This window comes from Protopterus annectens, chromosome 1.part2 (genome assembly GCF_019279795.1).
Source record: "Protopterus annectens isolate FY-2018-M chromosome 1.part2, PAN1.0, whole genome shotgun sequence".
Taxonomy (NCBI): Eukaryota; Metazoa; Chordata; order Ceratodontiformes; family Protopteridae; genus Protopterus; species Protopterus annectens.
In genome coordinates, this window is record NC_056727.1 from 722917641 (window position 1) to 722989729 (window position 72089).

The following is a 72089-nucleotide window of genomic DNA, read 5'->3' on the forward strand; positions in this document are numbered from 1 at the left end:
CATATGCAGTTTGGCATTGGGAAGCACCAGAATACAAGATGCCATGAACCCTAAGGCTTGAAGGACTGTCCTTGCAGTCAGCCCGGACTGAAGAGATAGTTGATGGAAGTAACTGGAAAGATTCTTTTGTTTGTCCGGGGTTAAAAAGGCCATCTGGGCTGCTGTATTCAGTCTCACACCCAGAAAGCACATGTCTTGAGAGGGTACTAGACTGGACTTTATTTCGTTCACAGAATACCCTAGGCATCTTAGCACTGCTATGACATAATCCAAATGCTGTAGAAGGTCTTCCTTTTCTTGAGCTAGAATCAGGCAGTCGTCCCAGTAAGGATAGATTTGAATTCCTTTTAGCCTGAAGTAAGCTATCACTGGAGCCAGAACCTTTGTGAATACTCTGGGCGCAGTGGATAAGCCAAAGGGCAATGCAGAGAACTGATAATGAGAATTTCCAGCTCGAAAACGCAGATACTTCCTGCAACTTAGTCTTATAGGCACATGAAGGTACGCTTCCTTGAGATCTAAAGTTACCATCCAGTGATCCTTGCCCAGCAGAGGTAAAAGCTGTTGTAACGTCAATATTTTGAACTTGGGAATGTCCAGATAAGTGTTGAGGATAGATAAATCCAAAATTGGCCTCCACGTGTTCCCCTTCTTCGGTACTAGGAACAGGCGAGAATAAAATCCTAGGCCCCTTTCTGGCACAGGAACTGGCTGAATGGCCCCTATGTGGAGCAACAGAGAAATTTGCTTGTGAGCCTCTTGTCTTTGTAGAGGAGGAATGTCTGGCATGCCTTTGAAAGGAGGCATGGTATGGAAATAAAACCTGTAACCGTGGTGAATGATATCCAGAACCCATCTGTCTTGGGTAATTAAATCCCAATTTTCTTTGAAAAGAGACAGCCTTCCTCCCAAAGGTGCTGCCAGGCGAGAATGTACTGGCAGCTGAAAAGGCAGGTCATTGGGTCTGCTTACGAAAGGACTGACCCCTGCCCTCACTAGAAGTCTGAGCAGGGGAACTCCCTGTCCTAGGCCTAAAAGAACCTTGAGCTCTGCCCCTACCACGTCTAGACCTACCCCTAGACTGGGAATCATAAGCAGGATAAGTCCATCCCTTAGTAGGCCAATTTCTACTAAACTGGAGGCTGCACCTGCAAAAATCCTTAACAGTTTGCATAGACTTAGCCTTGTCCTCCATTTTCTTTAAGACTGCTTCCACAGGCGAACCAAACAACACATCAGACTGCAAAGGAGCATCCAAAATCCTTGTTTTAACATGCTCAGCTAAATTCTGATCTCTCAACCAGGCATGCCTCGTGAGAACAGAACCAGTGGCAGCCACCCTCGAGGAGGCCTGCACAGCATCAAAACCACATTGCAAGGAATGTTTACCCACCTGTTCAGACACATGAACTAAATCCTGCAACTCTTTACACTCAATACCTTCTGCCAGAGCATCCACCTTAGATTTCAATTGTGAAAGGAGATAATTCTGATATTTTAACATGTGAAACTGACAATTCAACGCCCTCATGGCTAAAGTGGAAGAAGTATACACTTTCTTTCCCCATCTATCCAGAGCCCTTGCCTCTTTATCAGGAGGAACAGGATTTTTAACAACAGAGGCCTTCACACCTTTAGGCCCCTGAGAGACAGTTTCGGGTCTGCCCTAGGACTCTTAAAAGATACTTATGAGCTTCAGGCACCCTATAGTACCTATCCGGTTTAACTGGGGCAGGAGGCAAAGAATCAGGATTGAGGGAAGCCTCTGCAAAAACATCTTCCACCACATTCAGAACAGGAGGTATAGCTAAAGGCCTATGCTGGGGTAAAACAAGAATTCCCTAAGCCTCTTCCTGGAATCAGAGAAATCTTGACCTTCCCATTTAAAATGCTCCCTCATGGAATGCAGAGTCTCTGAAAATGAAAAATCCTCAGGAGGAGAAGCTGAAGGAGTAGAATCATCCACATCAGAATCAGAATAAGGAGGATACTCCTGCAAGTCTTCAGCCGAAGACTCAGAAGCCTCCGAACATTGCTCAAAACTCTCAAACTCAGGTTCCACCCTAGGCCTCTTATCAGGGGGGGGCATAGAACCTCTAATCATAGTAATCAAATCCTCTGCCATTTTAAGCATATGTTTCTTAGGCAAAGACCCTGAAGCACTAGGAGAAACCCCCACTGAAGTTAAACTTGGCCTGCCTCTCAAAGAAGCCTTGGAAATAGAAGGGGAGGCTCTAACCACCTTAGGAAGAGAGGGAAGAACAGCCACCTGAGAAGCCCCCTCAGCCTGGCCTACTTCCTCTTGAGGATACATCCTGTAACAGTAAAGTCTCTCCCTGAGACTCCAAAGAAACACCTGGCAAAACCTCCGGCTCCACTGAGCCTTCTAAAGATCCGACGTCTAGGACTGTCGGTTCTTCCACTCTAGGCTTTGCTGCTTTGTCCTTGCGCTTTTGGAAGCGGCGGAGCCTCCGACGGCATTTTATAATTACAACGCTTCCCAAAAACTAACCTGGCACAGTCTAACCTTCTCTTAATAGTGCGTTTGTTAAATCTAGCACAAGAGCGGCATCCAACAACGTCGTGCTCAGGCCCTAAACAAGGTATACACAAAGTATGGTAATCCCTATGAGGTATCTGTTTCCCACAAGAAATACAGTTATTCACTTTTTCTGACATCCGGTTAAATACTGAGGCAAGAAAAAATTAGAAGTTATGTACTCACCATAACGTTCCATCTGAGTAGGTGTATTCATTTGTCTGCAACCTGTGGGTTATGGATCCGATATCGGATCCGAACCGGCATAGTTTTCCAGCTATGGATCCAAGCTCTCAGCTCCTCCCCTCACCCATAATGCCCTGCTCTACCCTCATGACCTCAGATCGAGTTTGCCAAAGCAACAATACCCTCAAAAGGGTAACAAGTAATATGCAGGAAACTGAAAGGCCAGGGGATAGGAGGGCGGGATGGTTGCAGACAAATGAATACACCTACTCAGATGGAGCGTTATGGTGAGTACATAACTTCTAAATCTGAAGTAGGATATTCATTTGTCTGCAACCTGTGGGACAGAGTCCCCAGCTACCTGAATCTTGGGCGGCCATCATGGAAGGATATTCCGAGCACCTTGAGCCAAAGGATGCTCTACCCCTAGATGCAAGATCCAACTTATAGTGAGAAATAAATGTATGAGATGAAGCCCACGTAGCTGCTGCACAAATATCATCTAGAGGAATCCTAGCCTTGAAGGCTGCTGAGGTAGATACTGACCGGGTTGAATGGGCATGAACACCCTCCGGTGCGGGCCTTCCTGACGCTTGATAAGCCAATAAAATGCACTGTGAAATCCAGCGGGACAGAGAAACTTTGGAAATTGGCTTGCCCAAATTGAATTTTGCAAAGGAAATAAACAGCTGGTCGGATTGCCTATGACCAGCTGTCCTGTTGAGATAAAATCTTAGTTGCCTGTGAACATCTAGTGAGTGTAGCCTATATTCACCTTTGTTTTCATACTTAGGGAAGAAAACAGGGAGGTTAATGGATTGATTGATGTTTGCTTCAGAAGCAATTTTAGGAAGGAAGGACGGGTTGGTCCTGAGGGAGACACGGTCCGGATAAAAGACCAAGTAAGGAGGTTTAGCTGATAAAGCTTGAAGTTCAGAAACTCTCTTGGCTGATGTAATGGCTACCAAAAGGCTGTCTTGTAAGACAAGAATTTGAGGTCCACTGTAGCCGCAGGCTCGAAAGGGGGAGCGGTCAAGGCCTGTAGGACCAAAGAAAGGTCCCAAGGAGGAACTGCTTGCTTTATAGGGGGCCTGAGAAGGAAAGTACCCTTAAGAAAAGTTTTGCACAATTTGGCTGACATAAGAGGATTAGACTCTTGACCAATGTGATAGTGAGAAATTGCCGCCAGTTGAACTTTGACTGTGGAACTGCTGGCACCATCATTAAAGAGAGAGGTTAGAAAATCAAGCACTACAGGGAGAGGAACCGTGAAGGGATCTAGGCCTTGCCGCTCCGCCCACACAGAGAAACGTTTCCATTTGCTTCGGTAAACCTTTCTAGTGGATGGTTTATGAGCCGCCACCAAAATAGCCTTTACCGTGAAGAAATACCGGGAGTCCTTATCAAGAGTGGAACTGGAGCAGCCAAGCGGTCAGCTTCAGGCTGTCCAGGTTCGGAGGAGGAATGCAGGATGGATGGGATATCAGATCCGGAATGGGATCTAGAATCCAAGGAGGATTCACCGAGTGAGACCTTAGGAAGGGGAACCAGATCTGTCGAGGCCAGAACGGAGCAATGAGAATCATTCTGCAACCCACCCGAGAGGCTTTCTGAAGAACTTGCAGCATCAGAGGCAAGGGTGGATAGGCATACAGAAGACCGGGTGGCCAAGCATGCACCAGAGCGTCTCTTGGGGTACCTCCGGGAGGAGGTATTAGAGCGAAAAACTGTCGCACTTGGTGTTTGAGGGAGAAGCAAAAGATCGCATGAAGGGTTCCCCACCGTGCGAATATGCGTTCGCTACTTGACAATTGAGAGACCACTCGTAAGGGGTCAAAATGGTGCGACTGAGCTTGTCCGCTAGGATGTTGGACCGACCGGAATGTGCGTTGCTATGAGAAAGCGATTGGTGGAGATTGCCCATTCCCAAACTCTCATGGCCTCTCGACAAAGAGGGTAAGACCTTGTTCCCCCTTGCTTGTTGATGTACCAGACAACAGACATATTGTCCGATTGAATCGCAATTGTTCCCAAGGGAAGAAAGTCCTGAAGTGCTAGCAACGCTAAGAGCACTGCTCTCATCTCTAGAACATTGATATGCAGTAAGGTCTCTGAATCGCTCCACGTGCCTTGGACTGTCCGGCCCAAAGTGCCCCCACCCGAGGCGGAGGCGTCCGTGGTCACCGTGGCGAGAGGGGAGAAGCACAAAATGGGCGACTCGTGGAGATCCGGGAGTGGAGCCACCACAAGAGGGACCGCTTGCAAGCCTTGCTGATCGCTATGGGATGATGCATGGGAGAGCAAGGTATGACCACTGTACTAAGAGCGTCCACTGTAGAATGCGATATTGAGCCTGGCAAGAGGAAGAAGTGCTATCGAAGCCATGGACCCTAGAGCCCTCAGGACCAACTCCGCTGGAACAGAACATGAATGGAGAATGGCCCGCACCTGGAGCTGCAGATTTAGAACTCTGTCCGCAGTGAGGAAGGCTCGTAAACTCCTTGTGTCTAGTCTGGCCCCTATGAAATCTAAGAGCTGAGTGGGTGCCAGGTTGGACTTGTTTGTATTTATTGTGATGCCCAGAAATGGAGCAAGATGGAGAAAGGAGTTTCGCCGAGAGAAGTAGATGCCTTGTTGGGGCGGTAAGGAGCCAGTCGTCCAGGTAGGGAAAGACCTGCACCCCTGAAGCCTCAGGTGGGCCGCTACCACTGCTAGTACTTTGGTAAACACCCTGGGGGCTGTGGTGAGACCAAAGGGAAGGACCCGAACTGGTAGTGACTGGCTCCCAGCCGAGCGGAGAAACCTCCTGGAGCGTCTGTCCATTAGGATGTGGTAGTACGCCCTTGAGATCTATCGAGCACATCCAGTGGCCTTCTCCCAGAAGGGGAGAATAGATTGTAGAGTGACCATTCGGAATTTTTCTTTGGGGACTGCCAGATTCAAGAGAGAGAGGTCCAGGATTGGTCTTAGTTCCCCCGTCTTTTTTGGCACTAAAAAGAACCTGGAGTAGAACCCTGATCCGATCTGGTCTGGGGGAACGGGCTGGATGGCTCTTTTCTCTAGCAGATGGCCAATTTCTGCCAAAGCGGCCTCCCTTTGACCGGGTGGTACGTCTGGGAGGGACTTCATCTTTGGAAGGTGAAGGAAAGGAATGCGATATCCCTGGATATGATTTGGAGAACCCAGCGGTCCGATGTTATGGACTCCCATGCCGCTAGGTGCCCGAACGTCCCCGACTGCCTCCAGAGTAGAGCAGTCGGGCAACCCTCAGGGTTGCTGCGCGGCCGTTCAGAGAAAGGTTCCTGGACCCGAAGTTTCTGGGAGCCCCTCTGCCTCTAGGGCGGCGTCCTCCCTGTCCTCCTCTGCCACGGAAGGACTGGTTGTCCGGAGCAGGCTGGGACTGCTGCGACTTCCGGAACCACATCTTCTTCTGACCCTTTTGGTTCCTAGAATAGGGCCTCTGGGGTGCAGAGAAGCGGATTCCACGGCAGACAGCGTCTTCCCGTCCTTCTCGCTCTGGGTCAACGCCTCGCGAACGGTCTTGCCAAACAGAGCAGAACCATCAAAGGGGGCGTTCGCAAACGACGCCTTGAAGGGCTCACAGAATGGCAGTGGCGGAGCCAGGCCTGACGTCTAGTGACCAGTCCTGTCCCCGCAGCTCTAGCGGCGCCCTCCGTAGCATGGGAGAGTAGCCGCATAGAAGTATTTGTGACTGACCTAAGAGTGGCCATTTTGGTGGAGTGCAGAGCTCTGTCCTCCTCCGAAATGGACTCAGGGGATGCAGCGATTCTTAATAAGGTCTCGCTGCATCCGAATAACATGTGCCAAATAGTTCAGCGCCCTTACCGAGAAGGTCGCCGAACTGAACATCCGCTTTCCCAAGCGGTCCATCATCCGAGACTCCTTGCTCGGTGGGTGGACTGAGGGACTCTCCTGAGCCAGTTCCCTCTTTGTGGCCGCCGCCATCAACATGGCATCTACAGGAGGCCCCTTACTCCAATGGGTCCTGTCAGAAGGCGGGCTAAGGATTTTATCAGGTCTTTTGGGAATTGGCTCCACGGTGTCCGGTTCCTTCCACGCCCTGGTGGTAATAAGGTCCACCAGGGGTTCGGCAGTCGGCCACCCAAGAGGTAGACGCGCCCGTTTCGAATGCCTCCAAGAACACGGACTCGTCCGAGGAAGACTTGGGGGCAGACCACCCCCCCCTGATACGGAGCATTTCCATGATGTCTCCGAAGGAGACATCCTCGGGGGGTGACCGTGGGGAGCCTTCCCCTTCCTCCAAGTCCGTGTCTTCAGTGAGAGACTCAGGGGAGTCTATGTGCCTCCTTTTGCATGTATGCTTGCGAGGAGCCTCCTCTGGGGGGCTGTCAGAGGAGTCCTCGCAAGCAGCAATTTGCTCCATGGGAGCAACTTGGGGCACAGAAACGGGCTGTCCCAGGGGCCGGATGGTGGAAGCCTGGCCCAGTGCAGAGGGAGCGCCGGAGCCGGGCGAAGCAAGTGCCAGGGGTCCGGAGACCCTCAACAGAGCCCTCTCCACTACATCAAAAGCCGAAGGGGAGCCGACCTCGACCAAAGGATCCGACAATCGGCTCCCCCTCGGATCCGAAGAGTGGATCGGAGCCGGCGCCGAAGCACTCGGATCCCCCGGGACAGTGCGCTCCGACACAGACGGCGCCGAAGGAGCACTGATCCCCCCGGATCCGAAGCTCGGATCCAGGCTCCGAGAGATCGGGTCCGACGCACTCGAGGGCATGGTCGGATCCGAAGTACCAAGTACTATCGGCTCCGACCTCCCCCCGGCTCCGAAGCTGCTCGGCTCCAGTTGCTCCGAACCCGGGAAGCGGGTCGGAGAAGGAGCAATAGGCTTGAAAAAGGGTGTTGAGCTCCCCCCCGGAGGGGGGGGAGGCAAGAGCACTCCCATCTGCATCTGGGCCTGGATGAACCTTCGCATCATCCGGTCCAGATCAGCATCCGAAAGGCTATGGGTAGATCTCGACGAGGCTACCGAGGTAGGCCTGGAATGCCTCCTCGATAGCCTCGACGGAGATCGGGTCTCCTCCTCCTCAGGACCCGGTGAGAAGCACACAGGTGACCGGAGCCGAGAAGGAGGAGACCGCACCAACAAGGAAGCCGGGGGAGAAGCCCGCTTGGCTGGCGGGGCCGAAACAGAGGTCTCGGCCCGCCTGTGGTGCTTCTCCCTCCGGTCCTTTTTAGATGCATCCCTCTCCTGTCCTGAAGCGGGAGTTTGAGTCCCAGGAGCAGGAGGGGGTGCTACAGAGGGAACAGCTGCAGCCGCAGGAGTCCCCGAAGGAGCGGGGGTCGGAGCCGAGTCCGGCGGTAAAAGACCCGCCAAGACCAGCTTGGACCTCCGCTCCCTCAGTGCCCTGGGGTTGAACCCTGCACAAATGGAACAACCAGATGTGAGGTGTTCAACCCCAAGACACTTAACACACCGAGTGTGGCCATCAGCCGGTGAGAGCTTATGGCCACACTCGGAGCATTTAGAGAAAATTGACTTAGGCTGTTCAGCCATAGTCACTAAAGCTAACCAAAAGTTACAGAAGTAACTTAAAACAATAAAGAAGCACACAGGCCTCACACACACTCTACGTACCAGCGAGGGGAGGGGATAAAATATACTACTGAAAATTAAATTAAACTAAAAACAGTCAATAATAATAGGAAACCTACAACTTTCACACAAAAAAGGTTAAAGAAAGCAAAAATATTCTATTCTTGAACAAGAAAAAACCACTTAGCTGAGAGCTATGAGAACCACATCCAGTTACCAGCGCGGCAAACAAGATCTGAGGTCATGAGGGTAGAGCAGGGCATTATGGGTGAGGGGAGGAGCTGAGAGCTTGGATCCATAGCTGGAAAACTATGCCGGTTCGGATCCGATATCGGATCCATAACCCACAGGTTGCAGACAAATGAATATCCTACTTCAGATCCAAAATATTCCCCAACGGGGTACTTAGCCAACTTTGATTCGGTCTGAAACTCTGACTTCAGAAACTTTCAGAACGCCAACCTGCACTCGCAAAATTGCTTCTGCATCGGACCATGCGGCAAAAAAGACTGAGGATATGACGTCGGTCATGCGCATTAGTACCCTGACGTACTGACGTCAGTCTAATGCGCCCTGACCGACGTCAGCCATATACTTTGGTATTCGGGCCGACTGGACAGCGGACTACCCAATAGTTAGGACTGCAGCAATGTGGAATGAAGAACATCTCCTTATTCAAACACTCAAATCTAATAACTCAGCTGGGGACTCACTATTTTCTAACTACGTGGGTAGAATCTGGAACTCACTCCGTGACGACCTAACCTCAGATCCCTCACTAACCAAATTCAAAAAAAGACTCTAGTATCTTACCACACATTGCCTATGTCCTTGCTCTAAAACCAGACTGACTTCTCTTCTTCATTGTTCTGAAACAAACTACCTCCCAACATCTCTCTATAGACCCCAAAACCTCTCTAATCCTCCATAACTTTACCCTTGACCCCACCCTTTTTTGCCCCTCTACTTCTGTTCACCTATTACTCTTCTGCTTTACTTACTTTTTTATTCTTTCCAATGGTCTACTTAACAGTCATTTTATTTAGCTCATTGCACTATTTGCACCTCACTAAACTGTGTATGTCATTTTTCGTCTAGTTGTTTGTAATCCAAGGCTACTGTTCAATTGCACCTTACTTATGAACTGTGTTGCTGATTGTGTATTATTTTCTATCATTGTTAATAAGCTAAGTCAAACGATTTAATTGTAATTTCTGTATGTATTTTTGGAGCTTTTCTCCCCGGCCCTCCACTGAAAATGGAAATATATCCAATCGGACTTTCCTGGTCAACAAATGTAAAATAAATAAAAATAAATAAATAAATAAATAAAACAGGTGATAATGGATGATGGCAGGATCCACAGTAAAGAGAGATCCAAGATTGTTATAAATATTTTTAAAGTGCTCCTCCAGTTGCAGAAGGTTTGATCATAAAAAGTAACTGCCCTTCTGCATCAGAACCTTCAAAGAAGATTGCTTTCTGTCTGGTTTTTAAGAACCTATACTGACAGCCAAAATGACCCAATACAGATGTGTTGATTATCCTATCTCCCGGTTTGTGTAATGTACTTCAGGACTAAATAAGAAATGTAGTGTGGGGACGTAGTAAATTTATGTGATAAAACTATAAAAACACAAGAAAATAAGAAAAAAATTATAATGCCCAATTCAGACACAGTAGTGATCGACAGACATCTTGGTCAGTGGTTAAGACCATAACAAATTGTAGAAATGCTTGCTCTTCAGTATCCTGCTGTACACCTTCTGAAAAATAAAACTCAAAAACTAGCCTGTTTCAAAAATGTGACGGGCATAATTCATAAAGGCAATTAATACTTCAAATATAATGAGTCAAGATATCTTTTACCACTTCATATTTATTAAGTAATGCAGTTTAGAATACAAAAACAAAAAAACAAAACACAATACGACTTGCAAACACAACACTGTAAGCAATGTACCTGTCTTATGGTATGCACAAAGATTATTATAAAATCATATATGAATTGCAGCTTGCTGTGATGTTTTGCTTCAGTTACTTTCCTAGTAAGTGCAAAGCTATTGGGTCCTTTAATGCACTGATGTTAATAGCTAAGTTTCTGGGTTGCTGATAAACTCTATGCCACGACTTTTCAGGCGTTCAATCAGGCCAGTCTTTGCGAAAGCTGCTCCTGGAGTATATACTCCACCACTGTTAACAAAGACACACACAACAATTAGAGACCTTGTTTAATTATTTTTTACATTACAGTTGAATTTTTACTCTGTGTTCACATTTCTTAGAAAAATATGAGTCCCGATGTTTGCTGAAATATGATGAGACTCAAAAAATCTCCAGTGCCAAAATTCAATCCCTTCTACTAAGACAGCGCAGAACAAAACTCAAACAGTAGACAAGGTACTTCTACTACACTGTCATATTCTTAAGTGTTATGCAAAGCAAACTATGTGGGATAAGTAGGATTATGGTCCTACAATGGCAATACTGCAATGTTATTCATAATACCCAAAGAAATACCAAAGATCAACACATGTTTCTCTGTTGGGAATGATGACACCATTCTAGGGTCACAAACATATAAACATTATACATTTTAAGGTAGGAAACAGCTCTTGAACTGCACAGTGATGTGAGGTGCAAAGGCTTTAGCTATGTGCCTCACAAAAGGTATAGTACACTGTATCTTTATACGAGCACAAGACTTCCGTTTCTGCATAATCTTCCTGAATTTGTGTTCTTCTGTCCACAGTACCTACATGGAAAACCACGGCTGTTGCTGCCCATATCAACTAAGACAAAAGGAGTTAAAATTATGAGTGGCCTACTTCTCCAAGCGAAAAGTACAGTTTGAACAGTTCTGTTTACATTCATTACTCAATGCTGAGTAGATAACGATGAAAGAACAATGATGAATGACAAATTCTACAAAGAGTGAACTGCACTAAATGTGGTGTAAATCTGAAGTAAAAATATTTGCATAACCACTTATCAGTACTACAAAGTGCATCACTGCTGAAACACTGGTGACAGACAAATGACAAAGTTGCAAGAAAGGAGTACAATACTAAAATAAGTAAGCTTTTAAAACTCTAATTACAGAATGTTTGTGAATTTATAGCAAAACAGAGTTGAATACTGGGGCAGTAAAGAATGCCATTCTTGGAAATTCTACTGCTGCAGTAAAGGCCATGCAACTCAGAACCTTTAAATATTAACAGCAAGTTTAGTGTTTTGTTTCATAATGTTGGCAAAGCATAAGCAATGGAATGCTGGCACGTATAACATATTGAAATGGAAGAAATCCAAGTGAAAAAGCTTGGTATGCGTGCACGCATGTGTATGTGGAAAAAAGTAGGTGTTCAAAATTGATAAAGTGGAAACAGAAATCCTGAGTAGTACACTAAAAACATATGAATACATGAATTCACATATTTTAGTCCATGTGGGAAAAAAATCTGCTGAAACTGCAGGCGTGTGTGGTGAACGTTACTAAGGAAGAGTGAGGTAGGTCTTATGAGGATTCCTTTTTTGAGGTGCTTCCAATAATTACAGATATTAAGAAAAATAAACACAAAGTTTTCTTTTCTTATTAAAACAGTAAGGTATAGCAGACCCTTTTCAAAAATGACCTAGGCTGCAAAGGACAAGGGAAAATGGCCAGAATCTAACATAAAAGCCCTGGAACTGTAAAGCAAACACCTTAGCTTACCTATGTCACTATCTAATCTACAAAATGGTGCGAGTACAAGTAGGGAGGAAACCTTGACCCACAAAAGACAAAGTGTTGTATACAGCAGACAGATGGTATGCAAGTGCAAGACAGAAGACAGTAGCAGTGAAGGGTATTTAGTGTAAAGAAGCCAGTTTTCTTAAAGTGAATGTCTGGTGATGAGGTTGGAAACTGTACAGGAAAGGACAAGATAAACAAATGTAAGCACGTGGTAAGGCTTGCCTGGACAGTTAGAAATTTATATACCAAAAAGATCCAGTTGCCCTTCCTTATGAGGCTTGTGTTGTTTGATCAACTGTTTCACAATTGCTCAAACATGGCTTAGACCATGTTAAGAACTGGTGCAAGAACAATGATCTCAAAGTAGATGTTGAAAATGTGGCATAGCTCATTTTGATAAACAGAATTCACTTACCGTATAGGAGATGCACTCCTCTAATCAGACACTGTTGTAAGGGACATGGGCACCCTTGGTGATGATTCCTTATCATTTGACCACTATGTCTCCACAGTAGCTCGGAAAGCCTTTTATCTGGCCCATCTGCAAACTTAAAATAACCAAAGGCCAGAAGTGCCGGCCTGAATGTCTGAGAAATATATGCCAAACAGGAGAGGGCCCGAAACTGTGCCTTATAGTACATCACTGGTAGCATTTATTTGCTTTCAGAGGTGCACATGCTATTCTAACCACATGAATTCAGTCAGACAACCAGCTAGCTAGCTACTGTACAACACTGAGATTTACATTCAGATTTACACATCAATAATGTCTGCATGGGGAATAGTGTCAAAGGCATTGGCCAGGTCTAGTAGATATGCTGTATGCACTGCATTACCACTATCCATTGCTTCAATTACTTTTTCAAAGAAATTAATGAGGTTAAAGAGGCAGGACCTTCCTTTGATAGAGTCAATCTGATGATGGTCCAGGGTTAACAGATTGTCAATGTCCAAATTAATCCAAATTAATGAAGTCTTGAGATAATATACTCCATGACTTTACTATAATTTTACTTACAAGGCTAGTGAGACCAAACCTTCTAAAATTACCAGGTCTGTGTTTGGGCCACACTTCTGTAATGTCATCAGAATAGCAGATGTCCAGGCTTCAGCAATGTAACCAGTGGAGAGGCTTAGATTGAAGAGGTTAAGTAGGGGTGCAGTAAGGCAATATTTGGCACTATAAAAAGGCAACCTGGTACGGTATCAGGGCCCATGGATGAAGTATTCTTAGTTTTTTTAAAAGGCCGAGAGAACTTGTTCCACTGAAACTGAAGGGGGGTTTTGTTGGGACTGAGGAGCTTGTGGGATGGCTAAAAGTGTGGGTGGAGTAAAATCTGCACCAAATCTGTTAGCTAGGACTTTAGCTATTTCCTTTGGGTCAGAGTGTGGAATACCATTGTGGACTAGCTCCAAACACTGCTGGGTATTCATTCTTCTTCCTAACAAAGATCTGCAGTTATTTTTGGTTTCAGTGACCATTTTAAGTTCATATTCAGCTTTGAACTTCCTAATGGTTTCCTTAAGCTCTTTGTTAGTTTGCTTAAGTGTGCTTTTAAACTAGGCAGAATGAGACCTCTTATAAGCATTAATCATTTTTTCTCATTATACAATTTATTTTTGTGGGTATTCCACCACAGGGGGTTGTTTTTAAATATACCACATTTGTTGTGGATAGTGCCTTATCAATAAACCTATTTAAGTTGGACTAGAAGTCAGAGGCATAGGTAGCAGCTTTAGCAATAGGATCCCTCAAACAAGGATTACAGCACAATTTATTTACGTCATCAAGTAACTGAACGTTTGCTTTTGAGAAATCATTAAGCACAGAGCTATTTACATGGCAAGTACCACCAGGTTTAAAGGAAGAGATCAATAAATTATGGTCTGATTTAACAAGATGTGAAGGTACATATGGAGATGTGCAAGAAGTGGCCATATTTGTGAGGACCAGATAAAGGATACTGGGGCCCCAACTAGGATGGTTAACTATTTATGAAAGAGTTAGCATTTATAATGTCAAGGAAGTGCTGTGTATGCTGACCGCAGTATAAGTCAGTCAATTTATTGATGGATAGTTGAAGTCCCCCAGTAGAAAGGTCTTGGGTTTAATGGGAATTCCAGCTAAAGGGTCAAGATCATACTGTGTTCAGGAGGGGAGACAGGGGGTCCTCTATAGCTAGCTATGAAATGGTAATTAGCCTTGTTTAGGGCAATTTGGGCGCCTACGCACTCACGTGTGTGTGTCAAGGAATCTCTGGAGAGGTGATGATATCCTCGAAAAATACTGATACTCCCCCACAACTGCCAGTGGGTCTGAAGACAGGCTGGGCATTATACCCAGGAAGAGAGGGAGTGCCTTCATTACTCTGAAACCATATTTCTGTAACTACAGATATATAAATGTGTTCAAGCCGTAGGACAGCCTCAAATTCAGACATTTTTTGTTAAGACGCATGGAAGTGAGAAGATCCATATAATGTGTTCCAAACTAAAATTTATTAGGTTGGAATTTTTGGCAGATGAACTTTGACTAAAAGAGGCACAATGGGGAGAGCAAAGGCTTTAGCCAGAATTCAAAAGTCTTGGTAAGAGAGGTGCAGCCAATCCTTGGCAAAGCAGGAAGACTCGTCAGCCATCTCATTTCAAGCTGAGACATACTAGATCCCCATAGAATGACACCAACTGCATAGCCAATCATTAAAGCCAATAATCTTGTCTTTGAATCTCAGTAGCATTCTGGGTGATCGAAAATACCAATCAAGAGCAGTATCTTTCCTGCCTAAGACACAAGCACACCAAGCTCTATCATACCCTTCTAACTGTCCCTCTGGGTACTGTCTAAGGCTGTTCATCCCCACATGGACCACTATCAGGTCATAATCATATTTGTCAGGATGAAGGGATCTAACAGCCCTTGTTACATCTTGGATTCTGGCTCCAGGAAGACAGTTGTCACCCTATCCTTATCCAGCCTGGTGAGCATGGTGTACATATGCCTTACAATAGCATCCAAAAGAAATTAGCTGACATGCATTTATTTTGAACTGGTGACAGACAATAGGCAATACGATGCTGAAATGTATCAAATCCCAGGAACAATTTATAACAAACACTGATTTTTTGTTGAAGGAGCAGTCATCTGACCATTCTGTGTATATTCCTTAACATATTTTGCAGGTGGGAAAAAAACTGCACTAGAAGTTTCTGAAATGGCAGGTGACTCCAAAACTGCTGCAATACTGAAGCATCAGTGCTTGGTTCACAATTTAAGCATTTTTTCATACAGTACTGCACAGTTCCAGAGAGAGACAGTGGTGGACTGATGGTGCTCAGAAGTTCTGGAACACAAAGTCAAAACATGTCATACACAGACAATCAGTCAAGATTCCTGTATTGTGTACTTGTGCTATAGTACTCTGCAGTAGTAGTAGTAACTACTTCAACTTATTACTGTGCATAATCACAAGTACATTTAAGTGCAGAACAGATGCAAAATTTTGTAAAAAGTTTAAAGTAAAGACCTATTATCTACATCATCGAAATAAACCAGGTCATAATGAAAGGTTTTCAAGGTCTGCATGAAACAAACATAATGGAAACACTGACAACCAACAGGGTTTTAGTTTCAGTGATACAGAGCTTGACAAGTAAAACAGTGAATACCAGCTGCCACCACCAAGCCTTGCCTTTGAGAACTACTAAAAGATAAGGGTGGAACAGTATACGTAGCAGGCAGTAGGAAAAAAAATCAAAGTTATGCACTCACCCTAACTAAGCATCTTTGTTGTCCATTTTCATTCTTCCTGAACGATTGGGCATTGGATCTGACCTCAGATTAGACTTGGCTGCATTGGATCTGACCTCAGATTAGACTTGGCTGCATACACTGGACTTTCAGATTCAACTCATGAGCTCCTCCCTCTACCAATAATGCCCACGTCAGCCAGCAATACCTCAGATTGAGTTAGTTACTGTAGAGATCCTAAAATACTGCAAGAAGGAAAAAACAGCAGAGCTGGGACTCAAACCCAGAACAAACGGTTCCACAATATCCACAAGGCCACTCCAGAAGATTAAAGGAAAAGGGACGGATGGTGGGAAGTTGAGGAAGAATGAAAATGGAGAACACAGACGCATACTTATGGCGGGTACATAACTTTTAACATCCGATGCTGCCCTTTTCATTCATTCCTCAACAATTGGGACAGAGTCCCCAGTTACATGAATCTTGTGTGGCTCTCACTAAGGATATTCCAGAGAACTGCAAAACCAAAAGAAGCTTTGCTTCTGGAGGTCAAATCTAGTTTGCAATGAGCAATAAAGGTATGAGCATTAGACCAGGTAGGTGCTGCACAAATATCAATGGAAGTTCTAGCCTAAAAGGTGGAAGAGGTTGTCATGGATCTAGTAGAATGTGCTTTAGAATGCTTTGATAGGGAGAGGCCTTGCTGAATATAAGCAAAAGAAATGCAATCAATAATCAATTTGGCTACAGTAACTTTAGAAACTGGTGATCCTAATCTGTTCGGTAAGAAACAAACAGCTGTTCCGATTTTCTGAAATCTTTTGATGTATGGAAATAAAATCTTTTGATGTATGGAAATAAAAACATAGCTGAGCTGTCTATGTACATCTAAAAGACGTAGCATGCACTCTCCCTTATTAGAAAAATTACGGAAGACAGACAGACAAATGAATTGTTTGATATTTTATTTGATTCAGATGCTACCTTCAATAAGAAGGATGGATTTGTTTGTAAAGTGACTGTCTTTGTAAAAAATAATGTAAGGGGATTTGGAAGATATAGCCTGGAGTTCAGAAATTCACCCTGCAGATGTAACAGCTGCTAGGAATGCTTTTTTCCGAGACAAAAATTTTAAACCAGACTTAGCTGATGGTTCAAAGCATTGTTGCTCAACTCATGGAGGACGACTGTTAAATCACAAAGAGGTGATGGGTCTTTCACTGGAGGTTAAAGAAAGAAGGTGCCTTTTAGAAAAGCCTCACACAATTTGGTAGAAGCGAAAGAGGAAGCATTTTCTCAGCAAAAATTAGATACAGCTGCTAATTGTATTTCGAATGCAGAAAAACTAGCACCGTCAGGAAAAACAGATGCCAAAAATTCCAGAACCACTGATACAGGAGAAGTGAAAGGATCAATTTCCTTCTGAAGAACCACACTGAGAAACGTTCCCATTTACTCCTGTAGAAGCCTTCTGGGAAAATGGAAGTATTCGTTGGACAGGGGAGGAAAGCCTAGGCTGTCTAGTTATCAACAGAATTATAGAAACCATGTGTTCACTTTGAAACCTTGAACATTGGGATGCTTCATCCCGGAAGGATGAGAGAGAAGGTCTGGACTCAGGTCCAGTATCCATGAAGGCTATCGAATACGAGACCAAAATAAGGGGAACCACACTTACAAGGCCAAAAGGAGGTAATGAGGATACCTGAGCTCTTCACCCAAAGCGCTTTCGTTATGAATTTTGAAATCGGAGGCAATGGGCATAAGGATAACAGACACTGGAGGGCCAAACATGGACTACAGCATCTCTCTGACTCCCTTTGAGGGGGATTAGGGCAAGCACCTGCTGCAGTTGTTGTGGAAAGATGCAAAAAGATCCTCGCAAGGTTGGCCCCAATGATGGAAAATCCTCTCCGCCATTGATTGATAGACCACTCATGAGGCATCAGAATGAACCTAAGTTTGTATGCTAGTATGGTGGATTTCTCCAGTATGTGCATTGTCATAAGAAAGTGGTTGGAGAAGACCGCTCATTGCCACACTCTCACTGCCTCTCGACAATGGGGATAAAAATGGGATACCCCTTGTTTGCTGATGTACCAAATCAGAGACATGTCAGCTTGTATCACAATGGTCCCTAGAGGAAGAACATCTTTAAAGGCCTGCAGACACTAAGAAAGACCACTCTCATCTTTAGAATATTATGCAAATTGGTCTCCTGGGGGGGAACCACGTGCCTTGGACCGTCCATTCCAAGAAATTCCTCCCCACCCCAATTGGGAGTGTCCGTGGTTACCGTGGCTACTGGAGGGGACAGAATAAAAGGATGGCTTAGGTAAACGTCATCTGACTGAATCTACAAATGAAGACTATTCTTGCAGTTTGACTGGGAAGGACAAAGGATGATGCAGAAAAGACCACCGGACAGCTAGTGTCTATTGGAGAATACGCATATAAAAACGGGAGAGTGCGACTAAAGTTATGGCCACTGTCACTGAACGTACAGCCTGATGGACAAGTCTGTTTTAAGGAGAAGGGTGAAAAAGAAGTTACGTACTCACCATAAAGTTCCATCTGTGCAGTCCATTTTCATTTTTCAACAAATGGGTTTGGATCCGACCATCAGATTTGACTAGACCCCTTTCAATAGATTCTAGAATCCAAATCTCGAGCCCCTCCCTTACCCAGAATGCCCCTGACCATGACAACACCTCAGATCGAATTTGCTGCCATTGTGTGTGTGTGTGTATGTGTATCTCTTGTGAGGACTCAAAAACATCGGTCTGTTCCCCATGGGGGAACTCCTTGGGGCAGAGAGGCTGAGGCTGTCCCTGAAGGGCCAGAATGGCGGAATCCTGACCAAATAGACCCAGGACAGAATCAGAGGACAAAAGCATCAAGGGTCACGACAGAACCAACAGGACCCTCTCCACCATGTCAAAAACAGAAGGTGAACGAATCCCTGGAGAGGGAATCGTGACCGGGTCCATCACCCTCTGATCAAATGGGCGAGCAGGAGCTGAACCTCCATGTGGCGTGATTCCGAACAGGCCGCTTGGCTCTGAAAAACTCGGAGCCAACACCGCCATGTCAGATCCGGCACTGAGGCCATGGCTCAGAGAGCCTGTCAGCTCTGGACTAGTCAAAGCCAAGCCGCTTAGGGTAATGGCCAACATCAAGGTACAAGGAGGTACTACTGGCTCCGATCCCTTGATGCTGACAGGCCTCGGACCTGAATACTCCAAAACTGGGGTCAGATCTGAGAAGGAGTGATCGGGACAAAGGCAGACTGCATGCCCCCAGCCCCGGAGGGGGACAGGGCAGGCAAGACTCCCCATCTGGATCTGTGTGCGGATAAATCTCTCCATCATCCTGTCCACCACAGCTTTGGAGAGCCTGCAGGTGGACCTGAAAGAGGAAGCCACTGACACAGATCTAGAGAGAGACGATGAGGGGAAGCTGATGGTGGCGAGGGGACCCGAGACACCTCCGGCTCCGGGGAAAAACAAGGGGAACAGAGCCAGGGGGGAACCTGCGGCAACAGCCAGGCAGGATTTAGCTAAAGGCTCTGCCGAGGCAGAGCAGTCAGGAGACTGCTTCCTCAGTTTGTCTCGGTCCCTGTGCTTACACTTCTCCTCATCCCTGTTCCTCTTAGCAGGAGGCTTAGTCCCAGAGGCCACGACAGAAAAAACAGAAGAGGCGGCTGAAGCAGCTGGGGCCTCCGTAGGAGGTGGAGGTAGAAAGCCCTTCAAAATGAGTTAATTCCTCCTGTCGATCAATGTGCGGGAATTGAAACCTGCGCAGATTGAGCCACCCCTAAACAAACCACGCAGTGTCGTCATCAGTTGGGAATAGCTTATGGTCACACTCCTTGCACTTTCTAAATCCCTGTTTGGGAGTCTCCACCATAGATGGAGAGAGAGAGACCCAAACACACACACAAGGCTAGAAAGAAAAAGAAGGAAAGAGGGGAAGTTTTTTTTTTTTTTAAATACAAGTACCATACACCTGACAGCTAAGTTGGAAAGACGGAAAATGAGATGGGGAGATAGAAAAGTGGGAAGATAACTAGTTATGACCCAAAAAGCTACAAACTTGCCCAAAAACAGATGCTCAGAGCCCAGAGCTAGTACTGCAAACAAGATCTGAAGGTAGGAGGGAGACAGGGGCATTATGGGTAGGGAACAGTTTGGAGCTTGGCTCAGATGCTGGAAATGCGGCCGAGTCAGATCAGAATACCCACAGGTTGAAGAGCAAATGAAGACAACTTCAGATCTGATCTTTCATCTACATCTTTATCATCATAGTATAGAGGCTCAAACAGGAGCTAGGGCTCGTAAGCACTCTTCCATCAGCTCTCTCCCAGGGTTATCGGCAGGGGGAAGGTGAGAGGGAAGCGGAGGAAGAATGAAAATGGACAACACTGATGGAACGTTATGGTGATTACATAACTTCTTTATCTGATGTTGTCATTTTCATTTGTTCCTCAACGACTGGGACAGAGTCCCCAGATACAACAACATTGGGTGGCCCTCATGAAAGGATGTTCCAGAGTACTGCAGAACCAAAAGCAGCTATATTTCGAGAAATGATGTCCAATTTGTAATGCACAATAAAAGTGGGAGTATTAAACCAAGCAGCAGCTGCACAAATATCATCAATAGAAGCTCTAGCCCAGAAGGCTGCTGAAGTAGACATGACCTGGCTGAATGAGCCTTCAGTTGTTTAGGCAAGGGAATATCTTTTAAGGAATAAATGAATGAATGCAATTTGTTATCCATTTAGCCAGGGAAGTTTTAGAAGCTGGTCTTCCCCTTCTTACATCAGAAAGGAAACTAGTTATTCAGATTTTCTGAATGTTTTGGTTCTGTTAAGGTAAAAAAATGCAATTGTCTATGAACATCAAGATGAAGGGTGCATTCTCCTTTATGACAAACTGATGGCCTGATTGATACTGGTTTCATAGGCAACTTTTGGTAAGAAAGAAGAGTTTGTGCGTAAAGTGACCATCTTTGTGAAAGAACAGATATGGTGGTTTAGAAGAAAGTGCTTGGAGTTCTGATACCCGTCTTGCAGAAGTTATAGCTACCAGAAGGACAGTTTCAAAAAATGAAATTTGAGATCCACCTTAACTGATGGTTCAAAAGGAGAGTGTATTAAAGCTTGTAAAACCATGGTGAGGTCCCAAGGTGGAGTAGGGTTCTTTACTGGAGTTCTAAGTAAAAAGGTACCCCTTAAGGAATGCTTTACACAATTTAGATGATACTAAAGAAGCATGGTCTCCCATATGATAGTTTGAGATGGCTGCCAGTTGAACTTTAATAGTAGAAAAAATTTCTCCATCCTGGAAAATTGAAGCAAGGAAGTCTAGAACTGCTGGAATTGAAGTAGCAAATAGGGTATGACTTTTTCTGATTAGCCCAAATAGTGAATCTTCATTTACTCTTGTAATTTTTTCTAGTAGAGGCTTTATGGGAAGAGACTAAAATTTCTTGAACTGGAGAGAAAAGCCTGGAAAGTCTTATCACTGGAAGTGGACAAACCATATAGTCAATTTGAGGCCTACAATATCTGGGTGAATCTAGCCTGATGGGTGAGATAGGAAGTCTCTAGTGTGATCCAGCATCCAAGGAGGACGTATTAAGTGAGACCAAAGGAAGGGAAACCACACCTGTTGAGGGCAGAAGGGAGCAATGAGGATTAAATTTGGGGATGACAGGTAGGGGAGAGTAAGCATAAAGACCAGAGGGCCAAGCATGGACTAGAGCATCTCTCGGGGACTTGTCCTAGAGGAGCAATAAGGTTAAAAAAAAAAACTGCTGCATTTGTTGTTGAAGGGGGATGCAAATAGGTTGCAGCAAGGTTGACCCCACTTGTGGAAGATCACTTTTGCCACTGACTGTTTGAGAGACCACTTGTGAGGCATGAGGATGGTCCTGCTGAGTCTGTCTGCTAGAATGTTGGACTTTCCCGTATGTGGATTGCTACTAGAAAGCGGTTGGTAGAGATAGCCCATTGCCACACCTTCACTGCTTCTCGACAAAGTGGGTAGAATCTGGTTCCCCCCAGTTTGTTGATGTACCAGACTACTGACATATTGTCCATTTGTACTGCAATAGTCCCCAGAGGGAGAAAGCTTTGAAAGCAAATATGACTGCCACAGATGAAGAAACTTCACAAGATTCACAAGTTTCTTTATCTGTGACAGTCTAATTTGCTTGACTGGATTTTTTTGCCAGTTGGTTTTGCAAAAAGCTCTGAAAAGCCTACAACGCTAACAGCAAAGATCTCATCTCTAGGACACTGATATGCAGACTGGTCTCTAGTAATGACCATGTGCCTTGAACAGTCCATCCCAAATAATCGCCCCCACCCCAACTGGGAGGCATTCATGTTCAACGTGGTGCTGTGTAGAGGAAGGATAAATGGATGACCTAGTTCTAAGTCCTGGGATTGGATCCACCATAGAAGAGAATCTATGAGCACTCAAGATAATTTTATGGGATGATTCAAAGGATAGCGATGAAAAGACCATTGCACCACTACAGTCCATTGCAGAATTCTCATGTATAAGCGGACAGTGGGAATCATAGTTATTGTGGCAGCCATTGACCCCAGTGCTTTGAGAACCAATCTTCCCATGGGTGTTGGAATAGATAAAACTTGCTTGACATGAGTCCTCAATGTACAAATTCTATCCTAAGGCAGAAAGGCTAGACAAGTTATTGTGTCTAGGCGAGTCCTATGAAATCTATCACTTGAACTGGATGAAGACGTGATTTGTGCATGTTGATAGTGACCCCCAGCGACAGTGCAAGATGAAGCAAGTAATCTCTGACTTTTATTAGTAGATGCACCTGGTTGATGCAGTAATGAGCCAGTCCTCTAAATAGGGAAGGAAACATTCTGAATTCAAGCAGTCTCAGGTGAGCTGTTATCACTGCCATGGATTTGGCGAACACCCTGGGGGGCTGTGGTGAAACCAAAGGGCAGGCCTCTGAAATGGTAATGACTGGGCTCCCAGTTGGAAGCACAAACATCTTCAAGAGCGCCTGTTTATTTTAATGTGATAGTATGCATCCTGAAAATCAACTGAGCACATCCAGTTGTCTTTCTGAAGAAGAGGCAGAATGAATAGAACTGTGACTATCCTGAATTTGGAATTCTTTACAAACTGGTTCAGATAATTTATATCCAAAAATTGGTTATCAAGTACCCTCCCTGTCTTTTTGCACTAAAAAGAACCTTGAATAAATTCTGGATCCTGTCTGGTCTGGTGGGACCTACTGGATGACTCTTGTCTAGCAACCTTGCAATTTCTGCAGCTGCTAAGTCCCTCTGACTGGGTGAAATATCAGGGTGAATTTTCTTTGGTTTTGGCAGGATTTGTAAAAAGGGAGTGAAAGTATCCTCTGGATAGGACCTTTGCACCCAAAGAGCATTTGTTATGGCTAGCCAGGCATCTTGGTGCACGGATAAGTGCCCTCTGACTGCCTCCTGTCAGGGACAGTCAGGCAACCTTTTAGGAACAGTGGAAGGCTCTGCTAGAAAAGAAATCTCAAGATCCTTGATTTTGCCGACTCCCTCGGCCATGTGGGTGACGTCTGCTATTATAATTACTTTCCTCTCTGCTCTGGAGGAGAAACCTTTGTGTGACTCCTTGAAAGGACCTTGAAACTTCTTGTACAACATTTTCTTACCACCATGCTGGTTGCTGGAGAAAGGTCTCTGTGGGGTAGAAAAGCGAATTCCAATGGCAGACAAGGTCTTTCTCTCCTGTTCACTCCTGGAGAGGGTCTCTTTCACAGTGGGCCCAAACAAGGATAATCTCATCAAAAGGAGCATTAATGAACAACGCCTTGAAAGGTTCCGCAAAGTTGCAAAACCACAACCAGGCATGTTTCCTTATGGCTATACCTGAATCGAGTGCCCTTGAGATACCTTCTATGGCATGCAAGATCAACCTCATGGATGTGTTGGTAACAGACTGCAGGGGTGGGTTTCTACACCTCTGCAGGCATGGACCCTGGGGCAGAATTAGAGACTTCCTTTATCAACTCCCTCTGTAATCTGGTGAAATGTGCCAGGTAGTTCAGTGATCGAAATGCAAACGTTGCTGATGCATAAACCCGCTTCCCAAACCTAACCAAAGCCCTACAGTCTGTTAGGGGAATGGACAGTGGAGCTCTGCTGTCACAACCACCATGGCATCTATGGGAATCCCTTTCATCCAGTGTGGTCTGTCTTTCGGGGCACTTAAGATTCTGTCAGGGAATTTTGGAGTAGGTTCCAAGGCATCTGGTTCCTTCCATGCCCTGCGGGAGACAAGGTCTATAAGCTCATCAGCAGGGGGGGGGGGGGGGGTGACCTAAGATGTAGATGGGCTAGACCTGAAATGTACCTGCAGATATAAGAGAGAAGGAAAAACTATTTGCCAACGATGGTAAAAATATATTACCAAAATGGTAGTGATATATGGTTAAGGAGGGTATATATATATATATATATATATTATATATAGATAGAATTAGGAAATAGAAAAATAGCAAAAGATTCCTAATATCAATAGCCAAAAACACATTTATAACCCTAAATGGAGATAGAGAATTCTCAATCCTGCTGTCTTGACAAGTGACAAACAGGAGTTGAGGTGCTGTTATGGTTAGGGGCACTATGGGTAATGGAGAAGCTTGAGATTCAGATCCTAAAATCTATAGAAAGTGGCCAAAGTTGGATCTGATGGTTGGATCCAAAACCATTTGTTGAGGAATGAATGAAAATGACAACATCAGATCAAGAATTTGCTGTACCTGAAACATGATTGTTTCCACATAATGTAAAGGAAGAGAGGCTATCTGACTTACTGTGTTCCACTGAGCACCTATGAACTCCAGGCTCTGTACAGGTTTGTAGGTGAGATTTGGAGGTGTTTACTAAAATACCTAGCCTTTGACAAAGTTGGAGCAAATAGTCCCTGGAATGCCTAAGAGATGCTTGGTTGGGGTGGTGAGGAGCCAGTCGTTTAGATATAGAAACAGGTGGAATCCTAGCAGTCTCAAGTGAACTGCTACCACTGCCATACACTTGGCAAACAAGCTAGGGGATATGTTGGGACCAAAGGACAAGGTTCTGAATTGATAGCGACTGGCCCCCAGCCGAAAGCCCAGAAATCTTTGTGATCATTTGTTCATTTGTTCATCTTGATGTGATAAGTACACGTTCTGAAGATCGACTGAGCCCATCCAATCGTCCTTGCATACAAAAGGCGGAATGGACTGAACTGCGGCCATTTGGAACTTTGACTTCTTCACAGACTGTTTCAGTCTGCTTACATCCAGAATTGGTCTCACTCAGGTCCCTGGGTCTTCTTGGGCACTAGAAAGAAAACAGTAAGTTCCGAATCCTCTTTGATCTGATGGGACCTCCTAGATGACTCTCTTGTCTAGCAGCTTTTGAATATATTTAGCTGCAGCTTCTCTCTGATTGGGTGGGACGTCAGGTAGCTTTCTTTTTTTGGCTGGAGAAATCTGTAAAAAAGGTATGAACTAACCTTTGGATATTCTTTTTAGCACTCAAGAATCTTTTGTTATACAAGTCCAAGTGTCTGGGTGCAAAGACAAGAGCCCCCCAACTGCCTCCACAGTTGGGCAGTCGAGCAACCCTTCAGGAATGCTGAAAGGATATATTAAAAAAAGAATCTTGGAAATAAGAAGCTATGTCTTACCATAACGATCCATGCGAATTGTTCATCTCGCCTTTGTTCTTACACACTGGTTCGGAGCCGATCCTCGGCTCCGAGTCGGCCGCATCACTAGCTCGCATCTTCGAGAAAGCTCGAGGCACAGTAATATCCCATGATCCTCCGGTGCTAACCCTCAGATCTAGTTTGCTATACCAGAAGAATCCCTCTTAGAAACATGTCTAAAAGCCCTACTGCCAGGTAGAGGATAAAAGATGCCATTACTGATGTTAATAACATGTCAACCATACCTAGAAAAGGCTGAAAAGGAATCAAAAAAACGTTCTCTCAGACCGTAGGACGGGGGATGGAGGGGAGGAATGTAAGAACAAAGGCGAGATGAACAATTCACATGGATCGTTATGGTAAGACATAACTTCTTAATGTGAAATTGTTCAATCTCGCCGTTTGTTCTTACACACGGGTAGCGTCCCTAGCTCCTTTTTTCCCGGGTGGCTCAAGGGAGAACAATCCTTAGTACAGTGGAACCAAACGTCGCCCTGTCCCTGGAGTTCTTGTCTAGCTTGTAGTGGGCGATAAAGGTATGTGGTTTTGCCCAAGTTGCCGCTGCACAAATGGTATCTAAAGACAAACGAGCGGTATGGGCTGAAGAAGTAGCAACCGCCCTTGTAGAATGAGCTCTGGGTTTGAAAGGAAGTTGTTGTTTGGATTCAGCATATACGAATTTTATGCAATCTGAGAGCCATTTGGATAAGGTAACCTTCGTTACTGCCTGTCCTTTTCTTTGGTCCGCATATGATACAAATAGTTGATCCGACTTTCTGTATTCTTTTGTTCTATGTAAGTAAAATCTTAGTTGTCTGTGAACGTCTAACTTATGCAATGTGTATTCCAGTTTATTGGAATGATTTTTAAAGAAGGTAGGCAGTTCAATAGATTGGTTGATATTCTGAATCGAACAAATCTTAGGAAGAAAAGATGGATTGGTGCGCAAGGTTACTCTATCCGGATGAAAAATCATGTACGGGGGTCGGATAGATAAAGCCTGTAACTCTGAAACTCTTCTGGCTGAAGTGATGGCAACCAGAAAGAGTGTTTTCCACGAAAGCAATTTTAACGGAGTTGTGGTTGCTGGTTCAAAAGGGGGCAACATGAGTTGTGACAGCATGAGATTAAGATTCCAAGGTCCAAAAAAATACAACTCTTTTTGTGGATTATAAGATTCCAAGGTGCTATTGGATTACGAAAAGGAGGACGAGGTGAAAAGTACCTTTCATGAAGGCTTTACAAAGCCTGTGAGACATAAGAGAACCATCCTTATGGCCAGTATGAAAATTGGATATAGCGGCCAGTTGAACTCTTATTGCGGATGTTGATGCTCCTTCTTGAAAAAGAGAGGAAAGGAAATCTAGTATCTGGTGTACTGGGGCCCCGAATGGATCTATACCTTGTTTGGAGGCCCAGTGCACAAAACGGTTCCATTTGCTAATGTACAATTTTCTTGTAGATGGTTTGTGAGAAGATACAATAATTTGTTGTACTGCAGGAGATAGTAACTCTGACCTGGCTAAGATGGGAAGCGGAGCAGCCAAGCTGTCAGTTTGAGGGACTTGAGGGAGGTGTGAGGAACTCCCGACGAGTGTGTCAACAGATCTGGCTCCGGGTCCAGAATCCATGGTTCCTCCACTTGATGGGATTGAAGGAAGGTAAACCAGATTTGTCGAGGCCAGAATGGTGCTATCAGTATTATGGTCCTGTCCAGACATTTGGCTTTCTGCAAAAACCTGGGAATTAGCGGAACAGGAGGAAAGGCATAAAGGAGACCCGGGGTCCAATCGTATACCAGTGCGTCCCTGGGGACACCCCCTGGGGGGGTAACAGGGCAAAATAGCTTCTGCATTTGGCATTCAAAGGGGATGCAAACAGGTCGCAGCAAGGCTGGCCCCATCTGCGGAAGATCTCTTCCGCTACTTGACGTTTGAGGGACCACTCGTGAGGGAACAGGATGGCTCTGCTCAACCTGTCCGCGATTACATTGGAAATCCCCGGGATGTGCGTTGCTATCAGAAAGCGTCCGGTGGACTTTGCCCATTGCCAAATTCTGAGGGCCTCTCTGCATAACGGGTAAGATCTGGTTCCCCCTTGCTTGTTTATGTACCAGACCACTGACATGCTGTCTGTCTGAACTGTCACTGTTCTCCGAGGTAAGGACTCGTGAAAGTGTTGCAACGCTAGAAACACTGCCCTCATCTCTAGAACATTGATGTGCAGATTGTACTCCAAGTTGGACCATTGACCTTGGACTGTTTGTCCCTGAAAGAATCCCCCCCACCCTATCAGGGAAGCGCCCGTGGTTAGGGTTGCTATCGGACTAGGTAATACAAAGGGTCGTCCTAGTGTTAGCTCTTGACTGTGTATCCACCACAAGAGATCCTTCTTGCAATAATTCGTGATCCAGATTTCGTGAGACAGTGGAAGTTGTAGATACGACCATTGGGCGAATAGCATCCATTGAAGGATCCTCATGTACATTCTGCCTAAGGGAACTACCAGAAGGGATGCTGACATCAAGCCTAGCACTCTTAATACTTGTCGTGCTGAGACTCTGTTGTTCTGAAGAAGGAGCGAAATTTGGTGCCTGAGGTCTGACACCCTTGATGGGGGGAGAGTAACTTGAGCCAGGGAAGTGTCTAGCTGTGCTCCTATAAATAAGATACGCTGTGACGGCGATAAGACAGATTTTCCAAAATTCACCGTTAAGCCTAGTGAAGAGCAAAGATTGATGGCGTAGTCCCTGGCTTGTAGCAGACGACACTTGGTGGTGGCGGAAAGGAGCCAGTCGTCTAGATAAGGAAACACCCGGAATCCCTTTCGTCTCAAGTGAGACGCTACTACTGCCATGCATTTGGTGAACACCCTGGGGGCTGAGGTGAGACCAAAGGGCAGAGCACAAAACTGGAAATGACTGGCTCCCAGCCAGAAGCGCAAATGATCTCTGGACGCCCTGGCCATTTTGATGTGGTAGTATGCATCTTTGAGATCTATAGAGCACATCCAGTCGCCCTTTTGCAGAAAAGGGAGGATTGACTGAAGCGTGACCATCTGGAACTTTTCCTTTTTTACAAAGGTATTTAACTTGCTGAGGTCTAGAATTGGCCTCCAGTCCCCTGTTTTCTTTGGAACCAAAAAGAACCTTGAGTAAGTTCAGGATCCTATTTGGTCCGCTGGGACTGGTTGGATGACTCTGTTTTCGAGCAACCTTTTTATTTCTATGGTTGCTTGATCTCGCAGACTGGGTGGAACATCTGGGAGTTTTTTGGAGTTTGGTGGTATTGTTATGAAGGGGATGTTGTAGCCTCTGGTAACTATGCTTTTTACCCAGTAATCTGATGTAAGATTTAGCCAGGCCTCTGGGTATAAAGCTAAGCGACCCCCGACTGCCTCCAGAGCAGGACAGTCGGGCCTGCACTTAGGAGTGCTGGAAGGGTTTTCCAGAGAACGTCACCCTGATTTTGCGGACCCCCTCTGCCGGCTGGGCGGCGTCTTCCATTTCTTCCCCCTCCTCTGCCTCTGGAGGGGGCGTCACTTTGGGTGTGTTGAAAAGATCCCTGAGTCTTTCGGAACCACATCTTTCCTCCTCGTTGCCCTTTAGGGTAGGGTCTAGATGGAATGGAAAAACGGACCCCTACGGCAGACAGGGTCTTCCCTTTTTGTTCACACCTTGTGAGTGTCTCCTTTACTTTGGGCCCAAACAGGGAGGCACCATCAAAGGGGGCATTAGCAAAAGAAGACTTAAAGGTTTCCGCAAAGGAGCATAAGCGCAACCAGGATTGTCTTCTCAGTGCAATCGCTGAAGCTGCCGCTCTACTCGATCCTTCGGCTGCATATGAAATCAGCCTCATGGATGAGTTGACTATGGAATTTAGGGTGTTAAGTTGCACTGTCACTTTGTCGGCGACAGCAGCATCTGTTTGTCCCTGAAGAGTATCTCCTAATTCCTTAATGAGATCTCTTTGTAAACGCGTAAAATGCGTAAGGTAGTTGAGCGATCGGATGGAAAAAGTCGCCGAACTAAATATGCGCTTCCCATATCTGTCCATTGTCCTAGAATCCTTATTAGGAGGATGGAAAGAGGAAGATGATTCAGACATCTCTTTCTTAGTGGCTGCCGCCACCACCATAGTGTCTACGGGAACTCCTTTAGGTAGGCTTTATCTTGGGGGGCTGTCATATATTTGTTGGGTTTACGCGGGACTGGTTCCACTGTATCAGGTGTTTCCCAAGCCCTCCGAGCTACTAGGTCCATAAGATCGTCAAAGGGAGGAGTCACCCAGGAGGTAGAAGGTTGAGTCCCAAATGCCTTCAGTAAAACCGATTCATCCACAGAAGGGGTAAGGGTTTGCCAGTCCCCTCTTTGCTTCAGGATTTCTAAAATGTCTGCAAAGGAGACATCCTCAGAGGTGGACTTTGGGGACCCTTCTGCTTCATCTAAATCAGTGTCAGATGTAAGAGATTCCTGAGGGGAATCTATGTGCCTCCTCTTGCACAGTCGTTTCCTCGGAACATCCTCAGTGGGAGCTTCTGGGGATGCATCTGAGGAACCAGAGTCTCCCTGTGGGGATTTCTGAGGCATTGGGTCTCGACGCTTGGTAGGTACCGAAGGTACAGAAGCAGAACGCGAACCTTTTGGGGAAGGAGATAAAGAAGCCGATGAAGTCAGTGTCTGATCCGACAAGACCTTCCTCATGATGTCAAAGGCACCGGTGCCCCGACCCGAAGACCCGACCCGATCCGAAGAAGGAGGTCGTTTCTCCCGAATCGGAACCACGGGCTCCGACACCGAGGACGGATCCGAACTGATCTGAGCCGAGGCACCGAGAGGAAGAGTCGGAACCGATACCTCGGTTCGACTATCCCCCCCGGAACCCAGGAAAGATGTTCGGCTCCGAGACTCTCCGGCTGGTTCCGAAGGAGTCGAGGTCAACGGAGCCGATAGCACTACTGGAGGCTTCGGCACAGAGGGCTCTACAATCATCGGTTCTTCGACTCCTAACACAGATGACTCGACGGGTCTCGGAGGAGGAAGTGTCGGAGGAGGAATGGCTTCGAGTTTCGAAACCAACTGGGACGAAACTTCGAGTAATTTTGAGAAAGCCAAGTTCTCCATGAGCTTCTGTACCACTCTGTCCACATCGGAGTTGGAGATGGGCCTCGAAGAACGGGTCGAAGGAATCGAAGCAGTCACCGAGCGAAGGATAGTAGATGGTGGTACCTCTGTTACCAGCTCCAAGACCTGAGCCTCGTGCAGAGATAAGGTCTCGACACTCGGCCCCGAAGTCATAGGAGCCGGTGTCCGAATTTGAAAAGAAGTGCTCGGAGCCGATGACTTGGGCTCAGACACTCTTGAAGACTTCGATCCCTTTGAAGACTTCGAAACTTGTTCAGCCTTGTCTAGGGCTTCTTGAAATTCAGGTTTAATTAGACCTCTGTCCACTAACTTCCTGCGTCTTTCCATCATGACCCTCCCATTAAAGGAATGACAGATAGAACAGTCTTCCTGCAAGCGGAGAGGGCCAAGACAGTAGACGCAGGAAGAATGGTGGTCAGTAATGGACATCTTTTGTCCACACTGACACCTCTTGAAACCACTCTTAATCTTTTCTGACATTATAATAAAGACAATACTATATAGAAAAGAAAAAATTTTCTTACAACTACCAAACCAGTCAAAGTATCTAAATATATATAAATGTTTAACAAACACACCACAGCACACTGATATATATATATATATATATATATATAAATTGAAATAAAAAGGTTAACTTTCTTCAAAAATTGTTACAGACAAAAAAATGGCCTAAGGCCCTTACTAATAATTTTTTTTTTTTTTTTTTTTTAAAGGTAATAATCTACCTAACTAGTTCACAAAACTATCTATATATATGTAAGCTATTAATTATAAAGATAAAGATTATAAGAAAATATCACTATATCTATCAATAAAAATAGTAAAAGAAGTAAAAGTTGTACTGGCCCGAGCCTCACGAAGTGATCTGCTGCTAGCGGCAAACTAGATCTGAGGGTTAGCACCGGAGGATCATGGGATATTACTGTGCCTAGAGCTTTCTCAAAGATGCGAGCTAGTGATGCGGCCGACTCGGAGCCGAGGAGCGGCTCCGAACCCGTGTGTAAGAACAAACGGCGAGATTGAACAATTTCACATCCCTGGTTTTGCAGGCCTCCCCTGCCACGAGGACAGCATCTTCCATCAGAACTCCTCCAACTCTGCCTCTGGAGACGTTTTCCCCACGTGAATCCTGAAGAGATTCCTGGGACTTATGGAACCAAATTTCTTACCTCCTCTTTGATTCCAAGAAAAGGATCATTGAGGGGTAGAAAAGTATATCCCTATGTCAGACAGGGTCCTTCCATCTTGTTCACGTCAGGACAGCATTTCTCCCGCAGTAAGGCCAAACAAAGATGTTCATCAAAAGGAGCATTGATAAAAGAAGACTTGAAAGGCTCCACAAAGTTGAATAACTGCACCCAGGCATGTCTCCTAATGGCTATGCCTGAAGCAGCAGTCCTTGAGATACCCTCCGCAGCATGAGATATTAACCTCAAAGACGCACTGGAAATGGATAACACAGTGGCCAGCTGTGAAGGGAACCTCTTGTAGTCCTCCATGGACATAGACTCCAAGAGGGATTTGGAGAATTCTTTGCTCAAATCCTGCTGTAGTCTTGTGAAGTGTGCTAAGTAATTTAGGGACCTCAAGGCAAAGGTCACTGAAGCAAATATGCACTTTCCAAACCTGTCCAACACCCTGGACTCTATTAGGGTATGGACTTAGGAGCTCTGCTAGCAACTTTTTAGGGGTTGCCAACAACAACCATAGCATCAACAGGGACTCCTTTTGCTCAGATGAGATTTGTCCTTCCGCAGTGCCAAAATTTTTATCTGGATATCACGGAATGGCTTCAACAGAATCAGGTTCCTTCCATGCCTGGTGAGAGATTAAATCAGTAAGGTCATCCACCAGGGAGTCACCCAAGACCTAGATGGGATGGACCCAAAAGCTTCCAGAAAACATGACTCCTCTGGGGAGGGAGTATTTTAAGGAAGTATTTTAAGGATTAGAGAAGATATCCCTTGCAAACTTTGGAAATATTGACTGGTGTGCTTAAAAGATGCTAAAGAATAGACCATTGTACAAAGTGGAGCAGGGGGTCCTGATGCTGAACCAGAAGATCCCTAGAAATAGTGGTAAGGAGCCAATCATCTACATATGGGAAGACCTGGATCCCTTTCAGTCAGAGATGAGCTCCTCCCACTGTCAAACTTTGTCAACACTCAGGGGGCTGTGCTGAGAGCAAATGGCAGTGCTCTGAACTGGAAATGACTGGCTCCCAGCTGGAAAAAGAGAAATCTCAGGGACCGTGCCTCTATTTTTATGTGACAATAGGTGCCCTGGTGATCTGTAGAGCACATCCAATTGTCTTTCCTCAGAAGAGGCAATATGGACTGCATCATGACCATATGGAATTCTGTTTGCCCTATGAACTGATTGAGATGACTTCGGTCCAAGATCAGCCTGAGATCTCATGTCTTCTTTGGTACTAAAAAGAAAGTACAGTTTTGTACCTACCATAAATGTAGATGTCCGATAGGAATGCATCTGCAGTCCTTACAAATGGGTTGTCCTGTCGTCAGGCAGCCCTTCGGTCGGCCGGATTCCAAAGTCTGGGTCTGGCCTCGGCTGGTGTCGCACTTCACCCGACGTCATAGCTGCAGTTATTCGGGTATAAAGGCATCAGCCGACGCCATTTTCCTCAGTGTTTCTTGCCCCAGATGCCAGGTGCCCTCTTGGAAGGCTAAATTTGGAAAAATGCCAATGATTCCAAATAGTAGAGAGCAAACACAAAAAATAAGCATGTATGTACATATATACAAACAAATACACCATAATAGATCCCCCCCAAGCTAGCTGAAGGCTGGCAAATACCCTAGGAGTACCTCAGAGGGGAAGGTGGGTGGGTAATCCTGACTGCAGATGCATTCCTATCGGACATCTACATTTATGGTAGGTACAAAACTGTACTATATCCTTCAAGGATGCATCTGCAGTCCTTACAAATGGGTAGAATACCATAGCTAAACAAGGGGAGGAGGAAAGAGTAGAGATTATGGTGTAGCTAGGATCCCTTGCAAAACAGCAGTGGCAAAACCTGCTCGGGATCTAGAGTATAAAGGTAAATTGTAATGCTTGGCAAATGTATGCACGGTGGTCCAAGTAGCAGCCTCTATAATGTCCTTGGTAGCCACTCCCCGTAAGAAAGCTGTGGTAGTGTCTGTAGCCCTTGTGGAGTGAGGCCTGATTTTCTCTGGAGTTTTCTTTCCATGGTAGGAGTAACAAAATCTAATGCAATTTCCTATCCATTTGGAGACTGTCTGTTTTGAAATTGGTTTTCCTTCCTTTCCTGTGGCATATGCTACCAGAAGCTGGTCAGTTTTTCTATTGGACTTAGTCCTGTCCAGGTAGTAGCGTAACTGTCTGTGTACATCCAAGGTATGCAAAAGTCTTTCTCCCCTGTTCTGTGGGTTTGGGAAGAATGTAGGTAGGTGGATAGCCTGATTTAATGACACTCTGGATACCACCTTAGGCATAAATGTAGGATTTGTTCTCATGGACACTATCTTGATGGAAGATCAGGAAGGGTTGCACTGCCATTAATGCCTGTAGTTCAGAGACCCTTCTTGCTGAAGTTATTGCCAGCAGGAAAGCAGTCTTCCAGGATAAGTATTGTAATTCTGCTGTTGCTGCTGGCTCGAAAGGAGGAAGTGTCAATTTTTCTAGCACAAAGTTCAAAGTCCCATGCTGGCAATGGTGGTTTCCTGGGAGGTTTTACATTTTTAATTCCTCTCAGAAACTGTCTGAGCAGGGGATGAGAGAAGACAGGAGGATCCAAGCTGTATTGTGCTGAAATAGCTGATGCATGTATCTTGATGGAAGAATAGGACAAGCCTGTGTGGAAGAGCTCTGCCAAGTACTCCAGGATGTTGGCCATGTTTACCAGTCACATCTTCTCACTTTGCAGTACTCCAAATGAGATATCTTTTCCATTTTGCTGCATAATTCTTTCTTGTTGAAGGTCTGCGAGCCTCCAGGATTATGTCTTTAACCCTTTGGGATAAATTTGGGTTAATTGCTGTTATGTAATGTTCCAGGCAGTTAGCTGCAGAGTTTTCAGGTTTGGATGCAGGATGTTGTAGTTGTTCTGTGTTAACAGTAATGGGATCAGGGGTAGTGTCCATATTTGTTCCCGAGACATGCTCCTCAGCAATGGGTACCAATGTTGTCTTGGCCAGTCTGGAGCTATCAGAATGATCCTTGGACGGTCCTCTTTGATCTTCAGAAGCACCTTGTGCATCAAAGGAAGTGGTGGAAATGCGTATGCTGTCAGGTTTTTCCAACTGAAAGATAGGGAGTCCACCTTCCAAGCAAGTGGGTGGTACGTCCTTGTGCAGAATTTCTTTAGCTGGTGATTGAATGGGGATGCAAACAAGTCTATTTGTGGTAATCCCCAGGCTTTGAAGATGTCCGGATGAAGCATCCATTCGTGGGCATCTGTGGTTGTTCTGCTTAATATGTCTGCTAGAATGTTTTCTTTTCCCGGTACAAAAATTGCTTGTAACTGAATGTTGTAGCTCAGGGCCACATCCCATAGGTCCAGTGCCAGCCGGCATAGAGGATATGAATGGGTGCCTCCCTGTTTGTTGATGTACCACATAACTGTGGTGTTGTCTGTCCTTATCAACTGACCTTCTTGGAGAAATGGTCTGAATGTCTGGATTGCCAATTTTACTGCCAGCATTTCCTTTAGATTTATGTGTAGGCGCAGCTGGTCTTGAGTCCATAAGCCTTGTATGCACTTGCCCTGCATGTGTGCCCCCCAACCGAGGTCAGAGGCATCTGTCGTGATGGTTTGGCTTGGTTGGCTGTTGCAGAAGGGCAATCCTGTGTTTGATTGACAGGCCTGAGCCCACCATAGGAACTCTTGTTTCAGGCATGGGATTATTGGGATTTTGGTTTCTAGGCTGTGCTTGTGTTGGGACCACAAGTTCCTTAGGTACCACTGTAGCTTTCTCATATGTAGTCTGGCATGAGGGACCAGAATTATGCAGGATGCCATGAAGCCTAGAGCTTGCAGTACTTTTCTTGCAGTTAGGTGGTTCTGCTTTGTTAATGCCAAGAAGTAGAGAGGTAGTTGCTCTTTCTTTTCTCCAGTTAGGAATGCCATTTGTTTTGATGTGTCCAGCTCTGCACCCAGAAAGGTTATTCTTTGGGATGGAATCAGCCTTGACTTTTTTATATTGACTGTATATCCCAAGGCTTGCAGCAGGTAAATGACTCTTTGTAAGTCCTCTGCTAGCTTGCTTTTGTTGTCCGCTTGTATCAGGCAGTCGTCCAGGTAGGGATAAATTTGGATTCCCTGAAGTCTGCAATGAGCAATTACTGATGCCAGGCATTTCGTGAACACTCTGGGCGCAGTAGATAAGCCAAAGGGCAATACTGAAAATTGATAATGCTCTGATCCTGCAAGAAATCTGAGGTATCTTCTGCAAATTGGTCTTATGGGGACGTGCAGGTATGCCTCCTTGAGATCTAGAGTTACCAGCCAAGACTCCTTGCCCAGCATGGGAAGAAGCTGCTGTAGGGTCAGCATTTTGAATTTTGGAACAATAAGGAATGTGTTTAAAGCGGACAGGTCTAGAATGGGTCTCCATTTGTTTTCTTTCCTTGGTACCAGGAAGAGTCTTGAGTAAAATCCCTTTCCTTGCTCCATTGGTGGTACCTTTTCCACAGCTCTCATTCTTAATAGCTGAGATATTTGTTTTAGAGCTTCTGTCCTTTGAGTAGGTGGTAGGTTTGGCATTCCTCTCTTCCCTGGTAGAGTATGGAAATGGAACCTGTAACCTTGTTCTATAGTTTGCAAAATCCATTTTTCCCTTGTGATGCAATGCCAGTTTTTTGAGAATAAGGTTAGTTTTCCGCCTAAGGGTGCTTCTAGTTGTTCCCTGGTAGGCGGTGCCACTGTCAAGTCACTGTGATTGAGTTGTTGTAGTGGTGGTGGCTGCGTCCGTGCCTCGCTGGTTGTTACCTTGCCATTGGCGTCCCCTGTAGGCACCCCTGGATTGGTTTCTGCCTCTTGAACGCCTATTCCTGCCTCTCTGAGCCTTAGAGAAGTCCGGAAAGGACCAATTCTTGGAGGGCCAGTTCCTGCTAAACCTTGGAGGTTGAACCTGTAAGAAATCTTTCACCGTTTGTACAGATTTCGCCTTCTCTTCCATCTTTTTTAGCACCTGCTGAGCAGGGGAACCAAATAAATTGACCTTGTCCATGGGTGCATCCAAAAGCTTTGATTTGACATGGTCTGGTAATGCCTGTTCTTTCAACCATGCATGTCTCCTGATAACTGTGCCAGTCATGGCTGATCTAAAGGAAGCCTCCAGTGCATCATAGCCACATTTTAAAGAATGGTTACTAACCTGCTGTATGTTATGTACCATTTCCTGAACATATTTCTTATCTAAAGATTCTTCAGAGGAAAGCTTTTTAGTTAACTGGTCAAGCATAAACTCTTGATATTGAATCATATGAAATTGGCAGTTCAAAGCCCTAGCTGACAAGGTAGCAGAAGTGTAAACTTTTACCCCATCTCTCTAAGGACCTGGATTCCCTTTCAGAGGGGGGGGGGTTTAGTAGAAGTAGCAGCTACAGCTTTAGGGCCCTGGGCGATGGTCTCTGGATCTGCAAAAGGAGCCTTGTATAAATGGTGATGAGGGTCCGGGACCCTGTAGAACCTATCGGGCTTAGCAGGAGCCGGAGGTAATGAATCAGGAGCAGTGCAAGCATCATTAAATGCATCATCTACAACAGAAAGAACTGGAGGTATAGCTAAAGGCCTATGCTGTGGCAAATGTAGAAAGGTTCTAAGCCTTTTTCTGGAGTCTGAGAAATCTTGGCCCTGCCACTGAAATTGTTCCCTCATAGCATGCAAGGTTTCCCCAAAGGAAAATTCCTCAGGTGGAGAGGCTGAAGGAATGGACTCTTCAGCATCAGAGTCTTTGTAAGGAGAATAAGAAGCCTCAGGAAGGTCTGTATGTTCTGATTCATCAGAGGAACCATCAGTGGATACTGGTTCAGGGGGCTCTGCTCTAGGTCTCTTTTCTGGAGGTGGGAGAGAGGCCCTGTCTGGATGAGGCTGGGATCCACGAATTAAAGAAATTAGATCCTCAGCCAAAGATAGCATATGAGAGCTAGTGCTGGGCCTGTGTGAGGGGGGTTTGGCAGGCACAGATTTTGAAGCTTTGGCTGCTTTAGCCCTGGCAAAGGCCTTAATAGACATGGCTGCAGGAGGCCTAGCAGCTCCACGTGCAGGGGTTGAAATATCCAGGGGAATTGTGTCTGATAATTCCTGAGAAACCGCAGCAGAAGGCTGGATTTCAGAAGCAGATTCTACCAGGTTAGAGGAGGCCTCGGTAGAAGGCATGGTTTCGGCTGGAGAAAGAACCGCTTGCTCGGTTTCGGCCGAAACCGAGACACTCGCGGTTTGCTTAATCGCGGTTTCGGCCGAGACCGTGGACCGCGAGTGTCGGTCCTTTTCTTTTCGTTTTTTGGAAATTTGCATTGTCGGAGGATCCGATGGCATAATGTAGGCAAAATCAGAGCCGAAAATTTGTTCAGCAAACACCGACCGACGTCTAAGCGTCCGTCGGTTAAAAGAAGCGCAGGCTAGACAAGCTGCTACGTCGTGGTCTGGGCCTAAGCAATGTATACAGTAGGAGTGGAAATCTTTATGAGGTATTTGTTTCCCACAAGATAAACAGTTATTCACTTTCTCTGACATCGGCTGAGGCAAGAAAAAGTCCCCAACGGGGTACTTAGCTTTTTAGAAGTCTTCGAAGTAGTATTCGGTAGTAGTAATCTCTGGATCTGACCGACCGTCACTTGTGAACAGCTTCTGCTTCGGACGCCACGCGGCAAGAAAGACTGAGGAAAATGGCATCGGCTGATGCCTTTATACCCGAATAACTGCAGCTATGACGTCGGGTGAAGTGCGACACCAGCCGAGGCCAGACCCAGACTTTGGAATCCGGCCGACCGAAGGGCTGTCTGACGACAGGACAACCCATTTGTAAGGACTGCAGATGCATCCTTGAAGGACATCTGGGAAAAGACTCCAAATACTAATTGGCCTTGGGGGATCTGCTGGATTACCCTTTTTCTAGCAAACTGAAAATGGCTGGTGTTGCAAATTCCAGCTGGCTGGGTGGAATGCTGGAAATGTTTCTCATTTTCTTTGGAGGATAAGAAAAGGAAATAAAATAGCCTTTGCTCTGGGGATTATCCTTAGCACCAAAGAATCCATTATAACATTTTGCCTCCAGAGTGTGGCAGTCTGATAACTTTTCAGGACTGCTAATAGGATTTCTCAGCAAAGTGATCCGAAACCCCTGGTTACACAGTCTGCCTCTGCCCATTTGAGTTGCCTCCTCCTCTGCCCTGGGAAGGCCCGTCTCCAGGAGTGCCCTGGTGATAATCCTGTGACTTTCTGAACCACATCTTCATACCAACTCTGATTCCTAAAAAAGGCATTTTGAGGAATGGAGAGGTGGACAGGGTTTTGCTGTCTTGTTCATTCCTAACTGCTTCTTTGACTTTGGGTCTGAAAAGTGTGGAACCATCAAAAGAGGCATTGATGACAGATGATGCAACTAAGCATGCTGGTGCATGGTTATGTCAATGTCTGCCACCCTTGCTGTGCTATCAGCTGCACTGGAGAGCAGATGTATGGACAGGGTAAACATACAATGAATGGTAGACAGTTGGGAGCCCTCTGTTTTTTGAACATTTGCTGGTAGATTACCCGAAAGGGACTTGGTAAGCTCCATGGACAGGTGCCAATGTGTAATGTGGGAAATACAAGTCAGTGCTCTTAGTTAGGAGGTCACTGAAGAATATGTCGGTTTTCTGAATGTGTCCAACACCCTCAGCTCCCTATTCGGGGGTGGACAGTAGAAATCTCATTGGACAGTCCCGTCTTAGTGGCCTGCCATTACTACTAGTGGATATACCAGTGGACCACTGTTGCAGTGTTTTTCTGTCTTTTGGGGTTACCAAAATCCTGTTTTTTGGGGATTGGTTCCTTCCAGGCCTGCTGAGACTCTAGGTCTGTAAGGGCACTGATGAGCCAGTAACAAAGGCCTCGAGGAACACAGATTTGTCTGGTGAAGGACAGTTGGTGGACCACCCCCCATTCACTGCTTCATCAATTGTAGGATATCACCAAAGATGAAATCTTCTAAATGGGATCTTGAGGAGCCCTCATTTTTATCTAGATCTGTGACGGACTCTGGACAGGGGTCTATATGTTTCCATTTACAAATCTATTTCCAAGGATGCTGTCTTGGGGGAATTGCAGGAGATGGGTCTGAATCAGACTGTTAATGGAACTCACTGCCCCTGTCGATCTGATTGAGAGGAGTAGGTTGCAGGATCCAAAAGAGGTTGGGACGGGTCTGAGCTCAAAGGTGGCACCTGACTTCTTTCCGTAACCAAAAACCTTTAATATGCTTCAAAAACCAAGGCCACAATTAGAGCCGAAGGAATGTCCATCAAATTTGAAGAAAGAACAATGCCTACCACAACCATTATCTGCTCTGAGGCTGGCCTTGGACCCAAACTATCAACAGCCAAAATCCCAAGAAGTAGAGAAGGCTCCCAATAACTTCAGAATAGACTCCACCCCCAGAGTCAGAGTGCCAATGCTTCGAAGGAGTTGAAGTTGCCAGAATTCAAACTGTCGGCTATAACAGAGGTGCATGGGGGGGGGGGGGGAGTTGGACCCATGGGAACAAGATCTGAGGGGGGAACTCGTAACAGAATATCAATGGAGAGGTAGTTGGACCCATACCAGGAATGTCAAAAAGGGGACAGCGCTGGGACAACCCCTAGTTGAAATTGTGTCCTCAAGAATCTCCACATCATTCGACAGAAGTCCATTTCAGTGAGGTTTCTGGAAGACCAGCTAGACCTTGAAGATGATGCCACCAATGGAGATTTGGAATATCTTTCTTCCTGGAGAACCAGGACTCACTGGATCTAGAGAAAATCTTGAGGAAAGTGTGAGAGATCAGATCTGAGTAACTGATGGATACAAGTTCCTCACACTATTGGGCACCAGACTCTATTCTTTTTCTAGTCTTTTCTGCCCTTTTTTCTTCAGATCTTTCTCGTCCTTCTTTGGACTTTTCCTTATCTTTCTTTGACTTATCCATCTTTTTCCTGGGGAAGCCGAAGCTGGTCTTGAAGAGAAACGGAAGGCTGAGAAGCAGATCTTCTCTGAGACAATAGCAATATGTTTATGTTTCAATATTAGGTTTTTTTTTTTTTGTGGCTCTAAATGAACCTGGTCATGAAAGAGGCACAAATGTCACTGTCAACATTCAAAATGGCAGTGCCTGAACAATACACAAACAGTGATTACTGGTCTTGTGGTGGAATTTTATATGCACAGGCTAAGCCCTTTTTGAATACCTGGACTTTGTTAGACATTAGAGAAACAGCTATAAACTATAAATAATATGTCCAGAGGCCTGATTACTTTAACACTATATAAACTGTCAATAATTATTTCTCAAGAAGGGTTTACATTTATATCAGTACACATCTTAACGAGTAAGCACACACAAGAGACACAGCAAAGATTTCTTAACTCTATGACTAGAAATTAACACAACTGCTAATATCAATGACTACCAACTATGAACTATCAACTATTTCTAAACTATAAACTATTTATATTACAGGAAAGGAAGGAAAGATATTTTTTTTTATCTAAGAAAACAGCACTTACCTCACTCAAAAAAACAGAGCCCTTGCAAACACACCTGATATGAACAGATGGCAAATATGACTGCAGGCACTTTGGTGGAATGCAGGGAATTATGGGTAGGGGACGAGTCAGAGTCTCAAATCCACAGCTTCATAAAAAGGAAGCCATGGTCAGATCCAACAATTCAAAGGTTGAATCGGTTAAAAATAGACAACACTGTACCTAAAGATTCCTCAAACATGTGTGAAGAAATTAGACACCGTCATCTGTGCTAGCATGTCTTGCTGAAGTTTGGTACATAATTTCAGAGTAACCTGTGTACTATATGCCAGCATGACTAGCTATGACATTGTAAATAAGTTCTTGTATGCTGATTAATATTGTTTGTACAGGATGATTTAGAGTTGAACAGTTTTCTGTTGCATGTGTAACTGAGCATGTTTGTGAAGGAGATTCTAAATGCAGACTGTCAGTCAGCTGATCTACAGATGAGATCATTGGAATGTGTTCTGATGCTCTGTGTTTACGGTCAGAAACTGAAATACAGGAAGGAACTTTAATAAACAGCTGTTTGTTGATTTTCAAAGAGTGAAATGAAAATAAGAACTGGAACAGGCAAGACAGTTAACCTAGCTTAAAAGAGAGCCTGCTGAAGACAGTCATAGTTGAGTTAAGTTCAGTTCATAGTTCAGTTCACAGCTGTGTTATTGTACTGAGGAGTGGATACCCAAAGGACTCCACAAGAACTATAAGCCTGTCTTTGCTTGGTTGTAATATTTAATTTAGATCAGGGGCAGTGTTTTTCAGTTAGATAGGAAATTACAGCTGATTTACTCATTTTTCTAAATGTTGGATTTCTATCCTTCTGTATTAATTTAATTTTCCTGGTGACTGAATTCTGTTTTGTTTATTGAAATTACTGTTTTTAATTTTTAACCATTTTGCTCATTATTAAATATTTTTATTATCTTACATTGTGGCTGGTCAATTAGTATATCCGTTAGTGATTTGAAAGTGCTTATACCTGCTTTGATAAATTCTCAGGCCACTTCGAAAGCCTGGCTGCTTTAGGTCATATGCTACCATTTGTTTCAATAACAAATTTTAATAACTGGACACCCCTTTAAGGGCATGTAGACTACTGTATTATTATTTTGGGGAAGGGACACAGCTGGAAATCTGTGTCATGCCTTTCTGGAAGTATCTGGATGTGTGAGAGTCAATATATTTAAATGCGAGTCGATCAGAGGTCTTAAATTGGGACACATTGCTTTGGAGTGTGTAATAAGGAGTTACATTAGGGGTGGACAGAAGTATACAGTCCAGTCCCAGGTTATAGACCGTGTTCCTGGTGTGCTCTTAGGGGAAAATTGTGAAATACTACTCGTTTAAATGAGGGTCGCACATTGGAGTTAGTAGTGAGGACTGAAGTTCCTTAGTAGCGGACTTCACATATTGGTGACAGTTCAGTGGGATATTAACTGACATCACAACATGTACAAAGGACTTCAGTTTTTATCACTAAACGAGCACAGCACACTGGCAAGACTGACTCTTATCAGAGCACCTTTCCCTCATATGGGATAAATAAACTAACCCTGCAATTTTTATTTTATGTATACATACTGATGGGGTAGACTGCTGATCCTAGTAGATCATTTTCAGACTCAGCTTGTGGGTACAAGAAACATTAGTATGTGAAACAACAAGCGATACTTTGTAATGGCATAATAAAAAGGCTATAAGTATCCTAGCTACATTCAAAAATAACCCAGAAAATTGAATGAGCACCACAATTTCTCTCTGGGCCTATCTTGTATATCTCTCTAAGTTGGGGCATAATTATTCATGCTGGGTGCTCTCATCTGAAGATTGACTGCCTAATATGTACCAATAAATCCATAAGAAATGCAGCACTTACAAAAGAGCCCAGGCTGGAAAAATGGTTTGACAGGGATCCAAAAAGGCTAATATTTCTTGACTTTAGATGTTGAACTGCAGGATATAGCAGGACACATTTTAATATGCATGGCATGGAGCAAGATAACAGTCAGAAAATCTGACAAATTGTCTTTTTTTTTAACCAATTTGGAAACGCCTTATGACATTCATGTTGTCTAACATTATACACTGCAGTTACTATTGGCAAAAATTAAATCACTATTACAAAAGCAAATGAAAGGAGTACAACTGCAGGTGTCAATGAGATTTAAAGTAAAACAACAAATTACAATCTAATAAAATCCTCAAGTATACATATCAAGAATCCTTCACCCTATGGGAAGTGCAGTAATTTTTATAAAGTATGCTCTGCAAAGTTGTAGTGCCCTGGGGAAGAACAAATGACCATGTGTTTAGAGAGGTTAATTGAATGGTTAAATGAGGTATCTTGGGCAGTAAATTATCCTGATAGTCTCCTCTTCACAGATTACTTCACAGGTACAACTGCTATCCTGCCTTCAATTTTTACAAACTTGAGTTTTATGCAGAAACTTCTTTGGTTTCCACCTGACACTCTGCCACATATAACCAGCAATGCACTTTACCTATAAAACATTAGAATACAGCAGTAGTATCTGCAACTGTACTACATGAAACTGCAATAACGGACTTCTAATGAATGTGATGTTTTTATTGTTTGTTTATTTTATATTATTATTTTGCTATTAATCCCACAGAAACAATTTCCTACTTTTTAAGCAAGAAACATCAAGTAACAGTCAAAAACACAACAGTCAAATTATACTGTGTAAGAAAGGCAGGTCACAGATTTGTCATACTGTTTACAATGCTCTCTCTCCTAGCATTATGCACTGTACTGTATCCAAAGACTTGGAGTTTTCAACAAATACAATTCTGAGGCATGCTTACACAGTTTGTTTTTGCACAACCTTTCACATAAGAAAAGGCAATCACTTTGCAAGTATAAAACGCAGTGAACAAAGAAAGTAAAGGTCTTTGCGAACATTACTATCAACAACTACAAAACAGTTTCACTATGAATTCTGCAGTATGGAGGTCTGTACTTACTGTTCAGGTAAAGATTTTGGTTCCTTGAGCAATGTCACTGCTGCCTGTACCATAGCAATTGGGGTAGCAACATACCCAGCCTCTGTGTGCAAAAGAGAAAACAAGTTATTCTGCTTTATACATAACATAGAATGGACTCCCAGAAGAATGCATCTTAACAACCTAAGTTTAGTGATTTAATGATTACAAATTTTCAACTTAATTAAATAAAAGCTTATCTGTTTTTAAATAGAACACAAAATATGGATAAAGGATACAATAGAAAATATTCATGCACAGTGATAGTTCAGAGTTGATCTACGAGGTACACACATTTCTAATGGAATAAGAGTTAAAAATACCTTGTAGTGGTTCTGATAATGACATAAAGAATGTGGTAAATTACATTCACAGATGTTCCCGAGTATTACTATCACTTATGAAAATGGTTTAAGGATTAACGGTACTAAATATACTCAAGGTGTCACAACCTCTGCTTTCCCAAGATATACTACCAGGGGACAATAACTGAACATGAGGGAACCCCTGTAATCCTTTTGTCTTTTTCTCCAGATTTTATTTATTTATTTTTGTTTAGAAATGGATGACAAAGTACAGTTGCGCAAGTCTTACTTACCTGTAACAGTAGATGTTTGAATTTCACTCTGCCTCAGTGGCATATGGTTTCTGTGCCTGCATCTACATTGGCTGCTTTTCAGAACTCCAATTTCCCTGACTCTCAGTGACAGCTAATCCCCTCAGAGTAAGCCTAAACTCTGTCAGAGTTAAGGATAAACCAATAAGGTCCAGACACAAGAACTGTCTGAAACCAACCAATTTGCAGACAAAAAACAACACAAATAACCAAAGCCAACCAAAAATACAATAAGGTTGGATATCATTAATTCAAAAATCTACTGATACAGGTAAGTAGGACTTAACACAACTGTACCATGTTCATCACTCATACTAGCTCAGTAGTAGATGGGTAGATTTCCAATGCTTTTCCTACCTGGGAGGAGGAAGAATAAGGAATCAGGAGCAACTGGAGAATGGTCATGGTAAAGCCTGCTCTGGAACTTAAGGATCCTGTCTCTAGTGCCTGTAAAGGTAAGAACAGAACACCACGTTGCTGCTTCTAGAATGCCTTTAGAGTCCACTCCTTTCCAATATGCCACTGAAGAGGATAAGGCTCTGATAGAATGTGCCTTAACCTTGCCTGGAACAGATTTACCATGGTGGGAGTAACAGAAAACATAGAATAGGAAATAAACAGCTGTTCAGCTTTCCTGAATGGCTTAGTTCTGTCAAAACAATACCTGCGCTGCCTGTGGACACCCAAGGTATGCAAAGTCTTCTATACCTAGTTTTTAGATTCCAGAGAGAAAAACTGGGAGATTAATGGCGTGATTCAAAGTAAATTCAGAAATAACTTTTGGCATGAAAGAAGGGTTAGAGGGGAAAAACAACCACGTCCTTGTGGAAAATCAGATAAAGTTGGCAGACCATGATAACTTGCAGCTCACAGACTCACCTTGCAGATGTCAGAGCAATACTTGAAACATTTTTCCAAGTGAAGAACCTCAAATCAGCCTAAAAGGTAGGTTGAAAAGGAGATGTCAATTTTTCAAGAACAAAGTTGAGATTCCAAGGAGGAGGAATTTGCTTTCAATGGGTTCTCAAGTGCAATATTCCTTTCATAAACTGTTTGACCACAGAGACACAAAAAAGTGGGGGAATCCAAGGACAGACAAGATGAGATGGCTGCGAGATGCACCTTGATAGATGTGCAAGATAAGCCATCATTGAGTAGCTCACACAAATATTTCAAAAACAGAGGGATAAAACACCATACCTTGCCTTCAGATACTGGGTTAGGCACCACATAGAAAACATTGTCTATTAGTAAATATAAGATTTTCTAGTTGCAGGACTTCTTGTCTCATTCAATATCTGCTGGACATCTTCATGGAGCAAATGCCTACAATGTATCAAGATAATCATCATCCAGGCTGTCAGCTGTAATCGATCTAAGATGGGGAGCCCCAGTCATCCCTGACACTGTGTGAGCAAATCCAGAGTGTAAGGAAGCTTGTGGCAATTGCCCTAAGCCCATTCCATTAAAATGTACCAAAATCTTTGATAATTCTTTCTGAAGAAGTGTCTTGAATATTGGTGGAAAGGGTCGAAATGCATAAAGGAAACTGCAGTTGTGTAAGTACTGACTATAACAGTAGATGTTCAAATGATCAGTGCAGCAGTAGCCTTTAGCTGTATCGGTTCTATCATGCCAAAACACAAAACAGCCAGCCACCTTCCACATGCCCAAATTGTCAGGCAGCTTGAGCTGAGCTGAACCGACTAAAAAACAAGTTTGGGAGCCAAGCCCTTCAGAGCTTTCCTGCCAATAGACAGAAAGACAGGGAGGCTGAACCCTGAAAGGGCAATGAAGAATACAAAAAAAAAAAACACTCTGGCATAACCACCACCAAAAGTAAGGAGGATTAAGGCAGGGAGAGGGTACTGCAGCAGTGGTCATTCAAATATCTACTGTTGTGGAAAGTTTACTTACACAACTGTACTACATTCCTCATAATCATCACTGCTGCAGCAGCCTTATCTATATAGGTAGATTACCCTAGCTTACTACATTTTGGAGGTCCAGAAGCCCCTGTAGAATGGTCAAAGCAAAACCTGATCAAGACCTAGAAAAGGAATCAAGCTTATAGTGCTTTGTAAAAGTATGTACAAGGGACCAAGTTGCAGCTTATAGAATACTTTTAGAATGCAACCCTTTCCAAAAAGCCATACATGAAGCCAAGAACCTGGTAGAGGGGGTACCTAATAGTCTTAGATAACCATTTGGAAATAGCCTATTGACACAGGTTGTCCCTTTGTTTTACCTTCACAAGAAGAGAACAGATCTGAAGATTTAAAAGATTTACTTCAATCAGTACTCATGTAGACAGTGGACATCCACGGTTTGGAGTATCCTTTCTCCCTAATTTTTAAAGTCAGTAAAGAAAATGCGGGAATGGATAGTGTGTCTTAAAGTAAAACTGGACACCACTATAGGCATAAAAGATTAGTTCTCAAAGATACCCTGTCTCAGTGAACAACGAGATGGGGTTGCCTCACCATAAATGCTTGTAACTCAGGACAGCTCAATCAGTAAAACTGTTCTCCATGTTAAGAATCTCAAGTCAGATTAGTCTGTTCAAATGGAACAATTGTTATCCGAAGTCTCAAGTAAAACCCCTTTCAAAACCTTTTGACATGAGAAAGCATTGAAAAGGGAGGATCCTTTGACAGATGCACTGAAATGGCCAATAAATTAATCATGATGGAGGAGTAAGAAAGACCATAGGAAAGTAACTCTCACAAATATTGTAAAACCAGAGAACAAGTAGCCCTGAATGGGTGGTGTTACATTGCTGGCACAAACTAGAAACTCTTTTCCATTTGCTAATATATGATTTTCTAGTAGCAAGCTTTCTTGCCTCCATTAGCGCCTGATGTATGTCCTCAGTACACAGGTGCCTAAAAGAAATTAAGATACTATCATCCAAGCAGTCATTTGGAAGCCGATTGGTGTCAGGTGTATGAAACACCCTTGTTCTTGTGTGAACAGATTTGAAGCAACTGCTCCTAATTATTTCTAAAAGAAGGGAGAATGTACAATTGTGTCACACTTACCAGAACTGCAGATGTTTGAGTAGATCAATGTTGCAGTACTGATTCTTCAGTCTTCCTGCCATGCAGAAGCCAACAACCAGACTGATTTCCAGTGTCTTCACATCATCCTTAGCCAACAGATGTCCGCGGACAGACTTCTGGACATCGGGTATAAGAAGGTCATTCAGGTCTAAGTAGTGTACAAGTAGTCTGATGCCCAGATGTTTGAGTTAGAAGGGGGTAGTAATACACAAGTAAGGAGGAGAGGGGATGATGAAGGGATCTGTCCAGAGAAGTCCTCTCTCCCTTGCACCCAGGTGGGAAGGAAAGGGTCAGCAGATAGCTAGCAGTGGGAGTCTGTACTGCAACACTGATCAACAATGAACATCTACAAGTATGGTACATGTGACACAACTTTACTATATTCTTCGTAGTCACTATTGCAGTACTGATTCTTGAGTGGACTCCCAAAACTAATGGGGGGGGGGTTAGAAGATGTTGACCCTTACGAGATAAGGTTTTGCAGGATGGCTATAGGAAACCCCACTCTAGTTCTTGAGGTGATGCCTAAATGGTAGTGTTTTGTAAAGGTGTGTATTGAGTTCCAAGTGGCAGCTTCTAGGATGGCCTCTGTACACACACACACACACACACACATGGCAGGAAGCAAGAAGTGGGGAGGACGACAACATTCTCAGAAAAGGAGATTTAGAACTAACCTTGGCAAGTGTGATAATATAGCTAAATAGAAAAGGAGATTAGTATCAGTGAACCCAGAGAAAAAGTAAGCACTTATCTGACAAAAAAATGAAGAATCAAGGTCTGAACCAAGAACCAGGTCTGAAGTGTTTGAGCAGCAAATGAGATCTGAAGTATTGAGTTGGCAAAGTAGAATTATGCGTAGGGGGAACCTGAGCTTTGAATGCAAATGTCTAAAAGCTGCTGGCATCACACCAATATGGATCCAATAACCTATCTATTCAGGACAGTCGGAACAGACATCAAATAGATCTCCATAAAGGCAGTATTTAAAATTTCTTTCTTGACATCATTAGGGAGGTTCTGAGACAACAGCTAGGCAAACCTCCACAAAACAGTTCCAGTGACAGCAGTCCTGAAGTTAATTATCCACATAGTCACAAACACATTTTAAACAGTGACACCAGCCAACCAAAGCACTTTCCATAGCTTAAAAGTAATTATTTTACAGACAAAGTAAGTTTTCTGTAAAAAGGCCACCTAAAATGGAAGTCTCCCCCCCAAGGAAACTTATCTGCCCAGCAATGGAAGAACATAAGCTGAACGTTGATCCTCAAAAGCTCACATAGGAATGGTCTTTTCTGTATCAGGAATGATCTGAAGAGCTTGCCTCCCAAACCTTTCAGTCACCGGAGCTCGAGCTAACAGTTTGGACGAGTGGAAGGTGCCGTAAAGCTTTGGAAGCTAGTCTGCTGTTGTATCATGTGCAGGATATAACCTACACATGAACCTTAGGCTACTGCACCAGTGATCATAATGATGACTATCTTACAATGCAAACAACGTCTCAGGTTTCACTAGATGCTATGCAATAGTTTTGTAAGCCACTTATTTTTTGAAGCATTAAGTACTTATGAAAACGAGCAATGTTTTGTAAAAATTAACAAACAATACCTTCAGTATATTGATATATAAATGGACATTGACAATGAATTTCCCCATCTCCCACCATGGCATTTTACACCATACCCCTCAGTCAGAGTCTTGCAGTTATGAAAGTCTGAACATTAATAAGAAAATATGAATCAGTGCCAGTGATTAATTTCTCTACTGCAGGATATCCTAGGTTAATAATCTTAGTGCCATTTTGTTAATAACACATTGTCATTTCTAATATAACTTATTAGTGATAAGTCACTTAATTAAAAAAAAACAGACTAAAAAAAAAAGTTTGGGCATCCCATAAGGAGCTACGGGTGTTAAGTATAAAAAAATGCACTACGCAGTTGAATAAGTTGCACTCCACCCATAAGGCTAAAACAAATGCTCTGCAACCTGGTGGGTCTCACCTGGTCCTTTTACTTGTGTGCAAATCTTGAGGTCTGGTTTTCCACACTGTGGATCACGGTCTTTGCTGTATCCTTCTCCATAGAATGTCATTGTGAATGCTGCACCTTCCAACTAGAAGAAAAAAAAAAGTTAACATGTGACATAGTTCTGAAATGGCATTAAAAATTATGCACAACAATAACAATCTAACCATATCAACTGATCTTTAAGAAGGCTCCTTCTGCAGCAGTCACAGCTGGAAGTTCCTGTGTACTTTAGTCTTTCCAGTTCTTGTGTTAGAAGACACATGATAGAATCATGCATCAGGTCTAGGAGGACATACTAAGCCCCAGGCTTCCCAGAGGTGTTCTCAAATGAAACTACGTAAACTTACCTAAAAAGCCAATCAAAAACAAACATACACCACATTGCAGGGATATCCATCAATGAAGGAAGTGGAAGCACTGTTCTAGAATAAGATGGTAAAAAGTACCCAATGCAGAGGGTCCATAAACTCAGAACTGCTACATTTTGCTTCAGTGAGCCAAATGCAGTGGACAACAGGTACTGATTCAGATTCTTTACATCTAACAACTCTCCAGGGCATGAGAAGCTGAAGCAGCCTGAAAAGTGAGGGCTTAGAAGGCTATGTCCTGAACCATCAAGCTGCCAAATAAGGATAGAGTCCTGGAATCAGTTCAAGCATTAGCGTCTGGCAAAGTAATGATCCAATGACTACAACTGCCTTGGCAAATATGACTATGATCGACACCTTCAGCAAGCAATGGAAAAAGCCACACCCTGAATGGACACATTCTTCAGTAAGTAGTGGATGCACCCACATCACTATCACAGATTAACTGTTGTCTTTGCTGGCAAAAATACACTAAAATCAAACGAAAAAAGAAGTTATGTCTTACCATAACGTTCCATCTGTATTGTTGATCCTCATTCAGTCATTACGTATGGGTATCGGTTCCGAGTTCGGAACCGAGCCGGCCATTTTTCAAGCTCGCGTCCGCTTCAAACTCTCGAGCTAAACTCTTACCCCACAATTCCCCTCTCCCTGTTACCTCAGATTGAGTTTGCAAATTAAAGAAAGTAGAGGCTACCTCTGGTCAAACAACCTAAGAGAACTGGATGGTGAGAGCCACTAGAAACCACAGGAGGGGAAAGGAGGGAGGGTCGTAATGACTGAACGAGGATCAACAATACAGATGGAACGTTATGGTAAGACATAACTTCTTTATCTGATATTGTTAGTCCTCATTCATTCCTTACGTATGGAACAGAGTCCCCAGCTACCTCTATTCCTGGGAGGCTCTCATGGAAGGACATTCCTGAGCACCATAGAACCGAAAGATGCTCTTCCCCTGGAGGCCAAATCCAATTTGTAATGATTGATGAAGGTATGAGGCGTAGCCCAAATTGCGGCTGCACAGATGTCATCTAAAGAAGCTCTGGCATGGAAGGCAGCAGAAGTTGCCACTGACCTAGTTGAATGAGTTTTCATGGTAGTAGGCAACAAGATATTACGTTGTGTGTAAATAAAGGTCACACAGTCCTTCAACCATCTAGCTAATGTGACCTTAGCAATAGCCAATTCTAATCTAGATACCAATAAAGGCCAAGAATAGCTGGTCAGATTTGTGAAAAGGTTTAGTCCTGTTGAGGTAAAAACGGAATTGCCTGTGTATATCAAGGGTATGTAGGCAATACTCTCCTCTGTTTGAATGGTTGGGAAAGAAAACTGGCAATTTAATGGCTTGATTAATGGACATTTCAGAGATCACTTTAGGCAGAAATGACAGATTAGTTCTCAGAGGCACTCTATCTCTATGAAAAATCAAGTATGGACTCTTGATACATAAAGCTTGAAGTTCAGAAATATGTCTGGCAGGAGTAATAGCGACCAGAAACAAGGTTTTCCATGACAAATACTTGAGGTCGCAAGAAGAGGCTGGTTCAAAAGGTGCCATTGTCAAAGCTTGTAGAACTAGTGATAAATCCCATGGTTGAACAAGTTCTCTAAAAGGTGGCTTCAGATGATTCACACCTTTTATGAAGGTCTTGCACAATTTATGGGACATGAGAGAAATCTTGTACACCCTCATGAAAATTAGAAATTGCCGCCAAATGAACTCTAATCGTAGCGGCCGATAGACCCGATTGAAACAGGTTGGCCAGACAGTCTAATATTATCGACACTGGTGCTGAAAAGGGGTCTACCTGTTTATCTTTCAGCCAACAGGTGAATCTTTTCCACTTGCTCAGATAAGTAATTTTAGTGGAGGACTTATGAGAAGCAATGAGAATATCATGTACTGGGTAAAGAAAGATCATTCTGCCTAGCAATCAAGGGAATTGGAGTAGCCAAGCCGTTAGCTTCAGGCTGTTCAGGTTGGGATGAATCAGGTTCTGTGGGTGTGAGATCAACTCCGGGATTGGATAGAGGATCCATGGTCGCTCTAGTAGGCGAGGCCAAAGGAATGGGAACCAAATCTGTCATGGCCAATATGGTGCTATGAGGATTACCTTGCTCTTCAACCGCCGGGCTTTCTTCAGAAACTGGGGAATGAGAGGAAAGGGCAGAAATGCGTAGAGAAGACCCGAGGGCCAATCGTGGACTAGAGCGTCCCTGGGAGACTGTCCCTGAGGGGGAATCAGGGCAAAGTAGTTGCTGCATTTGTAGTTGGCCGGGGATGCAAAGAGGTCGCAGCAAGGACGGCCCCAGCAGTGGAAGATCTCCGCCACTATCAAGGGATTCAGGGACCACTAGTGATGTTGCAGAATGCACCTGCTGAGTCTGTCTGCTATCATGTTGGAACTCCCAGGAATGTGCGTTGCTAGAAGAAAACGGTTGGTAGCCATCACCCATTGCCATATCCTCATGGCCTCTCGACAAAAGGGGGTAAGATTTGGTTCCACCTTGCTTGTTGATGTACCAGACAACCACCATGTTATCTGATTGAATCACAATTGTCCCAGACGGCAGCAGGGGATGGAATGCTTGCAGCGCCTGAAGCACCGCCCTCAGCTCTAGAACATTTATATGCAGATGGGCCTCCGGTTGGGACCAAGTGCCTTGGACCGTCTGTCCCTGACATAGCCCCCACCCACCCCATCAGGGAAGCGTCCGTGGTCACTGTGGCCTTAGGTTGCTGGGGGGAAAGGGGGCGAGACCACTGAGAGAGATTGTGTGATATCCACCAATTTAAATCCTGTTTGCACCTGTGGGCTACTCAAAACATGGCTGAAAGAGGATGCTGAAAAGGATACCATTGGGTGAGCAGTAGCCATTGTAGAAGCCTCATGTGAAACCTGGCCAGGGGAACAATGCTGATGGAGGCTGCCATGGAACCCAACAGCCGTAGGACCGAGTGAGACGTGGATTTTTCCTTTGAAAGGATTGGAATTAGTTGTTGCTTTATCCTTAAAATTCTGTGCTCTGGAAAAGCAGCTCTGCAGTTTTTTTGTCCAAGATAACCCCTATGAATTCTGTCGACCGGGATGGGGTGAGATTGGATTTCTGCCAGTTTATAGTTATGCCTAGCCTTTGAGCAGTGAGGAGAGAGTATGCCAGGGCTTTTTCCAGTAGATTTCTGGTGGGGGCGGAAATGAGCCAGTCATCTAGGTATGGAAACACCTGGAATCCTTGAAGTCGCAATTGAGCTGTGACAACTGCCATGCACTTTGTGAACACTCTGGGGGCTGTAGAGTGTCCGAAGGGCAGTACTCTGAACTGGTAGTGACTGGCTCCCGCACGGAAGTACAGAAATCTTCGTGATGGCCTGTCCACCTTTATGTGGTAGTACGCATCTTGAAGATCTATAGAGCACATCCAATCGTCTTTTCCCAAAAGCGAGAGGATAGACTGTATAGTAACCATCCGGAATTTTTGTACTCTTTCAAACTTGATCAATACACTGAGATCCAAAATTGGTCTCCAGTCTCCGGTTTTCTTTGGCACCAATAATAGTCTTGAGCAGAATCCGGATCCTATCTGGTCTGGAGGGACTATCTGGATGACTCTTTTTCTTAGCAGCTTTTCTATCTCTAGTGCTGCTTCTTCCCTTTGACTGGGTGGAACGTCGGGAAGATTTTTTGAAGGGACGGGACAAAGATTGAAGGGGATACGATAACCTCTGGTTATGATCCTTTGTACCAAAGAAACAGTGGTGATGGTTAGCCAGGCAGAAGGGTACAAGGAGAAACGTCCCCCAACCACCTCCACAGGAAAGGAGTTGGGCCGCTCTTCAGGAGCGCTGGTAGGATTGACCAGGGAAAGAATCCCTGGAACCCTGGTTACACGGTCCCCCTCGGTCCCAAAAGGGGCATCTTCCCTGTGAGTTTCCTCCTCTGTCTCTGGGGGAGAACTTGGCCTGTGTGTCACGGAAAGGACCCTGAAATTTCTTGAACCATATCTTCCCACTCTTTTGGTTTCGGGAGAAAGCACGTTGAGGGGAAGAATAACGGACACCTACGGCAGAAAGGGTCTTACCGTCTTGTTCACATCTGGCCAGTGTGCTTTTAACTTTGGGTCTAAACAACGAGGAGGGCTCAATGGGGGCATTAAGGAAGGAAGACTCGAAAAGGGTTCCGCGAAGTTGCACAAGTGCATCCAGGCGTGTCGTCTCAAGACCGCAGCTGAACCCGCCGCTCTAGCTGCTCCTTCTGATGTGTGAGATATCAATTGCATAGAGGAGTTAGATATAGACTCAGTGGTGACCAGCTGAGAGGCCACTTTGTCACGGACCTCATCAGACACTGCACCAGCCAAGGTTTCAGAAAGCTCAGAAACCTGATCCCTTTGAAGCCTGGTAAAATGTGCCATATAATTCAGGGACCTGATAGCAAAGGTCGCTGAAGCAAAGGTGCGCTTCTCTATTCTGTCCAGGGCCCGGGACTCTCTGTTAGGTGGATGGACAGTCTGGCTTTCTTCTTCTGCCAGATCCTTTTTTGTTGCGGCCGCCACCACCAAAGCATCTACAGGAAGACCTTTGGACCAATGCGGGTTTGAAGCAGGAGGGGACAAGATCTTATCTGGCCTCCGGGGAATAGCTTCAACAGTATCAGAGGCCTTCCAAGCACGTTGCACGATGAACTTGATAAGTTCATCGGCAGGTGGAGTAACCCAGGAGGTAGGGGGCCGGGCGCAAAAAGCCTGCAGGAACACAGATTCCTCAGGGGTAGGATTAGAGGGCTGCCAGTCACCTCTCTTTCAGGATTTCAAGGATATTGCCAAAGGATACCTCAGAGGGTGACTGAGGGGATCCTTCCCCCTCATTGAAATGTGTCTTCGATGAGAGACTCCTCTGTGAAGTCCATGTGCTTCCTCTTACACAAACTTTTCCAGTGTACCTCCTCAGTGGGAGAAGCTAGGGAAGACAACGGAAAAGGGGATTCCTGAGGGAATACGTCCTGAGGTGTCCGCTAGGTGCGACTTGTGAAACCAGACTACCAGAGGAGGGTAGAGGTATAGACACACCGGTATCGCCAGCAGCAGTGAAAGCCTTCCCCATCAGTTGGAAGGCTGGTCCACCCGGAGAGGAGTGTATGTCAAAGGGCACTCCACCCCTAAGTGGCTCAGCCTGCCGACTCGGAGTCCCTGGATGGCTGTGGAGCAGCAAGCTAGGAGTATCACAGCTGACATCCTGGGTCGTAGCAAAACTTTTCTGCCATGAAGGCAACTGCGGTTCCTTAGTGAGATCCATAAAGGGAACCGCAGAAGGGGAAGACTGTACTATATCCATGGACTTCAAAGGCAATGAAGGAGGAGAATAAGAAGGTGTCTTAGGAGATGGGTGATCACCTCCCAAGGAAGGATAGTTCCTGGGGGGTGGAATACCTCTGGCCAAGAATGCCTGGTCCACAAGATGCAACACATCATGTTCAGAAAGACTTCTAGTGGACCTCACAGAGACTGAGGGAGAAACAGGCCTGTTCACAAAGGAGGCAGACTCAGTGCCCATCTCATCTGATCGCACCGAGGACAGCGGTGCTGAGAAAGACTGAACTACTGTAGTCTGCACCGAAGAAATCATCGGTGCTGATGTGACTGTTGCACCGACACAGGGATCGGTGCCGAAGTGGTTGTCGGTGCCGAAACTGGAACCAACAAAACTGGAGTCATTATTAAAGGCCTCAGTTCCGAGGAAGATCTCGGAGCCAACGCGGCCAAGGTCTGCGCCGACTGAACAGTCGGTGCCGATACAATGGTAAAGGTCTGAACAGAGGAGCTCCTCGGTGCCGATGTGTAGGAGGCTGTAGGAAAGGACAGAGCCGAAATCACTAGTGGAGCCGAAGGTCTGGGCACTGAAAGCACTGACTGAATATTAGCCTTTTTAGATTTTGGTTGGTGAGAGTCCCCAGTCGGGGACAAAGGCAAGGATTTAGCCTTAGTAGAAACATCCATTTTCTTATGGGCTTTGGGAGGGGTTGAGACCTCTGGCCCAAAATTGCCTCTGAAAAGGGACATTTTAGAAGTCCCTTCAGTAACAGTTTATTTTTCCTTTCTAACAAAGTTCTATTAGAAAAGTTTTCACATATATCACAAGGTGGTTCAACAGATAAATGGGAGCTCCCAAACAATAAACACACAGAGTGTGCATCAGAAATAGGTAGTTTGTGTCCACAATCAGAACACCGCTTAAACCCTGGACTACCCTTTTTATCTGCTATATTAATAAATAGAAAAGTACCAACAATGGTACAACAGAGTACCCGAAGGTATGAAGAGAAAAGGAAAGGGATTACCAACGATGGTAAGAAGAAATTCCCTCACGGTAAAAAAGGTAAGTACAGGACAGAAAAAAAAAAAAAAAAAAAAAAAAGAACCAGAGGAAATTATGAACGCTAGATGCGATAGGGCAAGAGACAATAAAATATCAACTTTTCTGACAGGAAAGTAATTTGTAAAGCAATTAAACAACTGACTGTACTTAGCTCAAGAGAAGCAGCTTGACACGACTGGATGGCAATGCGGCAAATGAAATCTGAGGTAACAGGGAGAGGGGAATTGTGGATAAGAGTTTAGCTCGAGAGTTTGAAGCTGACACGAGCTTGGAAAATGGCCATCTCGGTTCCGAACTCAGAACCGATACCCATACGCAAGGAACAAACGAGGATTAACAATATCAGATCTATCCTTATGTGGAATTTGCCTGCCACACCTACACATGCCCTTCCTGGATGACATTAAGAACAACAGGCAATAGCAACAAATTAAATCCATTACAGGGTATTTATAAAAAAGTTATGTACTTAACCATAATGTTCCATGTGAGTTGTTCATCTCGCCTTCATTCTTACAGATGGGTTTGGAGCCGATCCTTGGCTCTGTGTCGGTGTACTACAAAGCTCAAGGTCTTCAGACAACTCGAGGCCACATCCCTATCCCATGATGCACCTAGAGTTACCTCAGATCTTGTTTGCTGCGTATAATAATACCATGTGTCATTCTATCACTCTAAGAGAAAGCCATAGAAGGGTTGAGCAACCAGGAAGAATCTAGCATCGCAGTCCTTGAAAAACCATGGAGGGGATAGGAGGGTGGGAAGTAAGAATGAAGGCGAGATGAACAACTCACATGGAACGTTATGGTAAGTACATACCTTCTTTATGTGAACTTGTTCTATTTCGCCATTCATTCTTACACAGATGGGTAGCATCCCAAGCACCATCTTTCTCGGGTGGCACAGGGGAGTATGTTTTTCAGGACAGTAGACCCAAAAGAGGCCGTCAACTTTGTAATGAGTGATAAAAGTATGAGGTCTTGACTAAGTGGCTGCTGCACAAATGTTGTCTATAGGAAGTCTGGCAGAAAAGGCAGAGGATATAGACACTGCTCTGGTAGAATGAGCCTTAATTTTGCGTTTTAAGGGCATATCAGCAGCTGAATAAACAAATGTGATACAATCGGATAACCACTTAGAGTTGTTTTTGTCACTGGCCTACCTTTTCTGGAAATGAAAAGTTGTTCCAATTTCCTAAACTGTTTTGTTCTATCCAAGTAAAATCTGAGCTATCAAGCTTGTGCAGCATATACTCTAAGTTGAGTGTTTGGGGAAGAACACTGGCAAATTAATAATTTGGTTAAGGTTAGCTTCAATACAAACTTTAGGCAAAAAGGACGGATTTGTTCATGGTGAGATTCTGTCAGCATGGAAAATCAAATAAGGAGGCTTTATGGACAAGGCTTGAAGCTCTGACACTCTGCGGGCAGAAGTGATAGCTACTAAAAACAGTCTCTTCCATGACAAATATTTCAAATCGCAGGAGGAAGCTGGTTCGAAAGGAGGGAGAATAATGCGAGAAAACATAAAATTTAGATTCCATGGAGTATAAGGGGATTTCACAGGTGGTCTGAGATGAAAAGTTCCTTTGAGAAAGTCTTTGGATAGTTTGTGTGACATTATGATCAATCCTTCAAATCCAAAGTGAAAATTAGAGATGGCAGCAAGCTGAACCCAAACTGTTGCTGCTGCAGCTGCTTTGTTGAAAATCATGGTCAAGAAATCTAATATAGAGGCCACAGGGGCAAGGGTAGGGATCAATGTTGTTTTGACAGGCCCATATAGAATTTTTTTTCCCGTTTGCTAAGGTATAGCTTCCTCGTAGAGGATTTATGAGAAGATATTGGAATCCGCTGTGTTTCATTAGAAAGGTTATGGAACCTGGCTATGTTGGGAACTGGAGCAGTCAAGCTGTCAGATTCTGGGACTTAAGAAAGGGATGAAGTTCCCCCGACGAGTGCGTCAGAAGATCTGGAACTGGGGCCGGAATCCAAGGGTCCTCCAACTGATTAAGTCGAAGGAAGGGGAACCAAATCGGACAAGGCCAATGAGGGGCTATTAGAATGATGGTCCTTCCCAGGGCTTTTGCTTTCTGTAGTACTTTGGGAATCAAGGGAATTGGTGGGAATGCATAGAGGAGACCAAGAGGCCAATCGTGTACGAGTGCATCCCTTGGGGCTTCTCCTGGAGGGGGAATGAGGGCAAAGTAGCTTCTGCATTTTGTGTTCATGTGGTTGGCGAAAAGGTAGCAGCAAGGCTGGTCCCAACTGTGGAATATATCATGTCCGCTATTTCTTTCTTGAGGGACCACTCGTGAGGCAACAAAATTGCTCTGCACAGCTCATCTGCTATCACGTTGGATTTCCCCAGGATGTGCATTGCTAACAGAAAGCACTGGGTGGATGTCCATTGCCATACTCTTAGGGCCTTGCGACAAAGGGGGTAGGACCTGGTTCCTCCTTGTTTGGTCAAGTACCGGACCACTGACATGTTGTCCATCTGAATTGCAATTGTTCCCAGAGGAAGATAATCCTGGAAGTACTGCAACACTAAAAGTACTGCTTTCATCTCCAGGACATTGATATGCAGATGTGTCTCCTGATCGGTCCATGTGCCTTGGGCTGTTCTTCCATGAAAATGTTCCCTCCATCACGGAAGTGTCCATGGTCACTGTGGCCGCTGGTGGGGGTAGAACAAAAGGACAACCTATCGTAACATGAAGAGAGGTCAACCACCACTGAAGATCCTTTTTGCATCTGTTTGTGATCATTATAAGATGAGACACTGGGAGCTCTTGGTAAAACCATTGAGTGAACAACAGCCATTGCAGAATCCGCATGTACATCCGACTCAACAGAATGGCTAATATTGCAGCTGTCATCATGCCTAACAACTTTAGTACTTCTGATGCTAGAGCCTTGTTTTTGGATATGCTATTGTGGGGACCTGCTGACGGAGTACAAAGTCTCTTTCTCCTGGAAGTCTCAAAGTGGTGGTGGTGGTGTCCAATTCTGCTCCGATAAAAATGGTATGTTGCAATGGCGACAAGGCAGATTTTTCTGAATTTATTGTAATGCCCAGATGACTGCAGAGTGAAAGAGTGGTGTCCCTGGCTTGTATGAGCTGATGCCTGGTGGTGGTGGTATGGTGCCAATCGTCTAGGTACGGAAACACCTGGAATCCCAAACGTCTCAGGTAAGCCATGACCACTGCCATACATTTGGTGAACACTCTGGGGGCTGTAGTGAGACCAAAGGGCAGGGCTCGAAACTGATAATGATTGGCTCCCAGAAGGGCAGATGATCCCTGGATGGTCTGGCCATTTTTATGTGGTAGTACGCATCCTGAAGATCAATCGAGCACATCCAATTGTCTTTCCCAAAAAAGGGAAGTATTGACCGAAGCGTGACCATCTGGAACTTCTCTTTCTTGACAGATTTGTTTAGTCTTCTGATGTCCAAAATAGGACTCCAGTCCCCTGTTTTTTTTGGAACTAAAAAGAATTTTGAGTAAGTTCCGGATCCTATCAGGTGTGCTGGGACTGGTTGGATGACTCTTTCTTAGCAACGTTTGGACCACTACAGTTGTCTGTTCCCTGTAACTGGGTGGAACGTCTGGAATTTTTCTCGTCAATGGAGGGGGTGTGGCGAAAGGAATGAAATATCCTCTGGAAATGATACTTTGTATCCAGTTGTCATTTATAATTTTGAACCAGGCATCTGGATACAAAGATAAGCGACCCCCGACTGCCTCCAGAGTAGGACAGTTGGGCTTCCTTTCAGGAGCGCTGGTAGGACTTTCGAAAGAACTGATCTCTATCACCCTGGTTTTGCAGACCCCCTCTGCCGCAAGGGCAGCATCTCCCATTACTGACCCCTCCTCTGCCCCTGGAGGGGGGGTTCACCACGTGTGTCCTGAAAGGCTCCTTGGGCTTTACGGAACCACATCTTTCCTCCCCTTTGACCCTTGGGGTAGGGTCTGGTAGGGGTGGAAAAATGGACTCAGACAGCAACAGAGTCTTTCCTTCCTGTTCACACCTGGTCAAAGTTTTCTTAACTCTGGGCCCGAAAAGGGAAGAGCCCCCAAAAGGGGTGTTGACAAAGGATGACTTAAAGGGCTCCACGAAGGAACACAAGTGCATCCAGGAGTTTCTCCTAAGAGCAATTCCTCTACCCACTGCTCTGCTCGTTCCATCAGCTGCATGTGAAATGAGGAGCATGGACGAGTTTACTATGGAAGTGAGGGTAGCAAGCTGGGAGGCAACTTTATCTGAAGCTCCTGCAGCTACTGTACCCTGAAGACTATCTCAGCGCTCTTTTAGGAGATCTCTTTGCAGTCCAGTAAAATGGGTGAGATAGCTGAGCGAATGCAGTGCAAAAGTCGCTGAACTGTACGTGCGCTTCCTGTATCTATCCTTGATCCTAGAGTCTCTGTTAGGAGGATGGATAGAGGAAGAAGTTTCTGAAATTTCCTTTCTGGTGGCTGCTGGCGCCACTATCATGACATCAACTGGCACTCCCTTGGTAAGAAATGATTTTTCCTAGGGGGCAGAAATAAATTTATTAGGCCTCCTGGGGATAGGCTCCATGGTGTCTGGAGACTCCCATGCCCTTTGTGAGACCAGCTCCATAAGCTCATCGAAAGGTGGAGACACCCAAGAGGTGCAGGGTTGAGACCAGAAAGCTTTCAGGAGAACTGACTCATCCTCCGTAGGGTTGGTGGACTGCCAGTCACCCCTCTGCCTAAGGATTTCCAATATCTCAGCAAATGAGATATCCTCAGAGGGGGGGACCATGGGGACCCTTCTGATTCATCCAAGTCAGTACCGGATGTGAGAGACTCCTGTGGGGAGTCTAAATGCATCCTCTTACAGACTCTTCCTAGGAACCTCATCAGTTGGAACTTCTGGTGAGGTCTTGGAAGAGCAGGAACCACCCAATGGGGCTTCCTAAGGCTCTGGGTCTCTATGCTTAGCAAGGATCTGTGAAGCAGAAGCGGACACAGGCTCTTTTGGGGAGGAGGTAGCTGGACATGAAGTTGAAGATGTCCTAGCAGACATAACTCTCTTCATGGCTTCAAAGGCATTTCTGCTTCACTGAGAAGGGACCGACAGATACGAGGAAACCATCGTTACCCCTGACACTGGGACAGTGGGCTCTGAGCCAGAGGTAGGATCATCCGAGCTGAAGCCCCGAGAGGCAGAGTTGGAACAGACAAGTCGGTTAGACTATCCTCCCTGGACCCGACCAGAAAGTGTAGTCTCCTAGATTCCTTGATCGGCGCAGAAGACGTCAGAGTAAATGGAGCCAAGGACACTGGAACAGGTGTGGGCTTCGAAGGTTCAACGATCTTCAAGACCAACTCTTCCGGCTCTGAAGGACCAGTATGGCTCGGAGGAGGAAAAGTAGTAGATGGTAAATGGGTCTTCGGTTCCAAAACCGTTTGGGTTGGAGCCGATAAAAATTTAGCAAACGCTGGTGTGTATAAAAGTTTCTGCACCACAAGATCCACATCCAAATTGGAAAGGGTTATCGAAGACCGAGATGAGTGGATAGAAGGAGGTACAGATTGCAGGAATGGAGATTTAGGCACTTCGGATATTGGTTCCAGGACTGGGGACTGGCTCCGAAAGGACAAAACTGTCTGCTTCAATGGCTGTGGAGCTAACGTCGATGGCTTTTTTGATTTCTTAACTCTGAAGAAGTAGAAGCCTTGGAAGAGTTTAAAGGTTTGCTAGACCTGTCCTGGTCACTCAAAGCTTTATGGAAAGACAGTTTAACAATACCTCTATCGATTAGCTTTCTCTTTCTCTCCTGAAGGAATCTGGAAAGAGAAAGAATGACAAATGGAACAACTTTCCTAAAGGTGTAAAGCTCCCAAACAGTAAACACAATTAACACTGCTATCTGTTACAGACATTTTCTGTCCACATTTTGGACATTTCTTGAACCCTGACTTAGGATGTTTATGCCTATCCTGGTCAATCATGATGAACAGCACAAAATCAGTGAAATTACAACAATAAGCAAAAGACACAACCAAAACTATTTAGACAAGCCCTAATAAAAAACTATGGGCTAAATATCTTGTGACAAGTGTCACTTTAAACACACACACTATATCAAAGCACTTTTAAATATGAAAAGTTATCAAAGCACACAATAACAACTACTCTAACTATTCTAAATATAAAGTCCTTTAGAAGAAAAACGAAGGCCAAAAGCTAGATTATACATATGAAAAAGGCATACCAAGGAATAGCACACTAAAGATATATAAATGTAAAGAAGTTAAAGCTAAGAAAGCATTAACAATTTTTAAGAAAAAATCTGTGTAATAAAGTTTTAGTGGCCCGAGCTATTGCCGAGGAACCTCCTATATATTGCAGCAGCAAACTAGATCCGAGGTAATTCTAGGTGCATCATGGGATAGGGATCTGGCCTCGAGCTGTCTGAAGACCTCAAGCTTTGTAGTAGGCCGACTCGGAGACAAGGATTAGCTCCGATCCCATCTGTAAGAGTGAACGGCAAGATAGAACAACTTCACATCTGAAGTTGTAAGATGAAGCAAATATCCAATGGCAGACCGAACATACGAGTCAACATTTCCAAATGGCAGTGGAAAAGTACTGAAGATTGTATGCGTGGACGTCCCTTTTATGGCAGACATTATCTGTGCCTTCATGCAACGTCCCACATACAGGCAGTGGCTTTAAGCTTTTGTATACAGGCCGGACATCTGGTTGTTGGGTGGAATACAACCCCATATGTAAAGAATACTACAATATTGAACAGAAGAACATCTGCACTAGTTCAGTTTTTAATTACATCTAGAACAGAAGCCGCTGTTAAAAAATGGATAATTATTAATTAACTATTATAAAATACTGCACAATAACTATAGGAATCCAATCAGAACAGATTGGGAAGAGAGACTGGATATGCAATTCACAAAGAAACAGGAAGACACATGTATGCCTCCCAAATATGCAAAAGAAATCTTGAAGATTTAGGATTTTTGCCTGGAAGTGTTTATACAGACACTTTTGTACCCCAAGCAGACTGTAAATAATTTTTCTCCAGGTAGATGGCAAATGTTGGAAGTGCAATGGGGAAAAAAAAAGAGGTAACTAGGAACATATGTCTTGGGAGTGTAATGAGTTTGGCAAACTTCAAAAATTCCCTACAGAGTACCCTTTTGGGTATACTAAGCCAGCAAATCAGTCTGACTAAGGAAATTATTTTTTTTTTGAACTGGGATGCATGATCTGAATTGCCTAGACATACTAAGGCCTTGTTAAGTTTAATTCTGGGGGCTGTCAAAAAAAGCAACTACTAGAAAATGGAAATCAAAATCTAAACTAACTATTGAAGTATTAAATATTTTAACAATAAAAGAACAGGTGATGGGATATTTAGAAAAAGGTAGGAGTAAATTACATAAAAATGGAAACTGCTGGAATAATATATACAGAAAAATGTTTTGCAGGAGGAATGTGGTTTAAGAGAAGGTGGAAAATGAATAATTTATGCAATGTTGCCAACATTACAGTGTATATAACAATATGTATAATGTTTGTAAATGTGAATCTGTTAATATGGTTTATTACTTTTATATAAATGTAAGTTTGCCTATGGCACAAGTGATAATTCAATAAAGGTGGAAAAAAAAAAAAAAAAAAAAGGTCCACAGGAGGAGCAATAGGTTTCCGTGGATGGTTAAGGTGTAAAAGTCCCCTTAGGAAAAGTTTAACCTCTGTCCTGGACATAAGAGGGGCCAACAAGGGTAGGCAAGCATTAATGGCAGATAAGTGAGTCTTAATGGAACAGTAGGCCAACCCTGAATGTAACAGGTCACAACTATTGGAGTACTGTGGGAGTGCCCATTAGAAGGGGGTTGGAGTTCACACTTAAAGCACCAAATGGAGCATCTTTTCTACTTGGCCATGTAAGACTTTCTGGTGTTAGGTTTTCTAGCTTCTTGTACAATCCAAACCACCTCTTCAGAAAAAGACTGCATCTTGTAGGGATTAAAATCCCATTATCCAGAGGGTCAAGTTGGAGTTGAGATTGGGATAAAGTTGTTCTTTCTGTTGGGTGATCAGATCTGTTTTTTTTTTGGGGGGGGGGGGATTCTCCAGAACTTTCCCTTTGATAGGTGAAAAAGGAGTGGAGGAGTAGGAACCAGTGCTGTCTTGGCCAGAACAGTGCCAGAAGTAGAAGTTTTGGTTATTTCTTCTGGGCCTTGAGGAGGAGCCTTGGGAGCAGAGGTGAAGGTGGATATGCATAAAGGAACTTCCCCATCCATGTGAAAGAGGAGGTATCTGTCCTCCAAGCTTAAGGTGAGAGTCCTTGTGCAGAACAGAGGAAGATGTTTTTCAAAGGAGGCAAAGAGGTCTAACCTGAGGTATCCCCCACCTGAGAGTGACAGCTTTGCATATCTCCGTGTTAAATGGCCATTCATGAGGGTCTCTGTTTAGAGAATCTGCCAACACATTCTGTTGGGAAGAAATGTATGTGGCTGAGACAGACAGGTTCATCTGAGGGGCTATGTGCCAAACCTCCTGTGCTAGCCTGCACAGAGGATAGAATCTTGTGCCTCCCTGTTTATGTACCACATCACCATGGTGTTGTCTGTGTGTACCAAAAGAGTGTCTGATTTCAAAAGGTGTGAGAAGATCTGTAGGGCTTGAAGAAGAACTTTAATTTCCTTTAAATTGATGTGTTCTTTTAATACAAGGGCTAACCACCACTCCCCTTGGACTCTTGTCTCCTGTCCAAACCCCCCCACCACCTGTCTGACACATCTGTAAACAGGACTTGTTTGTGCGGGGCTGGAGTGAATGGGAGACCTGAGTTGAACGGGGCTGGAGTGAATGGGAGACCTGAGTTGAGCATAACCTGATTGCTCCACCAAAGGAGTTCCTTCCTGTTGCAATGAAAGAGGAGAATGTGAGTATTGAGAGCCTGAAAGTGTTGACAAATCAGGCACCACTGTATTTTCCTCATGTGTGATCTGGCGAGGGGCAACATAGGAATGATGGCAGCCATGAGTCCCAAGGCCCTGAGAGCATGAACTGCCAACCAATGATTCTGGCTGGAAAGCAGTAGAAACTCGTTGGCTAGTGAGGTGACCTTCTTTTGAGGAATGGAGGCAGGCATGGTAGATGTGTTGAGATGGCATCCCAGAAAGACCAGCTGTTGGGAAGGGGTGAGCTGGGATTTTTTTGCAGTTGATGGTGAACTCTAGGAGAGTCAAAATTTTTTTTAAGAAGAATGTCCCTGGATACAGCCTGGAGTAGAAGGTCTTTCAGGTATGGGAAAATTTGAATGCCCTGAGTGCGGCAGAAAGCTACTACTGTAGACAGACACTTTGTGAACATCCCTGGAGCTGCAGACAGACCAAAAGGCAAAGCAGTAAAATGAAAATATGATGACCAAGTAAAAAAAAAATGATATATTTTCTGCAAGAAGGGCAAATGGGAATATGAAGATTAGCATATTTTAGGTCTAAAGATACCAGAAAGGCTTGAGAAAAAAAGAACATTTATTTAACATTTGAATACAGGGAAACTCTGACTTGGAATGAAGCCAATTTTCAGTGGAGGCCAGGGGAGAAACACTCCAGATGCGTGCCTTTGTAAGAAAAGATAAGGAAGAAGAATTTGTAGGGACAGTATTTTGAAAGACAGCACTGTCAGAAGTGTTTAGTCTGGAGAGAATCCAAGATGGGTCTCCAATGGCCCTCCTTTCTAGGGACCAGGAAGAGCCTGGAATAAAATTCCCTTCCTGAAAAGGATGAGGGAACAACTTTCATGATTTCCTGTAAGTGTTGCACGTTTGGCTCTATGAGATGTAGCTGGGTCCAGAGGAGAGGGAGGAATTTCTCCTGGAGATGGACAGTTCTCCTAAGACATGGAATAACCCTCCTAGATAATGGTTAGTACCCATTTGTTTGAGGTTATTGTTTCCCAGGCAAGAAAGGAAGGAGCAAGTCTTTTTGAGAGTGGGGTGGAAGGGTGGGGAAAGTAAATAGTCACAGGGGCATGCTACTAAACTGAGGCCTCCCAGAAGAAGTATTCCCCTAAGTATTCTCTGGAAATCCTTTCTTGGGAGATTTTCTTTGCCTACGAGGAGCCCTAAATCTCTCTTGGCAAAGGAGGTAGATTTAGCTGTATAAATTCTGTGGTACCTAGGAAAAGTGGACAGCAAGATTTGATGGCAATCTTTCATAGTTTTGCCCTGTTCCTGCAAAGCCTTGAAGTGACTGGTAGCCTGTGGACCATCCAAAAAAGGAGACGGTTATCCAAGGGACAGTCAAAAATCTTAGATCTTAAATCTTCAGGGAAAGGTTGGCTCCTCAACCAGGCAGCACTGAATCAGTGGCAACCACCTGCAAAAGGCATCCACAGCATCATAGCTACATCTTATACTATATGCCTGGCTATTTGAGAAGCCTGGGCCATTAAACTCTGCATGAGCTGTTTTGAGTCTGGAGTCTGTGGCTTTATGATGGCTTTGTTTAAGGACTGTAACACAGAGAGCAAGTATTTGGCCATTTGAGTTTGGCAGTTTTATAACCCTAAAGGTTAGGGTGGAGAAAGCGTACACTTTCTTGCCCTACCTGTTCACTGCTCGACTGTCTGTCATTGGGGAGAACATTAGTGCCAGGGAGTAACTTGGAAGGTTTGTCCAAAGCCAGAGAAACTGCAGCTTGGTCTGCCACAGGATTTTTCTAGAGGTACTTAAATTCTATAAAGTTCCTGATGAGGGGGCTGAGAGTCTGGAGCCGAGGAAAAACAATCTGAAAGGCATCCAAGTAAGCCTCAAGTAAAGTGGGGGGAATGAAGGGGGTAGGGGTGCCTATCTTCAATGAATTGTAGTATCTCTTTTGCACCTCAGACACCTGTCTGGACTGCCACTCAAAATGTTTCATCATGCTCTGTAAGGTTTCTCCAAAGGAGGCCTCTTCCAGGGGGATTCAGGAGAAACTAAATTTCAGACTAACAAAATTTGTTCCAGAAAGTGTAACTGGGATGAGTAGTCTAGGGAATAGCTGAATCCCTATCTGGTTCCTCAACGGAGGAAGCGGAATCTAATTTCTGCTTATGGGGTGTAGTTTGAGAAGTCACAAAGGAAGGGGGCTTCAGAGACAGGATTGCCTTGAAAAGCCTATACTAAAAATCAAACCATTCTCTTTCCTTGGATGCAGAAGTCAACAGAGTGTTTACGTTTTTGTTTTTTCTTTCTTCTCTGTCATGTCCACCTGAATCAGCTTAGGAGGTTCTGAACTTTGGCACATTTCTCGGATGGTTCCAGAAATCTCTTCCTGCACAAGGATCTGAGGGACCCCTAGAGTACACACTGATGTAATGATTTGCAGTTCAGAGGATGCAGTCATCTGCAAGGCCTAAGGAGCCATACTGGCCTCCGGTGAGATCACTTTAGAGGACTCATGAGAAGATGACTGGTGTACCACAGGTTCGACAACATCAATGGGTTTTTGTCTCATTATTCTGTACTGTTTCTTTAAACCTGAAATGATTAGCTTTTAATTGATGTTTTAATTGATGTTTTTGAAGGGATTTTTTGAGAACAATGATGGGTTAATTAGGTATGCTTTGTGTATATATACTGTGCTTTAGCACTTTGATTTTATGTTTGAAGAAGCAATGTTGATCACTGCGAAAGCGCTTACACACAATAAATTTCTTTGGTTTTACTAGTGACGTTACTGCTTTTCTGTTCCACTTGGTTTTTTAGAGTAATTTTCAAGGATTCGTGGATTTACTCACTGTTTGGGGACTGTTTTTTTGTGCTCTTGTAATTTGTGAACAGTGAGTATGGCAGAAGGCATAGCAGTGAAGGGAGATGGAGAAGTCTGCCATTCTCATAGCGGCAATATGAATAATAAGGCTACATAGTTTTATGGCTGGACAACAGAATCCGTTGCTGCTTGGTGAGTTACCAACTGTTTCGAATGAGCCAGGTCGGTCTAGCAGCACTGACTTTAAAGTACGTGATTTGAAGAGAAGCATGGAGAATGACTTCATGTTTAAGAGACTCCAATGCCAACACTATCATTTAGAAGCTTGTGTCAGTATGAATGTCATACCAAGGGGCCTTAGAGTTTTGAATATGCCCACATATGGGGAAACTTATCCCACTCTATTGACCCAATGGCAGAGAATAACTTGGAAACCAGCAGGGCATATCTTAAATTGCTTATTGATTTTTTACTGCCAGTTGAAATGGAATTGGACAAGATCATTCAACAACAGCATGATTTAACGAGAGTCATTGGTGAGGAACCTGCTGACCTTTTCTTGAATGAACTTAATGAGAAGGTTGTGGGCTATGAGAAAAGACTATTGCAGCAAAAAAAGAAAAAACTGGCGAGGGATGTGTATGATTTTTCAAACTATCATGTTTTTACCTGGCCAATGGCTCACAAACAGGAAAAGGAAGGGGGTGAATCAGAAAGCTGAATCTGTGGACTTGACCAATCAACGAGCATCTGACCATTTAGAGGCCAACCCACAAGCACTAGAGAGTGTACCTGAACCAACTACTTCACCTTATTCTACACCATCAGTGGATTTTCCACCTCCAACAAGCTCAAACTCGTCTTTGCCTGATGCAGCACCAGTGAAAAATTAATTTAGCACAGAGGGAACATGTTTTTCCAGTCTTGCCACTTCCATTGTGTAATTCCAGGAGGAAGTCATTCGATCAAGAGGTGCAACGAGGGGGCCAGAAAAGGAAGGAGCCACCACCGAGTCATGTGAGAACCTTGAAGATGTGGGGCCTCAATCCAGAGGGCTAGTTTGGAACATTTCTCATTATGCTTTGATGGAAGCTGAACAAACACTCTTAGCCAAAGGTTTCGGCTTTATACCCTCTACTAATGCTGATATTAGTGACTTACTGATTGAACTATGAATGTTTGCTCATAATCTTGCATTAAAAATGGTGTTTGGATGTAACGAATGTACTGATACCATCATGTTTTAAGAAATCTGGCATTTTTATGCCTGTTCTACCTTACAATGTAGTTTTTTTGCAAGCTTGTGAAATGGACTTGTATAGTTGTTTTATGCAGAGGGAGAGTTGTAAGAATAGTAATTTATGTAAAGCTGAGCAGCAGGCACTGCAGAACTTACAAAGAAATGACAAAATAGTTATTTGTCCATCTGATAAGGGTGTACCAGTGGTAATTTTGGATTCAGATTATTATTATGAAGGGATACAAATGATGTTCAGATTTGGGTATTTATCGAAGGAACAATGAAGGAGCGCATTATTAATGCACTGTATGAAAGTATGTGTATGAGCCTGATTAATAGGGAATTGTTTGAATTTTTTTTAAAGTGGATGAGCCGTTAATATCACAGTTGTATGGTCTCCCCAAGATGCATAAAAATTCCACTTGTCCTACCTTTAGGTCAATTGTGGCCGGTGGGGGGGGGGGTTAACGGAGCCCATTTCAATAGAGTTGGACAAGCAACTTAGAGTAGTGTTGGATGACTGTCCCACAGTTCTGAGGGATACAGAGAACTTTTTGCGTGCTCTATATAGTGCTACAACAGGGGCGAAAGGGGAGAAGATTGACATATTAGTCACTTTAAATGGGGTGTCGCTTTTTACATGTATTCCTAATCAGGATAGAATAAATATGGTTAGGGCTAGTCTAACTAGGCATGGTAAGTTTGAGGTACAAAAGATAGATTTTATCTGCATACTGCTAGAGTTAGTTCTGGAGCATAACATCTTTTTATTTAAGGACATTTGCTATTGGCAAGGCAGCGGGGGTGGCTATGGGCACTAGCTGTGCCAATTCGTATGCAAACTTGGCAATGGTGGAGTGGAAGTATCAGCACATCCTTAGTACGCGTAAATCCCTATGTCTGCTTTTATCGATGCTTTGTCAATTACCTTTTCATTGGTTGGAAAAGTGAAGAGGGGGACCTTTTGGAATTTTTTCAGTACTTGAATAGTAGCAGTGATTTTCTCAGGTTCACTATGAACAAATACACTCAGAGTATTGATTTCTTGGATGCAACAGTGATAAGGAAGGGACAAAAGAAACAAAGTGCAAAAACAGCAAAATCACCAAATTCACTTAGAAGAGTGGCACTGATGGTCAATAAAGACTGGAAGATACAGATTAAATTGGAACCTGAAAAGAGAAATTCTCTTACTGCTTCCACTCCCTGTTCATGGGGAATGCAAGTAAATAATGCCACTAAATCCACCGTCATAATAAAATGCTTGTCTTTATCAAAAGCAAAATCTGTAAGAAAATTTCTAAACTTGTCTAACAGTTCCCAGGAGTCTTTTAAATAAGAGGGCAGACTCTGAACTACTGGATTCAAATAGAAATCAATCACCAAAGCTAAACCTTCAGTGACAGAATGGGCGGCAGACACTATAGGTCTGAACGGAGGGTCGGTCATACACTTATGAATTTTGGGAATGCCAAATAATGTACTGACCTTCGGTTTTTCTACTCAACAAAAATTGTATATTCTCATGTCCATAACATCATTCATAAGGGCTTCATACAGATGTGTACTGATGAATTGAAAACTCCTATGAATACCCCTGACGTTTACTTCAGAACATTCTTCTTTATTGTTTAATAATTTAAACATAGAAATTCTATATTGCTCATTGGTCATTGCTACAATGTTGCCCCCCTTGTCACTCTTCATATATCGTAAGTCTCTCCTGGAGGTAAGCTCAGTTAGGGCTACCCATTCTTAACTAGTCAGATTGTCAAACCATTTTTTCTTTTTATTACCTCTGTCCAAATAATGACTAACATCTTGCATGCATGCCTTCTCAAAAATTTTGTTAGTGTCTAAGGGCTGGTGTGTAACTAGAAGGTTTATAAAAGCCATTGTAGTCACCTTTAACCTGTATTAATATAGAATTCAAATTTAATTTACGAATGTACTGTTTTAAATCAATAACAGTCTTAGAAAAGTCCGCCCTTTTAGTGGGCACAAAGTTAAAGCTGTAGCTCAACAATTTAACCTGGGAATCACTTAAAGTTGTCCCAGACAAATTAATAATTTTGAAATGATCATCAAAATGTCTTACTGTTTGTCATTGGAGGATTCTGAAGTTGTCAGTTCTCTTTGTTTCACATTCAGAGTCCTTAAAACTTTCTCTTTTGGGTAAAAAAGCAGCTTTAGT

General features: G+C 44.1%; 1 protein-coding gene across 1 annotated transcript; it reads right to left on the bottom strand.

Moving 5' to 3' along the window:
* Positions 1-10161: 10161 nt before the first annotated feature.
* Positions 10162-50254, bottom strand: LOC122790976 (saccharopine dehydrogenase-like oxidoreductase). Its single transcript, XM_044058702.1, has 3 exons — positions 50116-50254; positions 44414-44495; positions 10162-10493 (listed from the first exon to the last, which is right to left on the bottom strand). The coding sequence occupies exons 1-3, from the start codon at positions 50204-50206 to the stop codon at positions 10394-10396; spliced, it is 273 nt and encodes a 90-aa protein (XP_043914637.1). The 5' UTR covers positions 50207-50254; the 3' UTR covers positions 10162-10393.
* Positions 50255-72089: the final 21835 nt, after the last annotated feature.

Excerpts from the sequence above, each read along its gene's own strand:
- LOC122790976 (XM_044058702.1), bottom strand. The coding sequence starts at position 50,206 with ATGACATTCTATGGAGAAGGATACAGCAAAGACCGTGATCCACAGTGT. Across the intron at positions 44,496-50,115 it reads CACACAAGTAAAAGGACCAG|AGGCTGGGTATGTTGCTACC; the intron begins GTGAGACCCACC and ends TTTTGCACACAG. Across the intron at positions 10,494-44,413 it reads CCAAAATCTTTACCTGAACA|TGGTGGAGTATATACTCCAG; the intron begins GTAAGTACAGAC and ends CTTTGTTAACAG.